Below are 70,511 nucleotides of genomic sequence, written 5' to 3' on the forward strand. Positions count from 1 at the left end.
CTTCCACGCATGGGCATGTATTTCTATAGGATAAATCCTAGAAATGAAATCCCTGGTTCAAAGTGTATGAATTTTTAAATATATTAATAAACAACGAATTTTCAAATTCCCTTCGTAAAAGGCTGTATGCTTCACACTTTGATCATTTTGTGTACTTTGGTGCCTTCCAGTCATGTGCATTTCAACTAGACTCCTCAATAGTTTATTTTGAATGTCCCATAGTAGTTATAGAATCAAGGACTTTGCCCAGCTAGCTCATCGTATTCCTTTACCTTTGGAAGAATCAAAAACAACTCCTGAGAAATTAACAGCAAATTTTCTGCAGCAAATACTCAGATGAGAGCTGAACAAAGAATTTCTATGCCATTCCCAGAAGAGAGAAGTGGAAATTCTGAGCACTGATAGGAAGAACATTTGAAATGAGAACAATCCATTAAGTTTGGGAAACAGAGTGGCTGTATCTGCTTCTATCTTTGTTTTCTGACTCAGGTCCTCAGTAAATAGACAAGAGGCCTCCTCTGTTGAGTCTCACTGGATGTAAAGTCTCCAGTGTAGCGTCCCCAGGGTGTGATTTGGATACTTACTGCTTGTAGCCCTCCAGATGCTTCTAGGCAATTCAAGGACAAGAGGTGGGTATTGTGGCCAGAAGCTGAACAGCGCCACCAAGCTGACAGGCTGTTTCAGCGGTGGCTAAATCCACTTTTATTTTTAATTTCAATTTTAATCTTGGTAATAAATATATATAATGTTTAAGAGTCAGTTACTGCTACAAGTTAGGTACTACAAGGCTTAAAACAAAAATCCCTTTCTCGCCACTGAGATCCATCCTATAAAGCAACATCTCATTCTGTGGTTACTTTCTGGAGGCGAGGAGCTGTGCTAGGTCTTCGTTGTGGTGCTTGGGGTAGCATCTTTTGTTGAGGTGCACAGACTCTCGAGTCAAGGTGCGTGGGCTCAGTAGTTTCGGTGCTCAGCTTAGTTGCTCCGTGGCATGTGGGATCTTAGTTCCCTGACCAGGGATCGAACCCAAGTCTCCTGCATTGCAGGGTATCCACCTGCCACCTGGGAAGTTCCTGCTTACTTCTTTATACCTGATTATGGTGTCACGTTAAGATTTTAAAATTTTAGACTTTTTCTATTTCTTACAGCTGTAAAGAATAAAGATACAGTTTTTCTCTTTCTCTACACACACACACACACGTGTGCACGCGTGCGCGTGCACGCACTCACATGTACACATGCTCCCACTCCAATTTTCTCCAAATAATTATATCATAATTTCTGGTTAAATCAATGTACTGTTTTTACATTATAATGACAATGTAATATTATTTCCAGCTGAGTGTTATAGTTTATGATGATTACAATGTTTTTGTTAAAAATTGTTTATATTTTCTTGGCTTCAATAATCACCTCGTGACTTATTTGCTTACGTTTTCAATGTAATAGCTCCAATCCATCCCCAAATTCTTTGCCAGAACTCCAGTCCTCTACAACTGCATCATTGTTGTGCTCAGTCCAGGGGCAGTATAGTGTGTGCATTAGTTTTCAAAGTGTGGTTCCTGGACCAGCAACATCAACATCTGCATCACCTGGGACCAGTGAGATGTAAATAATCAAGCCCAATCTAGGACTCACTGGTTAGCGGCTCTGGGGGTGGGGCCCAGCAATCTAGGTGATACTGAGGTGCACTCAAGCTGGAGAACCTTGGTTTGTGTAACAGTTAAGAGTTTAGATGGAAACAGTGACAGACTTTATTTTCTTGGGCTCCAAAATCACTGCAGATGGTGACTGCAGCCATGAAATTAAGACTCTTGCTCTTTAGAAGAAAAGCTTTGACCAACCTAGACAGCATATTAAAAAGCAGAGACATTACTCTGCCTACAAAGGTCTGTTTAGTCAAAGCCATGGTTTTTCCAGTAGTCATATATGGATGTGAGAGTTGGACTATGAGGAAAGCTGAGCACCAAAGAATTGATGCTTTTGAAGTGTGGTATTGGAGAAGACTCTTGAGACTGCAAGCAGATCAAACCAGTCAATCCCAAAGGATATCAACCCTGAATATTCATTGGAAGGACTGATGCTAAAGCTGAAGCTCCAATACTTGGGCTACCACGCGAAGAGCCGACTCATTAGAAAAGACCCTGGTGCTGGGAAAGATTGAAGGCAGGAGGAGAAGGGGACGACAGAGGATCAGATGGCTGGATGGCATCACCAACTTGATGGACATGAGTTTGAGTAAGTTTCGGGAGTTGGTGACGGACAGGGAAGCCTGATATGCTGCAGTCCATGGGGTGGCAAAGAGTTGGACAGGACTGAGCAACTGAACTAACTAACTAAGAGTTTGGATACAAAACACAAGGCTGTTGGGGATCAGATTTCAGCCATTCAGCTTGTTTGTGATGTGACAGCTTCTGAGGTTCTGTCTTCCCATTCATAAAATGGAGTCAACCGTCTCTCCCTGTAGTTGCGAGAGACTAGTTAGAAAGCATGACAGGCTCCAGTTTTTCTTGGGGACAGAGCTCCTGGAGCCTCAGAAATACAGTTCTGTCAAGGGAGGGGAATTCAAGCCAACTGCATAGTCTTCCCCCCAGCTCTTCCCAGGGTCCCCGGCTCAGAGTACACCCTCTACCTGAGGCATCCACCTCAAGCTTCTGTCCTTCAGCACCTCCACAGTCCTCTCCCGTACCCTGTATCAGCTTCTCCCCCCTTAGGAACCCCCCTGAGCTGCCCTGTTACAGTTTATTTCAGATAATTCTCCACCATGGCCCCCTGCCATCTTCTGCCCCCAACCCTCAACCCCCAAGCTTTCTCCTCATTCTCACTACCCTCTCACACAGCCCACTGGAGCAGCCTCAGCCTTCTGTCAGCTTCCATCCCTTCTACACTTCTCCACTCACCCAACCTTTCCCTCTCAGGCCAGAGCCTAATGCTTTCCTCACAGAATCACTCCCCACCAACCCAGGGTTGGCTGCCCCTTGGGTATTCTCACCCTTGCTTTTGAACTGTGGTGTTGGAGAAGACTCTTGAGAGTCCCTTGGACTGCAAGGAGATCCAACCAGTCCATTCTGAAGGAGATCAGTCCTGGGATTTCTTTGGAAGGAATGATGCTAAAGCTGAAACTCCAGTACTTTGGCCACCTCATGCGAAGAGTTGACTCATTGGAAAAGACTCTGATGCTGGGAGGGATTGGGGGCAGGAGGAGAAGGGGATGACAGAAGATGAGATGGCTGGATGGAATCACCGACTCAATGGACGTGAGTTTGAGTGAACTCTGGGAGTTGGTGATGGACAGGGAGGCCTGGCGTGCTGCAATTCATGGGGTCGCAAAGAGCCGGACAGGACTGAGCGACTGAACTGAACTGAACTGAACTGAAAGTTCAGGTAGGAAAACTACAGGAAGGGAGACTCCACTGGGCTTGTTCAACACATGAGGCCAGTGAGGACAGGAGTGGAGCCAGAGCTGTGCCTGAGCGCGATGCAGCCGTCTGCCCTTAGAAACTCTAAGTAGGACTTTCCTAGTGGTCCAGTGGTTAAGAATTTGCCAGCCAAGGCAGGGGACTCAGGTTCGGTCCCTGGTCCAGGAAGATTCCACATGCTGCGAGGCAACCTAGCCTGGGCAACGCAAGTACTAAGCCCACATGCTGCAACTGCTGAAGCCAGCGCGCCCTAGAGCCCACGCTCTGCAACAAGAGAAGCCACCGCAGCGAGACACCTGTGTGCCGCAGCTAGAGAAAGCCCGCTGGTAGCAACAAGGAACCAGTGCAGCCGAAAATAAAATAATCTTAAAAATAAAAATAAATTATTTAATAAATAAGAAGCTCTAAGTAAAGATGGGTGTTCATGGTGGCACAGTATGGTTTGTTTTCTCATCTTTTAAATCAACTTTACTGCAAGATAATTTACATACAGTAAAACTTCATCACCCAGAAAATTCCCTTGTGCCCCTAAGCAGTCAGTTCCCACCCAAAGATGACCACTGATATGATTTCTGCTACCATAGATCAGTGCAGCTTGCGTTTACGTTAATGGAATTACACAGTATGTACTCTTCCCCTCCGCCCCCATTTATAAAGTAGCTTTATTTAGGTAAAGCTGTAAACTTGATGTACAAAAACTGCACTTATTTAAAGCAGACAGTTGTTTTTTTTTTAACATATTCCCCTCTTGAAAGTATAGTAAGATAATTTCATGGTCACGAACATATCCACCCCCTCAAAAAGTTTATCAAGTCCCTTTATATTCCATCTCCTCCTCCCTACCCCAACTACTAATCTGCTTTCTTAGTCACCATAAATTAGTTTGCATTTTCAAGAATTATATATAGAATTACCCAGTATATACACTTTTGTACCTGACTTCTTTCACTTGGCATAATTATTTTGGTTCAACCATGTTGTTGTATCAATATTTCATTCCCTTTTTTCACCCAGTGAACAGCGTTTCTTGGTACAAGAATACAACAATCTGGTTATTCATTCAAATATTGTTGAACATTGGAGTGCTTTCCAATTTGGGACTCTTAAAGAAAAAGCCACTATAAACACTCTTATGTAAGGGTATTAATGAATTCTTACTGGGCTATAGGGTAAACATAAGAAACTGCTAAACTTTTTTCTCCAAAGTGGTTGTAACATTTCACATTCTCACCCACTGGCTTACATTTGACATCAATCACGTTCCTGTCTCACAGCTTCTGTACTTATTCCCTCTTTCTGAAATGCCTTTCCACGAGCACAGCTACCTCGAGGTTCCAGTTCCTGTCACTGTCAAAGACGTAATTGTGTCACTCTCCCCTCCACACCCTTGCCAAACTCATGTGTGGAATTTACAGTCTCCCGGTACCTTTCTTGTTCAGTCTTTCAGTCGTGTCCGACTCTCTGCGACCCCATGTTCTGCAGCATGCCAGGTTTCCCTGTACTTCACCATGGAATTCACAATCCCCAGTACCTTAGAATATTTGGAGATAAAGTCTTTAATGGGGTGATTAAGCTAAATGAGCCAGTTAGGGTAGGCCCGAACGCAGTATGACTGTGTCCTTTCTAGAGGAGGAAAAGATAACCAACACAGAGGGATGGTCTTATGCCTTATAGCCAGAAGGCAGCATCTACAAACTAAGGACAGAGGTTTCAGGAGAAGCCAAAATGCCCACACTTTGATCTTGAACTTCCAGTCTCCACAACTGTGAGAAAATAAATTTATTAAGCCACCCAGTCAGTGATATTTTGTTATGGCAGCCCTAGCAAACTAAACTAGAGGCTCTCCAACCACCATTTTGTAACCATTGGAAAAACTGATTCGGGCAAGAATCATCAATGAATGGTTAAAAAAACTGGGTGAGGATCTGAGGCAGAACAGGACAGTCTCAGAATATCTTCCTGTGAGATACTTAATAACTAAAAAGGGGGAAACAGTAACTCTTCAGTGGAGTACCTTGGCAGAGACCAAGTGATCAAAGTGGACATCATCAGTACTGGGATAAAACGACATCACGTGCCTCCTGATGCGGTCCACGGAGGACTTGACTTCTTTTGGTACCATTCCTACCAAAAATGCACAACCTGATTCTAATCATGAGAAAATATCAGACATATCTAAATGGCACCCCACTCTAGTACTCTTGCCTGGAAAATCCCATGGACGGAGGGCCTAGTGGGCTGTAGTCCATGGGGTGGCTAAGAGTCGGACATGACTGAGCGACTTCACTTTCATCTTTCACTTTCATGCATTGGAGAAGGAAATGGCAACCCACTCCAGTGTTCTTGCCTGGAGAATCCCAGGGACGGGGGAGCCTCATGAGCTGCCATCTATGGGGTTGCACAGAGTCAGATATGACTGAAGTGACTTAGCAGCAGCAGCAGCAGAAGATAACTCACCAGTACTCTTTGAAAACGTTAAGGTCACAAAGACAAAGAAAAGCTGCTTTTCTGAAGAAACTGAAGAGGCATGGGGAATCCCTGGTGGCTCAATGGTAACCTGCCAGCAATGTAGGAGACTTGGGTTCAATCCCTGGGTCAGGAAGACCCACAGGAGGAGGAAATGGACACCTACTCCAGTATTCTTGCCTGGGAAATTCCATGGACAGAAGAGCCTGGTAGGCTACAGTCCATGCAGGTTACAAAGAGTCTAATACGACTTAGCAACTAAACCACCACCACCAAAGAGGCATGACAACTAAATGTAAATATGTGATCCTGATTGGATCGTGGGAATAGCTATACTTTTGGGACAAGTGGCAACATTTAAGTATGGAAGATGTATTAAAAATCGTTTTATTGTCAAAATTCTTGATTTTGATAGTTGTACCAAGGTTTTGCAAGACAATATTCATGTTCTTAGGAAATACACACAGAAGTATTTGGGATTAAAGGGGCATGATGTCTGAAACATAAAGTGGTGTGGGGGGAAAAAGTACACCCACGTCTATATATAATACATACACAAATACACAAGAGAATACGACAATGCAAATGTAGTAAAATATAGCAAACTATTATCCTGGTTAAAAAATGTATGAGAATCTTTACCATGCTTGCAATTTATATGTAAATTTGAAATTTTACCCCTAAAATTTATTTTAGTGATCACACCAACAAAAGTGGCCTGTCCCCAGCCCCCCGGCACTCTTTAGCTCATTCTTTTCATCTATCACACTTACATTGTAAAATGATTCTGTGTATTAATTTATTTAATAATATCTAACATTTAATGTGTGCGAAGGCCCTCTCCTAAGTGCTTTAACCTTCTAAACTCAGTGAATTCTCACATACTGCTCTTCGCATTTTACAGATAAGGAGGAGAGACACAAAGTGTGTTAACTAATTTGCAGTCACCCATATGATTTGATACCCACTCCAGTGTTCTTGCCTGGAGAATCCTAGGGACGGGGAAGCCTGGTGGGCTGCCATCTATGGGGTCGCACAGAGTCGGACACGACTGAAGCGACTTAGCAGCAGCAGTAGCAGCGTATGATTTGATGAGGCACAGAACCTCAACTAAGGTAGAGATTGTCTTGTTCAGTGCTCTTTCCCCAGCGAGAATGCGGTGCTAAGTCGCTTCAGTCTTGTCGGACTCTTTGCGGCCCTATGGACCCTAGACCACCACGCTCCTCTGTCCATGGGCTTTTCGAGGCAAGAATACTGGAGTGGGTTGCGTGCCCTCCTCAATGAAGTCTTCGCCACCCAGGGATCAAACCAGCATCTCTTATGTCTCTTGCATTGGCAGGCGGGTTCTTTATCATAGCAACCTGGGAAGCAACTTAAAAAACGGGCGCCTCACGCATTATGGGAGATTCCCTGGTGGCTCAGATGGTAAAGCGTCTGCCTGTAATGCGGGAGACCCGGGTTCAATCCCTGGGTCGGGAAGATCCTCCTCTGGAGAAGGAAACGGCAATCCACTCCAGTACTCATGCCTGGAAAATTCAATGGAGAAGCCTGGTGGGCTACAGTCTATGGGGTCACTAAGAGTCGGACACATCTGAGCGACTTCACTTTCACACATTATAGGCACTGCATAAATATCTGTAGATTCAGTTTACAAATACGGAGCACTAGTGAACAAGATATTTTTAAATTCCTGCCTAAACGGAGCTTACATTCAGCGCTCTCAGCCCTGCCAATTAGCCACTTTCTATTTACATCTAAACATTTACATATTAACATTTTATATAAAATGTATTTATTTAATTTGGGACTATCAATCCTGGGAGGTAAGGGCCAGTCTACCCATTTTGCAGAAGAGGAAACTGAGGCTCCAAGTGGAGGCAATGGTTTGCCCAAGATCAACAGGTTTAATAGGAGATTGGATATGGAGTCCAACCCAGTCCGGGCGGTTCCCAGGCAAGACCCATGAATCAATTAAACGGACCAATCCAATCGACCAATCAGTATTTATTAGGGCCTACTGCGGGCAGCTCTTCTCGCAGCGCGGACGAAGAGAGGAGGTTGCGGTGCACAGGCGGCTGCGGAGACCAGAGGCCACAGCCGAATCGCGGGAATTTGGCGCCTATTTTTTGTTGGTTGGGTGTTCTCGTCTGTGATTGGGCCCCCGCCCCGCGTGGGTGCGCCGGGCTGCGGCTGGTCGGCCGACCCTGGCAAGACGCCGGCGGCGCAGCACTCAGCCGGCCTTCCGGGGGATGGGCCACCAGGAGCCTCCGCTGGCCCGACTGAGGGCCGGACGTGCGGCTTATATAAAAAGGTTACGTAAAGGGCTCAGCTGGCGCGAACACGTGGAGAGCCGCGGGAGCCCGGACGCCCAGCTGTCCCCCGAGAGCACTGCTGCCGTGACTCGTGCAGTAGCAGGCGCCGTCGCACGCCCGACTCGGGCCGCGGCCTCCCGCGCGGCTCCGTACCCGAGGCAGCCCTGTCCAGGGGCGGACCATCCCCAGCCGGGGGCCTTAGGAGGGAAACGCGCTGCCCGGAAGTGGAAGGGCGCCGGCCAGGTAAGCGCGCTGTCCACGGCGTAAAAGCTAGCACCGAAGCTGGAACTACGCCTGCCGCCTCGGGCGTCTGTGAGGGCAGTTGGGCCCCAGGTTGGGCGCGTTCAGGGACGCCGAACTTTTAAGCCAACCTCTTACACCCGCAGTCCGGCGGGACTTGGGTCGGTCCGCGGGGCTCTGCTCAGGCTTAATTCAATGGACTGTTTACACCCGGGAGAACTCTGGGCGGGACGCGGGGAGGGGCATCCCAGAGGGAGCCAAGCAGCGGAAAAAGATTTCCACAGTCTGAATTGCTTCTGAAGGCGATTTTCATTAGTCTTGGAAACTACTGGTTCTTGTTTTTCGTAGTGCTACACGATAAATTAACTGAAAAGGCGGGGACTTTTTGCTCTTTTCTCCGGCTCCCCCCTCTGAGCCAGTGCCCCGTGGTTTCGTCTTTCCCGCTTTCCCCTCCCCTCCCCCGTTCGCTCTGCAGCCGTGGCTTCCGTCTTAAAGGGGCCGCAACGGCCGGAGGAGGAGGAGGTGGGACGCCCTGAGGCTTACGCTCCAGGCCTCCCCGCCTAGGCCTGGTCGTTTAACCGACTTTTTCCCCCGCAGGTCACAATCCAAGGTCCCGCTCTTCCGCGTCCCGGGGCCGGACGGAGGGATGAGGCAGGGGGGTCCCGGGCAGCGCCGTTGCTGCTCCCCCCGCCGCCCGCAGCCATGGAAACGGGGGAGGAGGACGGCGCTCGCAGAGGTACACAAAGCCCCGAGCGGAAAAGGCGAAGCCCAGTGCCGCGGGCGCTCAGCGCGAAGCTGAGGCCGGCGGCGGCGGCCCAGGCCATGGATCCGGTGGCGGCCGAGGCCCCGGGCGAGGCCTACCTGGCGCGGCGGCGGCCGGAGGGCGGCGGCGGGTCGGCGCGGCCGCGCTACAGCCTGTTGGCGGAGATCGGGCGCGGCAGCTACGGCGTGGTGTACGAGGCAGTGGCCGGGCGCAGCGGGGCCCGGGTGGCGGTCAAGAAGATCCGCTGCGACGCCCCCGAGAACGTGGAGCTGGCGCTGGCCGAATTCTGGGCCCTGACCAGCCTCAAGCGGCGCCACCAGAATGTCGTGCAGTTTGAAGAGTGCGTCCTGCAGCGCAACGGGCTCGCCCAGCGCATGAGCCACGGCAACAAGAGCTCGCAGCTTTACCTGCGCCTGGTGGAGACCTCGCTCAAAGGTAGGAGCGCCGAGGGCCGCCCGGGCCACGCCGGGCCTGGGCCCGAGTCTGGTAGCCAGACCCAAACTGACCCCTGGACCCCTAGAACCCGGTCCCAGTCCTGTCACCCTGGACCCGACACACCCTCCTTTCTGCGCCAGGCAAAAAGTCCTCCCTCCCCTCTCCTAATCTGGAATCAGTTCCCAGCCCTAAGGTTAGCTGGTATTTTCATAACAAGGGCTCATTAAGTGCTAACCATTGTGGTAGTAGTGCTCCTTAAGTGTGATCCATTATTATGAAACGTCTAGCACTTTGAAGGTCGGATTTGGAAGTGCAGGGGGTTGGGTTCAGAGTTAGTGGAAGAACTACCGACCGAGCCCCTTCACAGGCTTGGGCCCCTTCTCTTTCCCTCCCAAAGCAAACAAAAAGAAAAAAACTCAGCTGGACCTACCCACACCCACTCCTTGTCTCGTTCCAAAAATCCCCGAACCCTCGGGCTCCACCCTGCAGACTCTGGTTCGTCTTTTTCTTCTGAGACCCCCCAGCTCTTCTTCCCAGGGCACTCAAGCTAACTGGTGGTTTTTAGGCTAGGTCCTCTTGGGACCTGCAGCATAATAACCCCACAGGTGGGCCAGAACTGTCACACAACAACATCGAAAAACATCCTCTTGTTTTACACGTTCTTAACTTTCTAAGGCTGACTTGTAAGTGGTTTTATTTCTAGAAAAGGTAGGGCTCAGTGAGGCAAAGGGGTTTTGCAGTCCTGGGGAGGGCAAGTCTGGTTTGATGGTTTTAACTGCAGTTACGGGGTGTGTGCATCCTGAGTGCTCACGTGTCTTGTTCACACTTCAAGTAGCCGGGGGTCTCTTCCTAGCCAGTGGGCTAGGAAGGCCTGAGCAGTGTTCTCAGGGGAGAGGTTGCTAATCTGAGCCCCAGCTCTGCCCTAGATCTCTTACAGTGACTGGAGGTAATAACTTTAAAAGTAAATCCTCTCCTCTTTCTATAAACAGAGAAACTAAGGATTAGAGATGAACTTGAAGGTAAGTTGATGAAGGTTAATCAGCTTGTAAGGGAGGTAGGGTTGTCCTCCTGCTTTCTTTACAATTTTTCATAGCTTAAGGGATGTGATCCCAGATTTGTCTTGATTCAAGGTCTCAATCCTTTTAAGAGGGGTAACAATTTGCTCTTCTCCCCTGAAGATGAACTAGATCTGACCTTAGGATGGGTAGGATCTGGGGTGGGGTGGGATCAGCCAGTGCGTTTTGTTTGGAGCTTTTGCCTGATCTCAAGATTCTGCAAGGCCCATCTCAAGAGAACTCCTTGACCCACTTCAAATCAGTTTTATAGAGGATTGAGAACATGCTCAATATTACCTGGGGTCCTTTTTCAAAATAGGCTTCCACTTTTTATGCCCATCTCTGCCCCATCTGTCCTGAAAAGCCCACCCTCTCTCCACAGTGAATATATTTGTTTTGAAAAGACTTTCTAGGAGATTCTTCCAGCTCTTCAGTTCACTCTTAGACTGTCTTCTCTGTGGTTAATGAATGGTCTGGACTTATTCTTACACCACTCCTTGGGATGTAGCAATTTGCTTTGCCAAAGGGTCCCCCATGTCAGTCTTGAAACTCCAGCCTGGGTTGGAAGTCTTGGCTTTGGCAACTCCACAGTAAACAGTGGCAGCCTAGCATGGGCTTTGGGGTTTAGATTTGCTTTTAGACATGGTTTGTCTAAGCTGACTGCATGAAACATGGGACAGGTTGTTTCAAATCTGTGGGGAGCAGTCTTTTATTCATAGGGAGAGGGTTCCTCTGTCATAGGGTTGCTGTGCAGCCTGGGAATGTCCACAAGTGCTCCAGATGAGAGAGCCGCTGCTTCAATAAATTCGGGCTACGTTGTGAACCTTCCAGCGTCATCCCCTTCAAGATTCACAAAGTTCCTGTACAAGTTTCCCCAAGTGGACCGTGGAACACTTTGTCTTTCCTGGGTTGTCTGCAGCGCCAAGTTGACAGAAACAGTGATATTTTCTTCCTCCCTTTGTGACTAAAACTGAGACCTAAAAGAAATGAAATATTTTGCTTTAGGCCACACACTTAATACATCCCTTTCCGTTATTTGAAGTCTTAAATATATGAGCCTCTGCTATGGGTCAGTTAATGTTCTGGGCCCAGGGAAAGAACAGTAAAGGCAGTGTATATTGCCTCTGCTTATAGGCTGATGCTCAGATGTTAATTTAATAAGCAGTTAATAAGCCTGTTTTTTACTGTCAGTATTAAAGTGGAGAACAATAAGTATCCAGATTACCCCAAATTAAGTTTCCCTGACTTCAACTTCCAAAATTTAGCAGTCCTGATATACCCCGGGGCAGATTCCTTCAGTTTGCAGATAACCTGGTTCAGCTCTGTCTGTAAACAGAATGTCCTTTGTGGTCGCCTCTTGACCAGTCTCCTGTAATTTAGAATAAATAACAGACTAAAAAGTGTTAATCTCCCTTAAAGTCTCAATGAACCAAACCCACAAACTTACTGAGGTCCGTATAGTGGTATTTGCAGAGGGAAAAAAAAAAAGCACAACTCTTAACCCCAAGGGAACTTAATTTGAAAAGTTTGAGGAGCTGTAGAAAACTCAAATGCTAATCGGGGTCACCGGAGGAGGAAAAGGCTGGTTGGCTCATTAACAACAGCTTTGTACTGTGTTGTGCAGATTAGCAAGAATGAGAACCGGGAGGTAGCAGGGAAGGTGGGCTTTGAAAGAAGGGAGCCTGAGAACACACGGATAGGTAGAGAGAAAGTGCATTTTATTTCATAATTCAGCTGAATAGAGACTGGTTCGTCCCTGTCCCCAAGCCCCACTCCAGTGTCAACTCTACCCGAAGACATTTCTATAGTTTTAAAAAGTTATGTATGAATAAACCAGTGTCAGAAAAGGGGTAGAGGACTTCTTAATGCAGTTCTTCATCTTGTCCAACTTTGGTAGACTTCTGTGTTTTATGTCCTTCCTTTCTCTCTGAATATAGACCAAAAGGTCCTACCCAGAGCATTGTATAGAGAACAGAAGTTTGACAGTCAGCAGTGAGCCATCTTAGATGTCTCATCTGGCCTTCTGTTTCACAGGGGAGGAAATTGAAGCCCAGAAAAGGGACAGGACTTACCCCAAGTGAGTTAGTGGTAGTATTCAAACCAGTCTGTCAGGCTTTTTCTTTTAAAAAAACAAATTAACAGTCTCGTAAATTATTTGGTTGATGGGTTGGTGGCTTTGTTTAGCTTTTAAGAACTTTTCGTTAAAAAGGAGTTTACGGTTTGCTTTTTATCCCCTTGTTTTCATTGCCAAAGCACCCTGTCTTTTGCACCTAAAACTTAATTCAAGGTTACTGCCACTTAAAAGATGGCAGCCAAGCCTGAGCTCACTGTCAAACTCAGAAATTCTGATGCTGTCTCTAAGGTACACACTGATCCTTCTAAGAAATAGCAACAAAAAGGACCAAAAAGAAAATCCAGGACAAACCCTCGAGACTCATAAAACTGAAGAATTAGAAGTTTGGAAAAGCTAGGAACCTGGCTTATCCCAGCTTGGTAAAACTTGCTCCATTTGACCGATTATCTGCCTGGAGAATCCCAGGGACGGCGGAGGCTGGTGGGCTGCTGTCTATGGGGTCGCACAGAGTCGGACACGACTGAAGCGACTTAGCAGCAGTAGCGATATTCAAGATACCTTGAGGGTCTTCAGGTGGGTGGGAATCTTGGCCCCTGGGAGGTAATCTTGTCTGCACCCTGATGCCTAGTGATGACTATGAGCCACATACTGTTCTAGAAGAAGCTATACAAAGTTTCCTCCACAAGGCATGCGGAAGACTTCCCTATAAGGTCTTACTCTTAAGGGTGAAAGGTGAAAGGTCACAAGTGGTGGGTTTCCTGGAAAATAGTAGAGGTTCCCTCTGGGAGCAGAGAGGCCTGAGGAAGCGAGGGAGGTGGACCTCAGTAAGCTGAGGGGGAGTCAGGATCCCAGAGGGAGGGCCCAGGATCTTAGTGGATATGTTGTTGGCCTGCAGACTCCTCTCAGGCGTTGAGAACCCAGGGAAACCTTGGGTTCAGAGCTGGGTTGCCCCCTTCCAGGCCCCTAGAAAGCAGCTCTGAATTCTCTACTGCAGCTTTGGGGCCTCAGAGTATAGAGGATCCCCTAGGTAGAGGCAGAGAGCTGACTGGTAATCTTTGGCTACCCTGACATAGATAAAAAGGCGGCATTAGGGGCCCTGGAAATAAGTGGGATACAGTAGAACATTGGTATTGTCAGAAGTTGTTAGCCTCAGTTTCACCCTGTTCAACAAAACGCTAAACCTCACCGATTGCTGTGTGCGCAGAGCTGTTCTGAAGGCTTACCAATTAACTGATTTAGTCCTCACAAGTACCTTTTGAAGTGTATACTGTGATTATCCCTATTTTACAGGTAGGACAGTTGAGGCACTGAGGTTAGTGAAATTGCCCGATATAAAGCAGCTAAGCCATAGCCAAGTCAGGCTCAAAGCCCTGGCGTTCTGGATCAAGCCTGATTTCCTTCACAAAGCTGTGCTGCACTTTGAGACAGGTGGCTTATGTCTGAGCTCTCTTATTTCTCTTGGTTGTTAAATGGGTGTAATGATATTTTACTGAAAAACCAATGACTACTGTGTATTTCAGATTCTGTATTAACCAGTACTTGTGGCACTACTTATCTCTACCAGTGCCTCCCCTATGTCTCAGCTGCCAGGGACCCTCTACTTCCTTTCTGTTCTCTTGATTGTCTTGGGACAGCCATGCAGACTTTTATATTCTCTTGCTACTGGCAGACTGCCTTCCTTCTATGTGCAGTGGGGGTTTTAGATACCAGCCCCAGGAGATAGAAGCAGCCCTTACTTGAGAGGTTTGATTAATTGGGATCATGTTGGATAGGACCTTTTATGGCATAAACAAACTGTCAAGGAGAGCTTAGGGTCTCAATAGAACATCAATTTATTTTCAACTTGAACTTGGCTTTCAGTGGTATTTAACCAGTGGCCCTCCTCACAGACTCACAAATTCTGGATGCTTGCTTAGTTGTCTTAATCTACATATTCTGCAGGTCCTATACTAGAACGTTCTGTTATTTCTCTGTTTTACGCCTTTTCAGCTAAGAGCTCTCATCTTGATTCATTTCACCTAGTTATTGATCACCTACTCAGTGTGTTGAGGTACATCGTGGGAGCCCAGAGACTTGGCCTTGTTCCACTGTGGTGCCCAGTCTAAGGGAGGAGACAGACGGGCACAGCACAGCTGGTGATACTTGACTGCAGCCCGTGAGAGGCGCTCTGGGGGGACAGCTGGCAGGAATGTGGACTAAGTTGAGCGAAGGGAAGGCTGAGTTATAAAGGGGCAAATCAGAAGGCGGCCTGGCAGGGCCCATTGCACATGGGGAGAGAAACCACCAGGGCTGCCCTGGGTTACTGGCCCGTCTGCCTGGCCAGTGGGATCTGCATTTTTAACAAGATCCTTGGAATGTTCCGAGTCCTAATAACTAACCTTAGATTTTCATGGTTCATCCTCTCATTTAATCCTCTCCACTTTAGGTTAGAGTTTCTGTTACCTAGTTTTACACACAAGAAAATCAAGATCCGTCAAGCTGAGTAACTTACAGTGTTGTAGCATTACTTGAGTAACTTGTCATACTACTAGTAACTTGTAGCGGTATAGGGTCAGGGTCTAGGTTTATATCCAGATGTTCTTTCCAGTTCTTGACGTGCTGCTGTATGACTATCCTGCTTTATGACGCATTAACATGATTAATATTGGATAGTTATCTGCCCTGGTGTCCAGGCACCTTGCAAGATGCTTTGTGTGTCACAATTAAGCCTTATTCCTGCCTATTGGGGTACGTGTCTCTTCCAAGTTTATGAGAAATGAACCATTCGTGGGGTCTTTTTTAGAAGTTCGCCTGGGGTGACATAGCCATGACAGTGTCAGAGTGGGTGATTTTGACCCCAGGAGGACCACTGGGCCAGAGACTTCAGCATTGGCCTCGCAGCCTCTGTTGGACACTGTATCTTGCCCTGGCAGCCACTCGGAGGGGGTCTGTTCCCTAGTGCACAGTGACATTTGATTAATGAAGTACTTTGAATTGAACACAGCCTGTGGTGTTGACACTGGACCCAACCTCTTTATAGTGACACAGCTCAAGGTCATTGAGGCCGGGACCAGGGCTTGGTCTATGAGCTCATCTTGGGAGTACGTGCTGGGTGGTCCTTGTCTCTGGCATCTTCTTGGGACTGATCTTCTGAGCCACTTCTTCAGTTAAAAGTTATATATTAAATTTTTTATTTAATACAAAATAGGGATGGCTATGGTCATAACAAATTTTCAAACCTCAATTCTGGCTTCCTTTATAATGTTTTTTGAACATAACTTAAAAATTTTGTACCTATTTCCTATTTCACATTAACTGTGCTTATGATGTGTTACATGACCTTTCTCTTTTGGCTAAGTAAATTTTGTTGAAGTAAAGCATGACCCTGTAAGCATTCAACTAAGTTGGCAACACCATTACTAATCATTACCTACTCGTGGACGGTCGTTCTGCCTCCTCACTTTTACTGTGCTGTGTGGAGATCAGCTCTGCATGTTTTAGTGCTTGGTGTGCAGCTTTTTTGATGCTGGTAGATTTTTGTTTTGTCATTTTGGTTCTCTTCTCTTAGAATAAATTCCTGGAATGGGATTTTTATGTCACATTGAGCATTTTGAAGACTTGTGATAAATATTGCTGAATTATCTCAGCATACTTACCAAAATCATAATTAATCCTTTATGAAAAATGCATCAGCATGTTGTGTGATTGGCCTTGATGAATATTAAACTCCTTGGGGCATACGTAAGAGTACTTAAGGAATTGCATCCAAGTGGGAAATGGGACATCCAGGTGTTAACTTCTGCTGCTGGCAGCAAGAGGCGGCAGGAAAGCATCATGGTTAGAAACCCAGGCTGTGGAGACGCTGAGGTCTGCCTCTGTGAGACTGTAGTGAGACCGTAGCCTCCGTTTCCTCACTTGTGAAAGGATTGTGTGAGTAGATGCGAGTTTGGAGTGAGGAGAGGCTTGGCTTCTTCCTTCCTGTCACATGTGACAGACACATGATACATTGCTAAGTTCTGTTGATTCTAAATATCCAAGACCTTTTCCCATCCCCTTCTTGCCTCCTCCCTTGCTCTTGCTTCTTCTGATGCGTCTCTTGGCCGCTAGTCTGTCTTCCGTTTCTAACTCCTGCCTCCAGAGGGAACCTGGTTCTCAGATGTGTTCTTCTACATGTTGACATCTCTGAAATCAGCACTTAGTGGCAAGCCAGAGTGTTGTCAGCTTGGATGTCTTACTTAAATGGTATGCCTTACTTAACATTAGTGACTTCTTAATTTCAATAAGTAGCTTATTTTTCTAAAATAGTTCAAGAACTTTTAGTCACTTGCCATTTCTTAGAGTTCACATTCTTTGTCTGCCAGACGCCCTTTCTTTTGACCTGACTCCAGGCCATCTCCAGCCTCATTTCTTCCCGTCTCCTACCACATCTCTTCTGTGATTACCCCAGATTACATGGGTCCCTCGCTGCAAGTATGCAGCCCCCTGAGCTGGGTGCTCTCACTCTCTCCGTCCTGGGAGACACAATACATAAGCCACTTACTCTCAGCCTTCCTTTCTCTTATCCTAACCACCTTTCCCTACTCCTCAGGCAGAACTGCCTCCTATTTATTCACATAGCTGCAGTCATTCTGCTTCTAGGGACTGGAAGCCTTCATAAGGGCAGAGACTGCCGCTTATCACATCTCTAGTGTCTGAGAAGCAGTATGTACTCTAGTATGACCATGTACTTATACTAGAGCATAGCAGATGTAAATAAATTATTATATATAGGATGGATAAACAAGTCCCTACTGTATAGAACAGGGAATTATATTCAGTCTCCTGTGATAAACTATAATAGAAAAGAATATTAAAAGAATGTATGTGTATAACTGAGTCACTTTGCTATATAGCAGAGATTGGCACACATTGTAAATCAACTATATTTCAATTTTTTAAAAAAAGTCTAATTTCTGGAGGATGCTTGGAAACAGGCTCATAAAATTCCGGGTATTTTGTATCCCTTTCCAGGAAGTACCTGCCTTTCCATAGCTCATATTGATTTATCCTTATGCCTAGTCTGCTGGCCTCAAGTTTCTCGATAGAGCCCATTTTGTTGGACGATTTGAACACTACTTATGCCCATGAGTAATGAGATGTGAGACACCTGCTTGATTTTTTTTTTTTTTAATTATATCCCTGTGAACTGTGGCACAGGTTATGTTTTGAAGTACAAAGTTTATCTTGTGGTCTTCTGGCTACTGGACTTGGAGGAGGTAATACAATGCCCGTGAAAGTGGCCTGCTCTAGGTAGCATATGAGTTTTAGCTGTTAGAGCCTGAGAAATGTGATGTAATCACCAGTGTCATTTTCTGGTCTCCGTTTCCTCTTCGCCTGATATGTGAGAGGTGAATTCTCTGGCCTCCAGCACTTGGGAGGGCTGAAATCAGTGACTTGCGGGGCCCTGGCTGAGGTCTGCGGGAATGATGGTGCAGAAGATGACACGGGTGTGATTCCCCCACAGCACCTTAAACTCTGCTGACTGTGGCTTCCCTCAGGAAAACGTGGCATGGCGTTCTCATCTCACGGATGAGAAAATGGAGGCTGAGCGGTTCAGGGACTCACCCCCTGTTCGAGCCAACTGCCCATCATACTCGGTCTCAAAGTCACCCAGTAAACCACGGAGCAGAATTGGGGTCTAAGCTGGACCTGACTTCCGGCCCTCTCTTACTCTGCTGCTGCTGGCTTCTCGACAGAAATGCGCCCAGCACATCCAGTGCCCTCCCTCCAGCTTGCTGTGATGTGAGGTCACTGAAAAGAGGCCCAGGGAGGCAGTCTGCCTGAAGGAAGGGACCAGAATTCTGACATGCCTCTCCTAGTTTTTGTGGGCAGCTGGGATTCCTGCATGAAAACATGCTGCACCCTCTCATAAAATGAGCCCAAGGCCCTTGCCTGCGCAGAGAAGTGCTGTTTGTCCCTGGGACATGTCGCCGTGTCCCCCACCTTCCATTCCGTCACGCTCACTGATGTGTCTGCTTCCTGTCCAGCACTGGCATCTTAACAGACAGGCCCCTCCTCAGATGTCTCCTGACCTTAGCTTATTCTCCAGAGCAAGTCCCGCAGTCTTGGGTGTCCCCACCCACCCACCGACTAAGGGTGCTTTTTCACCTTTTGTTTTCTTTCCCTGGATTCTCATAACCTGAGCTTAACAGTTATGTAGTCATTTTTGCAGAGTTGTTTTCTTTTTACTTCAGTTGCCATAGTTACCAACTTTGTATATAAAATAATCATCCCCACCCTCTGTTACCCCACCAGAAGTCTCACTGTTTTCTGATGTGGCCTTTGCAGAAGGAGTCTGATGGCTTTTTAATAGTTTCCTTTCTGGCTCTACCATCAGCAAACATTTCGTGGTCTCCTTTTTATGGATCTTTACTCTAGAGTCTAGATTGATCAGGGCTCAAATCATTGCTTTATTTTGCAGTCTTTTTAGATAGATCCTCAAGCCGCTAGAGCTGATGACCTAGAAAGAGGATTAGGAGATGGGAAACAACTGGTTTAAAAAAAAAAAAAAATCCATCTGCCCTAAACTGGTTCTACCTGTATTGCTTTTGATTGTGAGCAATATAAACAAATTATATAATTACAGGGGCAATGTAGTCTGTCAGATGATGGTCAAAAACCTAAAGCTTTTGCCTTGTCCATCTAGTCACCTTCTTGCATCAACCTAAAACTCCCAAACCGCTGGCTTTTTGTTGACTGTGTGCCTTGGTGATTTGGGGGCTTAGTGGGGTCTCATCTGAATCACCTGTTCTCCTTGTAATAAAGTAAATGGTAAAAGGAACCTTCTGGCAGAGATTTGTGTGACGGGGTGCAGCCTTCATTTTTGGTAGAATGAAGATACCGTGTTAGGGGTCAGAGGACTTGTCATGAAAGATCCGTGTGACCACCCAGGGCAGGCCCAGCCTCCTCATCAGCAGGATGAGACACCTGCCTACTTAGGCTCAAGCTATTTGGGCTCTTGCAGTCATCAGATAGCTTCCTGCTAAGGTTTCAGTGAACTGTCACTGCTTTATAAAGGATATTGGGATTTGTCTGGGTGCCAGTCACCAGCTTTCCTGGAGTTTCTGTGCTTCAAAAGGAAAGACTTTCTGGAGAAGGCAGAGCTAGAGTTTCAAGCCCACACAACTTGATTATATCTTATACCCACTTCAGACTTCCTCATTACACCTCTCTGGTCCTTTTGTTCCTGGGCTTCATTATCCATCCCATCTCAGTGTAGAGTTCCCATCTGGCTGTTCCCCTGCTGATTTACTGCCTGTCTCTTAGGGTCACTCAAGTCCTGCCCCTTTGGACTTTTTAAGATCTGGTGACTCCTGCCCCCTCTTCATTGTTCATAAAACTTGACCTCGATGCCGATGCACAACTTAGGATGCTTGCTGTTTTAAAGATCTATTCTCTTTTTCAAACTAAACTTCATAGAGATGGGCCTATCACGTATCTAACTGGTGCTTGATGTGTGGGGGGCTACCAGAACACACTGAGTGAAAGATATCTGAAATAACATTGTAGTGCCATTCTAGATACGTTGATGACGAGAATCCTGTGCAAAGCAGGGAGGGATGGAGGGACGGCCTTTGGCCTCGCATGGGGTAACAGACGTTTGACGGTCTTCTCACGTGTTTTCACTCATCGCAGCAGCAGCCCTGGCGTATGCTACCTATTTGGACACAGGATAATGAAATGCAGTGGCTCTGCAGTCATAGATTTGAGTCTGTGCACTCTTAAGTCTCTGTGAGCCTTGGGTTCATTCCATTAGATGGGCCTACTTTTTTCCTTCTACGGTGCTGGTAAATTTTGAATGGAATGTCAGGTGCCTGTATTGGTACTGTGCCTCACACATGGCCATTGACAGGTAAAGAAGCAGAAGCGGAAACTGGGCAGGGTGCACTCCTGGCTGATCAGCGGTAAGCCCGGGTTCCCTTCTCGTGTTATCCCTGACTCCCCTGAGTGAGTAGAGGCGGGCCTTCTTGTGTAGTTAGCCCCGTGCCAGTCCCGCTGGTCCTTGGATCAAAGCAGTCAGCACTGTCGCTCCTCCTCCCGTGTGCCGCATCTCTGTAGTCTGTACGTGGTGTGACTGTCCATCTCACTCAGGCTCTTTCTGGTCTTCCCTTGATTTAGGAGAAAGGATCCTGGGTTATGCTGAGGAACCCTGCTATCTCTGGTTTGTCATGGAGTTCTGTGAAGGTGGAGACCTGAATCAGTATGTCCTGTCCCGGAGGCCGGACCCAGCCACCAACAAGAGCTTCATGCTGCAGCTCACAAGCGCCATTGCCTTCCTGCACAAAAACCACATCGTGCACAGGGACCTAAAGCCAGACAACATCCTCATCACAGAGCGGTCTGGCACCCCCATCCTCAAGGTGGCAGACTTTGGACTAAGCAAGGTCTGTGCTGGTCTGGCCCCCCGAGGTAAAGAGGGCAATCCAGACAACAAAAATGTGAATGTGAATAAGTACTGGCTGTCCTCAGCCTGTGGCTCAGACTTCTACATGGCCCCTGAAGTCTGGGAGGGACACTACACAGCCAAGGCTGACATCTTTGCCCTGGGCATTATCATCTGGGCAATGATAGAAAGAATCACTTTCATTGACTCTGAGACCAAGAAGGAGCTCCTGGGGACCTATATCAAACAGGGGACTGAGATCGTCCCTGTTGGTGAGGCGCTGCTAGAAAACCCAAAGATGGAGTTGCACATCCCCCAGAAACGCAGGACTTCCATGTCTGAGGGGATCAAGCAGCTCTTGAAAGATATGTTAGCTGCTAACCCACAGGACCGGCCTGATGCCTTTGAACTTGAAACCAGAATGGACCAGGTCACATGTGCTGCTTAAAATTCAGGGCAAAGCATCTTGGGTGTTTTTCAACTAGGTGAGTGTACCTCTGTTTGCTCTGCATGTGCACTTCCTGGACTGCTGGATTCCTCAGACTTGGCCCTGAGGGATGGGAGGAGAGATGGGGAATGGAGTTGGGGGGAAATGCAGGGTGGAAGAGAAATAAAGTGCTCGATACCACAGATTCCTCCCAAGTCTCCATGAGGAGTCATGGGATTATTTGAGTACAAATTAGAAAGTCTAGAGAAGTTTTGAGTGGACACTGCATTTGAACTGAGTCTCTTAAGATTTTTAGAAACACTTTTTCTCAATAAATGCTTACTGTAGAAAATGTGCAAAAGTACAGACAATTTTTTTCAGAATAAACACTGTCCCCAGTTTGTATTCTTCTACGTGTACATCCAATTCTGCATAGTTTAGATCATGCTGTTTTAGGTTTAGTTTTCTGTTCTTCCATTCAGTTCTAACCTGAACATTTCCCCATGTCATTCCTTGAAAGCATCCGTTCAGTTCAGTCAGTTGTGTCCGGCTCTCTGCAACCCCATGGGCTGCAGCACATCAAGCTTCCCTACCATCACCAAATCCCAGAGCTTGCTCAAACTCATGTCCATCTAGTCGGTTATGCCATCCAGCCATCTCATCTTCTTCTCCTCCTGCCGTCAATCTTTCCCAGCGTCGGGGTCTTTTCCAATGAGTCAGTTCTTCATATCAGGTGGCCAAAGTATTGGAGCTTTAGCTTTAGTCCTTCCAATGAATATTCAGGACTGATTTCCTTTAGGATTGACTAGTTTGATATCCTTGCAGTCCAAGGGACTCTCAAGAGTCTTCTCCAATACCACAATTTGAAAGCATCAATCCTTCAGCACTCAGCTTTCTTTATAGTCCAACTCTCACATCCATACATGACTACTGGAAAGTAATTGATGCTCCATTATAGGTGCCATAATGTAATTATTCTCCCACTTCAGATAGCAAATGGTTTCTTCATTTTAGATACTATAAACTGTGGGTGAGTGAATTCTTATAGAGAAATCTTTGCTTATTTAACAGATTGGTGGTGGACTTTAATTTGTCAAGTACTGTGCTAGGCTTTGGAAAAATGATGATAAGCAAAATCGGAAACATGCCCCATCCTTGGGACTTCTGCAGCTTAGTCAAGGAGAGAATCATTAAATCATTATTTATCATAGTTGCTTTACGATGTAAGGAAATTGACCTTCCAGAGAATGGTGCCCAGAGACAAGAGTAGGGAACTGGAAGCAGAGGGGAGCATTCGGGTAAAAGGCCTAGTCTCTGCAAGGGAGCTGAAGCCAGCGGCAGCCTAGCAGTTTGGGGTAGTGAAAGATGAAGACAGGGAGTAGTTGAGGGCCTGCAAGAGCAGGAATAGAGCTGAGGTAAAAGCATATGGAAGTGTATACCAGGAACAGCAGTGGGAGTGCAGTTGGACCAGAGTCTGAGATGTGAGCAAAGGCACAAAGGTTAGAAATAAGGTGAAATATGGGACCCTGGAATCTGACCTTAGTAGGCATTTGGGAGCCATCTATAAGCTGGAGCAGAACAGTGCATTAAGAACTTCAGCATGTGCGTGCTGATTTGAACTGGAGTTTAGAGGACCAGTTGGACCAATTGTTTGATTCATACTAGTAAGAAGATGTTGTTGAACCTAAATGGATAGCACTGAGGGTAGATGGATGGATGCCCTGGATCTTTGGGGCAGAATTAGCAAGGCAGCTGGCCAGTGTGGAAATAAGAGATACTGGGAGATTGATATACTTGCTGGCTCATGTATTGGTCAGACTTGATTTATTTTCCTTAAAGGGAAAAGAAAAGGACATTGATCACCTTGAATGCCAGGTATTTTCACATGTACCATTTTGTTTCATCTTTGCAGCCCTGCAAAAGGTTAAGTCCTAGTAATTTAAAAATAGGGGCTTCCTTGGTGACGCAGTGGTACAGAGCCCACCTGCCAATGCAGGAGATGTAGGTTCGAACTCTGGGTCGGGAAGATCCCCTTGGAGAAGGAAGTGGCGACCCACTCCAGTATTCCTGCCTGGGAAAGGCAATGGACAGAAGAGCCTGGTGGGTTACAGTCCATGAGGGGTTGCAAAAAGTGTCAGACACTAACTACTTAGCGACTAAACAGCAACATCTTACTCACGCCCCCTCCTCCCCAGACCCTTTTTTTCTTAATAGCAAGATGGCAGGCTGAAAATAAGCTAGTCTTAGATTTTGCTGAAGCCTTGAGAGGAGGTGATAGGTAGAAGCCGATCCCTGTGGTCATGAGCAAGGAGCCTCAGCACCTGGGGCACAGAGCCCTCCCTTACCCGGGTGGGTTCTTAGTCCCCTCTTGCCCTTTGTCACCCTTAGATTTCTGGTTGGAGTTGGTTAATGCTGAGTCAGTGAACTTCTCAAGTGAGTCACTCCAGGTTTAATTCTTCCATTCCACAAACATTTATTATCTTCCAGGTGCCAGGCCACTTTGTCCTACTGCCTAGCATTCTTAAAGCTAGGTTTGGGGTAGTACCATGTTCGAGCCTAAAAAGAGTTGGCTGGACAGTACTTTAATGCTGGCAATTCCCACCTCATCTTTTCCACTTTTAAAAAACTGCTTAGAATTCAAGTGTGCCCTGGGGTACGAAGAAGGTCATCATTGGAAGAGGGACCTGAATTTGGGTTAGGGTTATGGGGTTGTCCTAACTAGTTGAAACTGTGGTTCCCATTTGGACACCCACCCTTGGATCTGTGCTGCGTTGCAGGGCAAAGTTAAAGCTAAATAGGAGTATTGTTTCAGGTAGGAGAAATAAGTGACCTTGAGAAAAGATCGGGAACATAGTTATGGCCAAGTGTCCCACACTCTGACAGCTAATGAGGACAGGGGTTGGTCAGTGGTGCCTGTCCTGCTCTGTTTAGCTGAACACTTAGAATTTGGGCCGGATTCAGGGCACAAGTCTTTGTGACCGGGAGCTGAACCTTGTGCCACAGGTTCAGATCACTTGTGGTATAAATGAGTATCTGGCTGGTTAGAGAATCAGAGGCTTGGGCTGGGAAGATCTGTAGAGTCTAAACTCCCCTTTCTGCCAATCAAACTTTATATATAGATGGAGAAACTAGTTCTGTATATTCATTCAACATATTTATTGAGAAACTGTTTGCCAGGGACTATTTCGGACCCAAAAGATAACATTTGTGAACAAAGCCAACAAATTCTTGCAACTGTAGAACTTATATTTCCTGGAGAGATGAACAGACATAACTGTTAGCTATGGGTTAGCAGGGCAGGGTCGGGGTGGAGGTGGTGTAGACCAGGATAAGTGAAATTAGAATGCAGAGAGGTGAGGGATGGGGGTGTACTTCCAAGTGGAAGAGATCGGGGTAGGTCTCCTTAAGGACGGTGACTTTTGATCAAAGGTTAGAAGGAGTTGAGGGAGTAAGGCACTAGGATTTCTGGAGGAAGAAAATCTCAAAAGCAATAACCATTATAACAGCATGAAGGCTAGACAGAGTGATCAGGGAGGTGAGTATAGGAAAAGAAGCTGGAGAGAGAATTCGGAGTCAACTGAGAGTCCTTGGACTGCAAGGAGATCAAAGCAGTCAATCCATCAACCCTGAATATTCACTGGAAGTATTGAAGCTGAAGCTCCAATTCTTTGGCCACCTGAAGCGAAGAGCCAACTCATTAGAAAAGACCCTGATGCTGGAAAAGATTGAAGGCAAGAAGAGAAGGGGACAACAGAGGATGAGATGGTTAGATGGCATCACTGACTCAATGGACATGAGTTTGAGCAAGTTCCAGGACAGGGAAGCCTGGTTTGTTGCAGTCTGTGGGGTCACAGCATTCTTGCCTGGAGAATCCCAGGGACGGGGGAGCCTGGTGGGAGGCCGTCTGTGGGGTCGCACAGAGTCGGACACAACTGAAGCGACTTAGCAGCAGCAGTGGGGTCACAAAGACTCAGACTGAGCAACTGAACAACAGAAGAGACATTGTAGGCCACTGTAAGGATTTTGGCTTTTAATCTTCAGTAAGATGAAAGGTCATTGATGTGTTTTCAGCTGTGTGATATCTGATCTTTTGAAAGGATCACTGTAACTACTGTGCTAAAAGTAAACTGGAGGGGGCAAGCGAGGGGATAGGATGGGAGGTTACTCTGATAACCCAGGTGAGAGATAAAGATGGCTTTGAACAGTGGAGCAGGGAAGATAATGATCGGATTTGGGGTGAATTTTGAAGTCAACCGATGGATTTCGTGCTAGGTTGAACATAAGATGTGAGAGAAAGGAATTAAGGATGACTCCAAGTTCTTGGTTTCGTAAACCATTGGAAGGATAGAGAGGATCAAATGAGATGGGGAAGAACAGGTTTGGGTGGAGGAGTTTAGGTCTTGATCATCTGAAAGTTTGGAATGCCTGTTCAGAATCCAAGTACAGAAGTTAAGTAGGCAGGTGGAGGAGTCTGAAGTTCAGGGGAGAGAGTGGTCTAGAAGTACAAGTGTGGAGATGGCCAAGGATGTTTTAAATGTTTCTTTCAAATGAATAATTTAGTTACATGCTATCGCACATAATTTATGAAAAACAACTTTCCAAAAACATTTAGTGAGTTGTTCAGTTGCTAAATTCTATCCAACTTTGGTGACCCCATGGACTGTAGCCCACCAGGCTCCTCTGTTCATGGGATTTCCCAGGTGAGAATACTGGAGTGGGTTGGCTTTTCTTTCTTCAGAGGATCTTCCCAACCCAGGGATCGAACCTGCATCTCCTGTATTGCAGGCAGATTCTTTATTGCTGAGCCACTGGGGAAAGCCCATGTTTAGTCAGTAGGGTGGCATTGTTTTCTATTTTTGCAAATCAGCATCTGCTTTGATAGTCAGCTGAATTCTCATTTGCTTCCGCTGTGTACCCTGGTGCTACATCACTCATCATGTAACTTCTGGAAAACTTCACCATATACTTATAAGAGAATGAAAGTGAAAAAGACAGATAACTGAAAAGTTTTGTCTTCATGTATTGCCAAGCAGCAGAAGAGATTTTGATGCCTCTTCCTGTTACCATGATGGGGAGCTGAGAAGTAGGAGAGACTTAGAAGAAATTATTCAAAGTTCCAGATGAATGGTCAGAACTTGTGTGACTTGATTCCTGGCCAGCTTTCGTACCAAACCTGTGGTCATGGATCACATTCTAGCTGCATAACGGAAACCCGGTTGTCCCAAGTATCAGCATGATGAAAGAATGCCTCAGCAATCTAGGACTGTAGATTTCAGAGTAATGTTTAAATTGGGGCTAAATGGTTTCAGTGTTTTGCAAACCTTGAATGGAAATACACTTTGGATTGGAAACATGGGATTCCTCTTAAAGGAGTGTTGCCTCGTGGACTGTCTAGAATTGAGTCCCATCTGTGCTTTTTAGGCTGTGTGACCTCAGGCAAGTTATTTACCTCTCTGGGTTTTATCGTCTGTGAAATGGAGTAGATCATATTTATCTGAGTGAGGCTGTTGGGGGGATTGCAAGAGGCTGTGAAAGTGCCTTGTATAAACTGTCTAAATGAAACACTAAACGGTAGAGTTTTAGATACCCACTTGGGCTTGAGGTGGAAGCATTGTCTTATCTCTGAAGACAGTGGTCTTTAGTTGCCTTGCTTCTGAGGATTACCAAATAAATAGTTTCTTTTTTGAAGCAAAGCTATAGTCAAGGCAACTGTCCAATAGCTTGTTCCAGAAAAATATATCTATTTTGTAAAAGGTTATTCAGTGATGGGTCCTACTACTCCCTTATTTGTCACCTTTGTTTAATAATTCGTAATGGTCCCTACCAGCCAGCCAAAAGCCTTACCCAAAGCAGGAAGCCAGCCAAACTAATGTTCCAGGTGCCACCGCCCGCATGTTACCAGGGAGGGTGTTGAGGGATAAGGGACTCTGCATTCACGGCCAAGTTTGCTGTCTGATACACAGACCTCAGTTACTAGGGCCTTTTGAAGCCAGGGCCTTGAATGACGTTATGTGGAGTGGGCAGTTCAGACCTGAAGAAGGAACTCAGATGTTGGTAGATCTGAGGGTCATAGAAAATGTTCTTTGTACCATATGCTATCTTGGTGGCTGCTCCACATCAGAAAGAAATTGAGCCTAATTTCTTGAAGTAATGTGTGCGTGTGCTGAGTCTCTTCAGTCATGTCCTGCTCTTTGTAACCCCATGGACTGTAGTGCGCCAGGCTCCTCTGTCCATGGGATTCTCCAGGCAAGAATACTGGGATGGATTGCCCATTTCCTCCTCCAGGGGATCTTCCGCACCGGGGGATCGAACCTGGCTCTCTGACATCTCGGGCATTGGCAGGTGGGTTCTTTACCACTAGCGCCACCTGGGAAGAGTAATGTTGAAATAATAAATGATGTATTTTTCACTGGCCTGAAGTCCTAAGATGTGGCTCTGGGCTGCCATGCTGGGTATCCGGTTGGCCGCTTGACCTGGCCTTCAGGTTTCGTTTCTCTTTTATGAATTTGAGGTTTTTTAACACGGCGCTCTAGTTGAGCCCCTTCGCTGGAGGTTCAAAAGTTTTATCTGCTCATCTCACAGGCAGCAGCATGTGCTTACACTAAAGCTGTAGAAACCCATTCAGATTATTTTCTTCCTTTTGGCTGTAATTAAACCCAAATTATGTCACCTTATAGGTATCAAGTTCATCAAAAATAAGACTAAAAACTTTAAAATGGGGGGGGGTGCAGTATTTAATGTGGTTTGTTTTAAATGACAAAGTCTTCAAAACTTTGTCTTAGGGTAGGAGTGGGGCTATAAATTTTTGAAAGATTTTAAGTGAGTGGTTGAGAACCCAAGACTAGATTAGTGTCCAGCCTGCACCCGAGAGCAGCTTCCTGACCCAAGCATCAGAACTAACCCAGGAACTGACAGGCCTTTCTCTCCCAGGACTGCCCTCGCTGTGGGAAGAGGCAGGAGGAGACCATGGACAACACTTAGCTTCTGAGACCTCCACTCAGAGCATTACTTCCTGAGTCTAGAAGTCTCAGGCTCTGATGGAGCGTAGCAGTGCCAGAGATGATGATGATAATGACCATCCCTGGGCCGGGTGCTTTATGACCATTATTTCATTTACTTCTTTTCAAGTAACTTCCTGCAGCCCACAGAGCTTGTAAGGGTCAAAGCCTAGGTTTGAACCTAGGTCTAAATCCATAGCTTTAGCCAATGTGTATGGAATTGTGTATACATCTCAAATGTTTTCAAAATTGAACAAACAACTGAGCATCGTGTAGATTGCACTGCTGCCTCCCTAGCACCACACATTCTGAGATGAGTAACCTGGTCCTGAGTGCCTGGCACTTAGTCAGTTTCCAGTTGGGAGGTGGTTTCTTCTACTCTGAGAAAGTTCAGAGTGTGCTGGTAAGCAACTAGGCAGCCCAGAGGACAGTGAGCAAGGAAGGCTTCTCAGAGTCAGTGCAACCACTGAAGAGACCAAGGTCTGAAGTTTGGTTCTCATACCCCAGAGGCGCATCCCTTTTAGTATCTGGGAGAATCTTGAACAGCCCTGAGAGAAGATGGGAGGAACAGAAGAGGAAAGTGCCAACCTCACCCTGAAGTAGATGATTGAAAGTGAAAGTGAAGTCGCTCAGTCGTGTCTGACTCTTTGCGACCCCATGGACTGTGGCCTACCACGCTCCTCCGTCCATGGGATTTTCCAGGCAAGAGTACTGGAGTGGGTTGCCATTGCCTTCTCCAGGGGATCTTCCCAACCCAGTCTCTCCCACATTGTAGGCAGACGCTTTACCATCTGAGTCACCAGGGAAGTTGAAGTAGATGATTAGGTCCTTGGAAAGAATGGAAGCTTTAGTTAAAGTAGAGAGATGGAGGCAAGGGTATTTAGACAGTGACTGTTAATCTTAGGTTCAAGCAGAACTAGAACTGCTGAGCCTCTTTTGAGTCCCTGTCTATCAGTGGGGGCCCCAGCCTTGTCCTACCCTGTCTCACTAGCTTTTACAGAGATGTGGGAGCAGAGGGGTGTGGGTTTGCTTCTCTTTTCCCCGGGAACGTCAAGCTCGGGGTTCACTGAAGACCTGGTAGCTCCAGGTGCCGCCAGTATGCAGTGTGCAGGCTGCCCCTTGCTCTGCATCCGTCTGCTGGTGCTTCTTGGGAGCTTCAGTCGGGGAACGCTGGTGGTAGTAAGGCCAGGCCGCTCCCTGGGTGCCAGCTTTTGCCCCTGCTGTTGCCCTCTCTGTCTGTTGAGCTCCTGCTGTATCAACATGAGGAAGCTGAGCTGTCTGTTATGTAACGGGATTGGTTGCCCCCAAGGATAATCTGTCCCTTGAAGCTCTGCAGGACATCAAAGCATCCATGAGGGGACAGGCCTGCCCCAGGGCTATTGTTGTTCACTTTCTCCTCCTCCTTGGCATCCTTGGCTCCTCCTAGGCTAGGCAGCATCCCTTTGGGCAAATCAAAATAGCTCTTATAATCCTCCAGCTGTGAGCCAAGCTCCTGATGGTTGAGGTCCTTTCAACTCCCATTTCCTCTTACCCCAGGGACACAGATACTCCCCCAGCAATAGCAGCTCCTGGTTATAAAAACTTGTTTTTCAGGGGCCCTCTGACTTGTGCAGTATCTTATTTATCACATCATCTGGGCAACTATTCTGTTCTCTGCCATCATTCTGTAGATGAGGAAGTTGAGAATTCACTACAGTTCTGAGAGTCAGAATTTGAGACTAGGTACCTGACTGGAAATTCCACTGTTCAATCCTGCCTCCTAGAACCTCTTTAAAAGCAGCTTTGGTGTGTTTATATTTTGAGGCAGATGCTGGGTCCCCGTCCTGTTAGCTCCACACGAGAGGCCCCCAGGTATTAGCATCAGTGCTGCCTGTGGGCATCCTTCATAGCCTGACGGCCTTGGCACAGCACACCGCAGCAGGGCCACCTTCTCCTTCAGGTGAGATCACCTGCGTGTTGATTCCTCTTATGTCACATTGACACAGCCTCAAACATGGGCAGGCGAGGCAAGACTGGCATGGTGAGGCGCCCATAGGACCAGGGGCCAGGCAACGGTAGGCAGAAGCCACACAAGCAGACAGAGGTTAACATTGGAAAGCGGGGGACCCAAAGCACGCCCCAGGTGGGGCAGCAGGAAAGCACAGGCACCGCGGGGACAGGGCAGTCTACACACCAGCACAGGGAAGGGCTCTGATGGGACTCACAGGCATCCTGTGAGTTGTCTCTGATCCCTGGGGCCTGGAAGAAGCCCATTCTCAGTGAGCTTAGGTAAAGGTTGATGAGGATCTAAAGCAAAATGCAAGGGTTACTGAGTTTCTCCCTGACCCATCTTCCAGCTCATTTACTGACCAGAGTGGAGGGCTTTCATGATTTTGTCCTTGTTGTTGATACAGCTGTCTGCAGCCCTGTGTTGAGTAATTTCTGAGGCCAAGTCAGATTGGTGAGCAAGAGCCTTCTTATGGCAGACACTTGCCTAGCAGTGGTCTTGATAGCATAGACCCCACTGTTGTCCTCTAAGACTCCCAAGTTAGCCACGGACTTGAGAACACTTAATTGTAGTAGGCGTGGCTGGGGAGAAACATAGGAAGCCTGCAGAGAGTGGATGGAAAGCTTGCTGGAGAAGGTGGTGCCTTGGGCTGGTTCTTGAAGGTAGATTTAGGGGCACTTTGTAAGCCAGGTGGTAAGTGAGGTGATCACATCTCAGGGTTTGTCTGAAACTCGCCCTGGCACACTGTGGCCTTGTTGAGTATAGGAACTTGGCTGGTGAGGGGAGAGAGGACTGTTGTAGTGAAATCCCCAACTGGAGGGGCATTCGAGACCAGGGCCTGGAGAGAATGCCCAAGGTCTGTCTTGATAAACTAGGGCAGTGGCATATAAGCTCTCAGCCCCTCTTTTCATTTCCGCTAGTGAGTCTTCTGTGATTTTACAGAATCAAAGGAAATGGAGACCTCCTTCAGCATTTCTAGGATTCAGAGGCATGGCAGGCCTTAAAACTGCCTGCTGAGTTTAAAATAAATCAATACCATAAAATACTGCAATGAATTTCCTAACTTTAAAGGAATTTCACTTTCAGTTAGAGGTGCCAGGGGAAAGCTGTAACTCAGCCTGCATCGTACACGGGTCAGAATTCTGTATTTTGTCTCTTTGTAAAAGAAAGTGATGTCTGGGGACTCAGGAGGAATGGATTAGAGCCACCCAGGCACACCTTAGGGCATAATGAGGAAGATGAAAATGCTTCTATTTTCCCAGACTGCACAAAGGAGCCAAATGTGGGGCCTGGACAGGTAATCTTATGAATGGTAGACAACCTTGGCTTTTTGTCATTCTGAGACCCGGCCCTGGAGAAGTAGTGGAAAGCAGGCGGGGTATATGGTGTGTCGCGTTGGGTTTTGGTGTTGACCTTCGGTTCCAGTGGAAGAGTCACAGATGATGTGAGCCAGTTGACCCTTCTGTGTTTACTTCCACCCTTTGGCAAAAAGGAAGCTCTTAAATACCGTGTACAGCACCCTTTTGTGTTTTTCCTTTCTGCTTTTTTCAGACATGTCTAAGACATGTCCTCCCGGAGAGTTGCAGTCTAGGGCAGAGCTAAGGCATGGACAGAAAGAGGGGAGGGCTGTCAGATCTTGGCAGAATGCGTGGCCTTTCCAGCCCAGCCCAGCCTTGTACCAGACGTAAGGAGAGCTGGAAGTCACAACCAAAGACTGATTTGTTGTTAGTAACCAGATTGCAGGCTTGGATGTGATGAATGTTTGGATGGAATCATTTGTTTGTATGGGACAGCAGAAATGAGTGTGAATATACCACACCCAAAACCAAACAACAGGGTGACTTCTACCTTCCCTCCACACACACAAAAAAAGAAGAGTTGCTTGGGAGTTTAGGCCAGTTGCCTAACCTGAAATCCAGATGTCACCACTGACGTGATCCAGAGATCATCCTCCGTCCCCCCACCCTGAGCATCTCGGGGCACCGGCACCTTCCAGGCGTATCACAGAGAGCCTTCGGAAGCACATCACTCCAGCCCGGTGTTTTGGAAGCCCTGTAGCAGGAGGACAGCAGTCCCCAGAACTCCAGTTTCCACTTGCTCTTTAGAATTTCACTGAGATGAGATGAAATGCCGTTACGGTAGTAACAGCACAGGCAGACCCAGGTGCATCTTCAGAATCCGCAGCCTCTTTCTGCACGGCCGGTGGAGTTCAGTGGCGGGAACTGGGAGTGTTGGCTAAGACACTAAGGCTAAGAAGTTTTCTGCTTAACAGATCCAGAATCTGTCCTGTGACACCTGCCTGCTCCTCCTCCCCGGCCCCCGCCATGGCCCCGCAGGAAGCTTGGATCGAGGCCTGAGAACTAGGAGGGGCTGCCGGGTTCCAATCCGGGCTGTCTAATACACTTACCCTAGCGTGGGGCTTTGGACAGGTCACACACAGTGGGTCCTGGATGCCTCGTCCAGAAAACTAGTAGTATGAAAGGACCACTCGGCCCAGCTCCGGCATGTTCAGAGGTCCACGGTGGGTGCGGTCCTAGGAGGGGGACTCCAGATTCTGGCATAGTTTCTTCCTTGTGTGTGTGTCTTGAGACTGAGGTGAAGCCCTGTGGCCTCCTGTCAGAGAGGGGGAGGGAAAGCAATTGAACTTCTCCTCAGGCTTCCCAGACCCTGGGAAAATGGGCTTCCACGCCATAGTAACAGTGAGCGAGAGTCCTTCGGGGGAGTAACAGATCGTGTGAGGCCACTGTGGGACAGGAGGTGGCTCTTAGAAGAGGAAGGGGAAGTTGAGGGCCAGCAGGCACAGAAAAGGGAGAAGTGATGGCACTGGAGACGGGCTTCTGTCTCTTGAGTGGAATCGTAGACATAGCTTTGAACCAGACTAGGAAGTTGCACTTACTTGTTCCACAGGCATGTATTAAGCACCTGCTGTGTGCCTGGCATGGGCCGTGGAGATGAAAATTTCTCCTGGCCTCAGTCCATCTAAACCTTAGACAGCTGAGTCTGGGAGTCCTCACTTATAAAGTGAGGTTGCCAGCACTTGCCCGTAGGTTTTTCAGGAGGAGTAAATTGAAAAATTCATGTAAAACTAGCCTAGGGGTGCTGGGCACGCAGTAGGTACTGCACAGCTGTTGAGTCTTGCTGTTCTTTCGTACCAGCTCTTGCTGTGCATAATACAGTAACAGAGAAGTATCTCAGAATGTGTGCAGGTTCTTGTCCCCCCTCTCCGCCCCTGCCCAAAAAAACACTGAAAATGAAACACCTTCTTGGGCTCAAGGTGACCTCCATAGACCCAGGGCCGCCTTCACAGCCTTCATTTGGTGACTGCGTCTTGCTGTATTGTGTTCTTCCTTCTCTTTGTAATCAGCGTCTGATTAGTTGCCTGATGGGTCTAGCTCTTCTGGGTCTTTATTTGCATTTTCACTCTGCTGTAATTATGTCTCAAGAACATAGCATTTTGTTTTTGCATTTACTTTTGCTTTTCAGAGCTGAAAACTTGTGCAGTGTCCTGTCACATGGGTAGGCTGGTTGTTCTGACAAAGAGCATCTTTGTCAGCTCTGGCATCACTTTTTTTCTTTTTTTAATAGTTATACATCGGAATCATGATTGTTGGCTATGAAATTGATTTTGAGAGCCACCCAATTTGTAAATTGGGAAATACTCTGTATTGGGGGTTAAGGAAAGGAATACTGAGGAAGGAGGTGAAGAGAGAAGGTCTGTAGTCTGTTGTCTTCGGGTTTCTAAGTGCAAATACCAGAAGCAGAGGGGTGGCCCTTCCCTTAAGTTCAGCCCTTCAGCTGTCCTGTCACACCTTGGTTTGAACTTTGTATAGGCCTTGGAGTGGAGAATGGCCCCACCTGCCTTCCACAGATCTCCTTTCTGGAACCCAAGAGAGCCTGAGTCCTTTTTTGCACTTGTTTAACAAATGCTTAAGAAGAGCTTTTGCAGCTTGCTGCTGGTCTTATATGCACTGTGTTTGCTTCTGAATAGCATCAGGCCTGCTGCAGCCTGGAGCCTTTATCATCTGTCAGGCGTGGTGGGGGAGGTGCCAGGGAGCGCCTTCTCTCACCTAAACTTACTGAGCACAGGCTGTTTGCCAGATTCATCCCCTCCCCATTTACTGTCTTGTTAAATCCTCACATGGGCGGCTTCCTAAGTGCTGTGTCCACCCTGCTCCCACAGGGCACATGGCTAGTGCCCGCCAGCTCCAGGCTACAGCTCGGGCATCCATGCCCTTTTCCATCGAGCTTCCAAAGATGTGGCAACACAGTGGTGTCTCGGTGCTCCCAGGAACTCAGGACCATGTGCTGGCTTTTTGTTGAAGAAGTAGTGGCAACAGTAGGATGTGTGACTTCAGGTGGCCCTTGGAGAGAGGAGAGCAGGCAAGGTCTTCTGAGCAGGAGTGTGAGCAAAGACAGACCACTGGGGATCTGTGGAAGGAGCAGATCTTTGGGTTGGTCCATGCAGAGGCTCAAGTTGGAGAGGAAAGTAACGCCAGTCTGCCAAGAGCCTTGAATGTTGGTCTAAGGAGAGTGAACCTCATCCTGCAGAAAAGGTGGCAGTGGTGTGCACTGCTCGGGTTTTGACAGATGAGTCTGTCGCAGAGATAGAGAGGGAGATGAGATGCTGCACCCAAAAGTCCCTGTCTTCAGAAGGTACAAGGCCTGCCCTGCGAGTAGAGACCCTGTGCTCCCGTTTTTGCTTTTGAATCTGATATGCTGATACACCTAGGTTTGAATCACAGCTCTGCCTCTTATCAGTGAAGTGCTTTGGGCAAGTCACCTAACTTCTCTAGGCCCCTATTTCCTTATCCATTAAATGATGCCCGTTTAACACTGATGCTTACTGTATACTGTTGGGAGGACTAAATGCACAAGAAACATGAAGAGCCCAGTGCAGTTTCTCGCTCACAAGCAGGAGTTCAGTAAGTGGTGGCTGCCTCTGTATAGTTCCTCATTGTGTTTGTTTTTGCCAAATCTCTCAGGCTAATCATTCGTTTTTGCTTCATTTCTCACTAACAATTTGCATTGCCCTTCTTTTCCCTAAGAGAGTGCCAAGCCTTTAGCAAGTGCCCCTCGTGAGTTCCCCTCAACACACTGGGCTTCAGACTTCTTGCTGTAACTAGAGTCCATATGGTCTCCTTTGGCCCAGACCACTATGGGTACGACCTGTGCCGTTCACAACCACAAATTGTTCCATCCCCATATGGTGAGCCTCCTCTCCCCTTTAGCTCTGACAGCTCCTTAGACATCTTCCTCCTGGCTAAGGGCCCAAGAGGTGAGGAGAACTCTCCCGGGAGCCCACCCTCTCCCCTGAGCCCTTTCTCTGCTAATCACAGCAGCCACATCTGAACCCCAGTCTCTTTAGGGGCCAATTGAGGCTGTCGGCAGCTTTCATTTCATCCTCGCACTTATTTAATAAGTCGAGGGGGGCGGAATTAGGGTATCTCCCTAGCTGACTGCCAATTACCAGGGCTGTTTCTGGAGACAAAAAAGTTCCCCCTTAGTTTGTCTTGAATGAGTTCCACCTGGACCTGTTCACCACCTGAGCTGGTTTAGGGAGATCCCCAACCCCCAGACCCTGACAGCCCAGTGAATTCTCCAGGCCAAAAAGACTGGGTTTAATTGGATCTGGGTCCTCAGACCCAGGTGGGTGACTGCACACAGATCCATAGAGACCTCTAAATCGCAGAATCTTAGGTCTTGCCCCATGGTTCTTCTTTTCGTACATTTGGCAAACATATAAATACTAGCAGCATGCTTCAGGGAATGAGAAGGTTTAAGACAGTATTGATCAGGTCAGCAGTGGTCACACCACAAACACTGCTGTAATATGAACGAGTCTCCATGCTACAGTTGCATGGTACTCTTGGCTGCCCTGACTGAATTTGGGACGTTCCTGAGATAAAGATGCCTTGTGTTTGCATCCACACACCATCCTGGCTTTAAGCTCTGCTCACTCCCTGTCTCCCTGTAGCTGTGCCTTTCTGTATATTGGGCCTGCCACTTGCTGCCATGAGAGCATGGGCCCTTGTTCTGCTGCATGGGGCACAGCTTGAGCTCAGCTGACTGACGTGCATAGAGCCCACCTCCTCTTAGTGACATTTGTCCACTGTAAGGGCATCTTGGGTTCCACTTGAAAGCCTGTAGGAGACGGGCCTCACCATCCCACTGCTTTGTGTGGAGGGGCCCCAGTGCAGGAGCTGGAGTCGCCCTCCCACCCTGACCCCCAGCGCACAGTGCCCAGTCCTCCTTTGCCTGAGACGCCCCCATGCTGCCTTCTAGCTAGAGGGTTTCCTCAATGGAGACGGAGCCTACAAAGCTCATCTTGGTTCTCAGCACTCCTTGGGTCCTGGACTCCTCAGACTCTGCGTGTTGAGGATATTTCCCCAGAAGAATTCACATGACTCACATACTCTGAGATGTGTCCTGTGCCTTCAGAAGGGTTTCTGCCCATTCTTGAGGTTAGAAGGACCCCTGGTCCCAAGCCTCTCAGCACGTGGAGAAACTGGGTCCCGAGAAAAGAGTTTGGGGGCGGGCTTGATGAGACTGGGAGCCAGGTTCCCCGCCTGTGCTCTCGCCACCAGGCGGGTCAGTGTCTCAATAGACTGCCACGTGGGGGTACGCTCCTCCGGTTGTGTTCGTGCTGTCACAGCCTGGGTGACAGTCTGCCTTTCGGAGAACTTACGGGGCACTTGCACTGGATGCGCATCAGTAGGCGAGGAGGATGTGAAAATGGGAGGGATGGTTTCTTAGGCAAAGTGAAGGCCTCTGGCTGCACAGGGGCTGCTGCTTAGTTCCGCACGGGTCTGCCCTGTCCCGCCGCCTGTTTCCACAGTCCATGTCCTCCCAGTGTGGAGAATGGGAGGCGCTAGGTATGAACCCACAGCCTCTTGAGCCATGTCAGCTAAGGGGACTTGCTGGACGTTTTTTGGCAGATGGCTGGGCCTAGAAGAAGGCTACAGCGGGACTTTAAGATCTGGGAAATATGCAGAGTTGAGGCCAAATCCAAGTCTTCCAGTCCTTCTCGTTAACCTTTTACTGTGACTGACTTAGACTGGGGACATTTTATGAAGCCAGGCTGCTCCAGCTAGCCACAGCCAGGTTTCAGGCTCCGTCTCAGTTGACGCAGACTTGTTTGCAGTCTGTGGGCTGTCTTCTTTCTCGTGAGAGCCGGCGTTCTGTGGTGAAGTCAGTAAGAGGGGTAGTCGTGGAGGAGCCTCCTGATTCCGTCGCTGATAGGCTGTTGTTGTGTCAGGAAAACCCTTCATCCCTGTGTGCCCACTTCTTTCTGAGGGTATGGGGATACCAGACTGGGGGAGCACAGTGTAGCATGGGAGAAAAACAGCACCAGCCAAACCCCAGCTTGTCCCTTTGCAGCCACTGGAGTCTGGAGAGGTGGCCAGCCTCCTGGGGTGGGGTGAGCATCCATCTTTGCACCTGGCTTGCTGGATGTTCAGTCAGAACTCAACCAGAGGCAGGGGTTTCAAAGCCATATTTTTATGTTAAGCTCCTGTCGTGTTGAATGAATGAGTCCATGAAGTTCGTAAATTAATTTTTTATTGCCATGTGCTAACTCCCAGTTCCTGTCAATCACGCAATATTCCAGATCCTTCTGCACTTGGCAACCTGAGAGGCTCCAGGGAAGCACGGAACTGCCCCTTTCCCACAGGAAGCTTGTTTTTAGGGGGTGATGAGAAGATGTGGAGCGTGGTTAGTGGGAGGGTCTCTGGTCATCCTATGCCTGCTCACCAGAGAACAGAGAAGAGTCCCTGAGGTGGCAGGGCCCCTGGGAATGCTTCCCGGAGGAGGCATGCGCCATCTGAGCTGATAGCAAGGGGCAGGGAAGGAAGCGGTACAACCAGACCTGCGGTTCTTGAGGCCCAAAGGAAGATGGATCCTCAGAGCAGGACAGACGCTGTCGCCTCCAGAGAAGACTGACACGAGGCCAGTTTGTCTTGTCTGGAGTTTTTGCCTGAGTGGATAAGAGATGTTGGTTTGGGGGATGTCTTTGAGGCTTGTTTAGGTTTCTGCTGTGTGTCTCACTGAGCCCATCATTGGGCTTCACACCTGCAAAATAGACGTTTCCACACTGTAAGTTGAGAAAACTGAGACTTGACTGAGCTGGGGTGTAAACTTTAGATCTTTCTACTCTAAAACCCAGGCCCTTGACAGAGCACTGACTGTGCCAGTCTGTAACCTGTGCTCTTTGAATGGCACTCCTGCCACACTGGGGACCTGCTCCTGGGCTTCTGCCTTGTTTTGGTCCCCTGGTCAGGACTCAGAGGCCACAGAGTCCAGCGCCAAGGCCTTCCAGGTTGTCTAAACCTGCTGTGAAGCTCCTGCTGGGTAGGCTTTGGTGCTCTCTGAACTTTCCCTTTCCTTGACACCGTGCCCTTTCTGGGTACCTGGAGACATCGTTATCCCATTTGTAGTGTCTGCTCCATTTTCTTTTACCCTGACGATAGGACCTCGACCTCATATGCTGTGCTATGACTTGTCCACAGTACAGTCGTCCCCGGTTTTGCCCTATGCTGAGCACCAGTATTGGCTTAGCCGAGCCTCAGAGAAGTGATATGCCAGAAAGCTTGGCTCCCTGGCCTCAGTCCCTCTGACAGATTAGACACTAGTCCAGGAGCCGCTGACAGCCCCCCATTCTCCCCCTCGCCCCCCCGCCGCCCCCGCTGGCCAGGGCTGGCATGTTGATATCTTTAATGAAAAGCCAGCTGTCCAGTATGTAAAACAAATGAAAATGACTCCTTTTGAAGCTAATCCTGCTTAGAACGAGAGGCTAGCCTTCTGTGACCCGGAGATTACCTTGCCTCTGAGCTTCCCCAGAATGATATGCTGGAAATGAATAACCTGAGCCTCGATGCGCTTATCCATAAAATGGAGATAATTCCCACAGGGTCCTTTGCCTGAACAAAAGGAAGCTTTGTATAGCAGGCCTTGCACGGTCTAGTTTTTTCACAAACATCATTAACTGCAGTGCTAAGACCACCAGCTAGGACGTTGGGAGAGCTTAGGTAAGGGTGAATTCTTGGCTTCCCACCCAATGACACCACGATTTGTGTATGCCAGTCAGGTGACTATTTTCTGATAAATACATGAGAGGCAGAGAAGAATAGAGAGAACCAGAGTTTCAATTTGAATCCCAGTCAACCCTTTACATCTTTTTGGTTTTTATTTCAAATCCTAAAAGGTGATTCTGTTAAAGTGCTGCACTCAATATGCCAGCAAGTTTTGGAAAACTCAGCATTGGCTACAGGACTGGAAAAAGTCAGTTTTCTTTCCAATCCCAAAGAAGGGCAAGGCCAAAGAATGCTCAAACTACTGCACAGTTGCACTCACTTCACACGCTAGCAAAGTGCTCACAGTCCTTCAAGCTAGGCTCCAATAGTACGTGAACCGAGAACTTGCAGATGGATTTAGAAAAGGCAGAGGAACCAGAGATCAAATGCCAACATCTATTGGATCATAGAAAAAGCTAGAGAATTCCAGAAAAACATCTACTTCTGCTTCATTGACTACATTAAAGCCTTTGACTATGTAGATCACAACCAACTGTGAAAAATTCTTAAAAAGATGGAAATACCAGACCACCTTACCTGCCTCCTGCGAAGCCTGTATGCAGGTCAAGAAAAAACAATTAGGACTGGACATGGAACAGCACACTGGTTCAAAAATTGGAAAGGAGTATGTCAAGGCTGTATACTGTCACCCTGCTTATTAACATATGCAGAGTACATCATGCAAAATGCTGGGCTGGATGAAGCACAAGCTGGAATCAAGATTGCCGGGAGAAATATCAATAACCTCAGATATGCAGATGACACCACCCTTCTGGCAGAAAGCGAAGAGAAACTAAAGAGCCTCTTGATGAAAGTGAAAGAGGAGAGTGAAAAAGCTGGCTTAAAACTCAACATTCATTTGCAGCCAGTTAAGCCGACTGTGCTCTTTTCCCCATAGGGGCCCAGTGTGCAGTGGCTGCAAATAGCAGCCTCCTTGGTAGTGTATGCAACCTGCTGCCTGTACAGGTTGCCCTAAGGGACCTTGGAGACAACTCTTCCTAGTGGGCATTCATGACTGGCCTGCTGTTTCCCAATCTAGACTCCAGACAGGTATGCGCGGTGCCTTTGGAAAGCCCCAGGGCACAATGGCCAGGGTCCACATTGGCCAGGTCATAATGTCCATCCACACCAAGCTGCAGAACAAGGAACATGTGATTGAAGCCCTCCGCTGGGCCAAGTTCAAGTTCCCTGGCTGCCAGAAGATCCACATCTCTAAGAAGTGGGGATTTACCAAGTTCAACACGGATGAATTTGAGAACATGGTGGCAGAAAAGCGACTCATCCCAGACGGCTGTGGGGTCAAATACATCCCTAATCGTAAAGAATCCCAAAGAATTGATGCCTTTGAACTGAGGTGCTGGAGAACACTCTTGAGAGTCCCTTAGACAGCAAGAAGATCAAACCAGTCAACCCTAAAGGAAATCAGCTCTGAATATTCACTGCAAGGACTGATGCTGAAGCTGAAGCTCCAACACTTTGGCTACCTGATGGAAGAGCTAACTCATTGGAAAAGACCCTGATGCTGGGGAAGATTAAAGGCAGGAGGAGAAGGGGATGACAGAGGATGAGATGGTTGGGTGGCCTCACCGACTCGATGGACATGAGTTTGATCAAATTCTGGGAATGGTAGAGGACAGGGAAGCCTGGCGTGCTGCTGTCCATGGGGTCACAAAGAGTTGGACACAACTGAGCAACTGAACAACAACCACCCTTTACCAACCATTTAACCTTTTACAACTTGATATGTAACCTCTTGAGACTAAAATCCCTCATCTGTAGGAGAGCCTTTTTCGTGGATAGATGTGTCTGTAGAGTAGAGTATTGTGAGGACTGTGGCTCAGTTGTTCCCCACTCAGCTTAGCAGCACAGAGCAAGGACTCTTGTGTTTCAGATTTCTAGGTCCCTGGACTTCAAAAATCCACCTTTAGGCCTGAGCAGGTTGAAAGGTGCTGAGGATACCTTTGCCACCATCTGCCTGTCCTTGGGGCAAAGGCGTGGCCATGAAAAGCTACCCTCCCCGCTCCACCACCACCCTGCCTGGCCTTATTCTTAAATTTCCGTTATGAAAATACAGTGAGTGAGTGACGTTGCTCAGTCGTGTCCGACTCTTTGCGACCCCATGGACTGTAGCCTACCATGCTCCTCCGTCCATGGGATTTTCCAGGCACGAGTACTGGAGTGGGTTGCCATTTCCTTCAGAGGATCTTCCCGACCCAGGGATTGAACCCGGGTCTTCCGCATTGTAGGCAGACGCTTTACTGTCTGAGCTACCAGGGAAGTCCATTAAACAACTTGAAAACATAGAAAGTTCCCAAATTAAGCTTTGACTCCAGATGAGTTAGAGAGAGGAAGATAACTAATAAGGTAGAGAGCTCCCTCCATGCCCCACTGCTGGGAATCCTCACCCCTCACAGCTGACCCCAGAGGGCAAATAGATTCCCTGTTTGTTAGGAGGGAAAAAGAGGTTTGGGTAATGTAAGTGGCTGAGGTGAAAGTGCCAAGTTAAAGTGTAGCTGTGGCTCCCAGATAGTTTTCAATCCTGTGATTGCCAGACTTACATGTTTTGAAGGACAGTAGAGTTTAAAAGCTGAGAACTGGAGATAGGAGATGGAAGACAACTTTTTAAACCACTCCCATTTACTTTTCATTATCATTTCATCAAAGAAGTGACATTTTGACCAACATAGGAAGGCCATACCTTTAGGATAAAGGGTAATCGTCTATTCACCCGGCTGTTCCCAGTCTGTGAGCCGAGGACTAGGGGAGGGAGTTGGCTGTGTGAGCCTGTTCTGTCCCCAGCCCCATGGCTGCCTGCTCCTACCTCTGCTTTCCCCAGCTTTTGTTCTCCAGCCCGCTGATGGCCTTAACGGGAGCAGTTTGGTTCCTCAGCTTCCTCGGACAGACCAGACAACTGCTTGGCTGGCAGAGAAAGCTGCCAGAAGGCTGCTCACTGCCTGGTTGGCACCACAGCCCCTTTGTGCTCTGGACCCCAGACCCATGCAGAAGAGGTACTTCAGCCAAGCCTTCCACAATTCTTTTCTGAGTGAGTCTGTTTATAGGCGAAGGGATTAAATGGCTTTTAAACTCTACTTAAGCTCTTCTTGTCTCTCTAGGGAGGGATGTTACATGTAATAAAAAGCAGGAGCTTTGGAGTGAGTCAGAGCTAGGCTCAGCCCTTTTCTCCGCCACTTATTAGCCATGCAGATCTTTTCTCTGGACTTTCATTTCCTTGTCTCTGAAACTGGGGCCACGACAGCTCCTACGTAGTATGGTGGTTGAGTGAGAGGAGGCAATAGATGTAAAACATGTGTGTCCAGTGAGTAGGAAGCAGCGTGTAAGAGGATTGACAGCCTTACTAAGTTGTTACCTATGAACGTGGCCTACATTTATATGTCGTAGAACATGCCTGGTACATAATCAGTGCTGACCAAGTGATTGCTGTTACAATCATAGAGAAATAAGGAAGTCGGATGTGCTGAGGGAACTTAGTTCTAGAGCTAACGTAAAAAGGGGAAGAATTTGCCATCACCTTCCTGGGCACCTTCCCCCCAGAAGACATCTCAAATACGGACTGTTAGAGCCACTGACGGAGCTGGCTTGGGAAGCACTAAATGGAGGCTCGTAGTAGAAAGGCTCTGGGCTGTGAGGCTGGAGAAGAGGGGCTGAGGGCTGGTCCTGCTGCTCTGTTGTGGGGCAAGTGGCTCCATCTCTGGGTCTGTTGCCTTGTTAACTCCTCACGGGTGAGCTCATCGGGCAGGTGGGAGACGGGAGTGCAGTGCCGATGGCACCTGACCTGCAGGCCAACCACGTCACCAGTTTTCACTGTGCTCAGAGGGATGGCTTCGCCTACTTGGAGGGCTCTACTATGGTCAGTCAGTGTTCCAATCGAAACGGACAAGGCAAGCCGTGACTGATGCCAAGAATCAGGCAGTCAGGCTGCAGTCCAGGCAGTCAGGGAACGGAGGGGTGGCACCTGCTAGGAGGAATCCCGAGGGCCCACTGGGCTGGGCCCAGACCATTCATTGTTCCGGGAGGGCCTGCTGCTGCTTTACCTCAAACCATGTGGTCTGAGCCCTTCCTACTCCAGGCTGTAGGGAACCCCACCCCCACCCCCACCCCTGCTGTCTTCCAGGGAGGTTGCAGCCATGGGCTCCCTGGGGAAGGCGCACCTTCTCTTATGGGAGATGGAGAAGAGTGCAAAGCCAGCATCCTCTCTATGGAAGAAAGGGTCGTATTTTTCTTGTCCCTGCCCACTGGGCAGAAGCAGGCAGACCTGTGGATTGTCCTGAGATGTCCTACCAGGAGAGCCAGTGCCAAAGCTGGAGGGAGTATGGAGGAGCCTGTGGAAATGTCAGCCGTGTCCTGGCAAGGGACCCAGTGGCTACAGCAGTCATTAGGCTGGTGTCTCCGGCACTCTCACGAAGTGCTGGGCACATGGTTTGACCTTCTTCAGGCACACTCTGTTCTACTAGTTTCTTATGTAAAAGACTTTTGGCTTCTGAATTTCCCTGCCGGCACTGCTTTTCAGCTGCCATGGGCCACCTTCCTGTTGTGACTGACGGTCATCCGTTTGAGGTTGTCCTCAGCTTGGGTCCAGCCAGGGGAGGGAGGAAAGCAGTGTTGAAAAGGACATCACTGATTCCAAAATTATGTCAGCGTGACCGTACCACTTCCCAGGCCTTGTGTCTCACAAGGACTTAATGTCTTATATGGTGAAGTTCCCCCCAAGCCTTCCCTCCCCCATCTTCTGGTTGCTCTGCTTCATCTACGGGTAGCAGCAGGGAGAAGGCACTCTGCCTACTGAATGAAGCTGGAATTGGGGATGGCTGCAGGACCATCCCAGGATGTGCTTGTGATGATTGTATTTTTCCAAGTCAAAAACTGGCATACAAGACCCACCAGTGGAGGTTTGTTGAGGGGGATTAATAGGCAGGGCAACAGAAGCAGCACAAAAGAAGGCTGGGGTGAAGAGGTCCCAGCTTCTCCTTCCGAGATCAGATAACTTCTCCAGTGCCTTTATCATCCAATCTCACACGACTCCACGCAGGGACCCCAGGTCATGCCTCCCCTGTGCCGTGGAGGAAGGGTCCCACAGTCTAGTCTCTCATCTGAAGGTGTGGAGATTCTCCACCATCCACTGTGTGTGGAGGAGCCCAGAGAAGAGCCTGGGTCTGGGCTCTGGGATCCCTCACTACTCTAGGGACCTCTCCCAGGGACCTTTCTTATTCATCAAAGGACATGGTTTTTCCCATTAAAAAGTACAGTGTGACAACGTGATGTGTACTCAGTATTAAAAATACAGAGGGAGAGAAGAGGAAGAGGAAAATCCACCCGTGACAAGTACACTTTGATGTATTCTGATGTGTTTTCTTGCCAGATTTCTTATACTTGGAGGTTTTTGGTTTTTACATAGCTATGATCATACTGTATGTCACAGAACTTCATAGCCTTTTTTCCCCAGTTAACCCATGGAAATGCTTCTGCCACACTTTGTTCAGAATGCCACACAGCTTTCTCATCTCCTCTGTAATGTATCGTTGAGTAGATGGGTCATTTGCTTCCATCTCTCATCTTTGGATTTGCGGTTACTGCTTCAATTTAAATACTGCTTCTGTGGACATCTTTATTCATAAAGTCTTTTCCGTATTTAGTATATTCAGTTAAACTAGATTTCCAGAAGTGGAATCATAGGGTCTAAATACATTTGAAGCTCTGAAAACGTTGCCAAATTGCTTTCTAGAAGGCTTTGTCATACTCTTCCGGGGGTGTGCATGTCCTTGCCGTCATTCGCGGGGCTGGAGGCAGTTAGGATGGTTCAGTGGCCGAGGGCCATGGCCTCGTAAGCCTGACACATTCGTAATTTCTGGTTGGGGACAAATGGCTGGGAGAGGATGGGCTCGGCAAGGAGTCGGGTCCTGCCGTAGGCCAGGTACTTCACACAGTCGTATTCCATTCAAACCTCAAAAAAGAGCCCCCATTTCACAGAAGAGGAAAGCAAGGCTGCCCTGGAGAAGTAAATTGTCCAATGTCACCATATCCTGCCGCCTCCAGTGAGGATAGCCAGGCACCTCCCCGGGACCTGAGGATTACAGTGTGCTCTGAGTGTACACGTGTCAGGTAATGGGGGTCGGAGGTGGGGCTGGGACCCACGCCGTGTTGTCGGACTGCAGCAGCTCACGGAGCCTTGAAGCCAGTGGGGGAGTCAAGCACTCTGGGTAAGGCTGGTCTGATTCGGTCATTCAGATGGGCATTTAGAAACTGATGAGACCATGGGTTGCCACGGAACACTACCACCCCGGGTGGCCCGCCTGCCAGGCTTAGACTATGCTTAGCTCTGTTCAGGCTCAGACTGGGAAAGTAGGGCTGGGCAGGGTGGGGACCGCCCAGAGATAATCTCTGCAGGTTGTTGTATTCTAGGCCTCCACTAGAACAGGTTCCTGAAGCATAGGCCACTGGTCTTGCCATTCCCAGATAGCTAGTAACAGTACAGCTAAGCACTGTTGTAAGCTTTCCACATATTAGTTTATTTGGGTTTCATAATACCTGTGATGTGGTACAGTGACCAGACCAAAGAGCCAGAGGACTCAGATTTGCTCACAGTCAAGTGGCAGAGCCTGTGGACTGGCCGCAGTTCTGGCTCCAGCCTCCTTCCTAAGCACGGCAGTGTCCTGAGCACAGGGCCCAGCGGGTGGCTGTGAGATGAATAGTGCCACTGCCTGTGGGACTCTGGCCTTCCTTATGACCTGGGCGGGTAGCCTAGTGCAGGTTCTCAGAGCCCTGAGCCTCACTTTTCTTGTCTCTGAAATGGGATGAGAGGGTTGCTGTGAATGCTCAGGGCAGCCTGATTAGTCACTAGGGAAGGGGGGGTAGGGGGGATGAGGGCATCCTGGCTGCCACGGCTCGGGGACAGATGACTAGGATCCTGTTCATCTTCTCTGAACAGGGTGGGGAAGCCAGGAGAGAGGGACTCAAATTTGTAGCCAGGGCCTCACATGTGGATTTCCAGCCGGAGCCTGCCCCTCAGGCAGTGAGGTGATCTGACGTGTGGTGCTTAGCCTGCATCACAGTTGATCTGGAAAGGTGGGGATAGCGTGTCCGGCACCTGGTGGCTGTAGTGAGGCTGGATTCACCCCTGAGAGTGAAACCAACTCCCCCACCCTGCCCCTGCACAGCTCCTGAATTCATCTGGGTTGGGTGCTGGCACCTAGGGAGGCATCTGGAGCTTGGAGGCACCCACACCCACTGACCCACGTCCACTCCCTGCCTTCTGTCTTTCAGGTTGACCCTCGGGACCCACAGTCTCATCGTGTCTCGCACAGAATTCAGCAGAGGGCACAGGTGGCGGCTTGGCCGGTTGGTGATCTCCTGACAGCCGGGTCTCCAGCAATGTGAAGCTTTCGTTTGGGTTTTCCCCCTCCTCTTACTTTTGCTTTATTTTTTATTTTTTGTCCCCCTGCCTTTGTTTTTTTTTTTTTTTTTAATTTAAATGATTAAGACTTCAGAAGAGCAGGAAGTTATGCTGTGGACAGGCACCACTTTCTTTAAAGAAACTCAATATGGACAAAGCATATGTATAAATTTCATTTTTAATTTTTATAAGGGGTTAGGGAACTATATTGTTTTTGTCCTTTATTTTCCCTGTCTTTTTTCTTTTACCCATCTCTTAGTTCTGCTTATAACACCTCACTTCCCCAGAGAAGGCCTACCCCTCCGTGGAGAATCTGGGGACCTCTCCTGGATCAGGGAGCCTGAGGACAGAAGCAGGCCTCTGTGCCGCCTCCCCACCAGGTGCAGGAACTCCTGGACTCCCTGGTGGGCTGCTCCTGGCTGGCCCTTGGGCCTTGGAGATGATCAGAGGCCAAGAACCACCGAGAAGGGGAAGACCAGAGCTTGGCCAGGAGAACTCAAGAAAGAAGATCCCTGTTTGGAGTTTGTCTTCTTTAAGCGGTTGGAAACCCAGAGTCACACCAGGACTTACAGAGGGAATCGTTTCCCTCTACTGCCCTTCATAACCAGGGGTTCTGACGGGGGAGGGCCAGAAGGTGACCATCTCTTACTCCCCGGTAATTGAGCGGCCAGCCCACCCCAGCTCTACAAGCCTACCTTTCTGTCAGTGATCTTCCTCCCAGACGATGATTCCCTGGGAAAAAATGTCGTGCCAAACCTCTGCCTAGGATACAGCAGGGTCTTCAGCTGGCATCTGTCACTCCTGTGAAGTCAGCACCCACCACCTCCTGCCTCCAGGATCATCTTCCCAGATGTGCCCGCCAGATGTCCAGGGTGTCAGAGCCCCCTGAGACCCAGTTGTGACCACTGCCATAAGAACAGGGTGTCCTAAACTGGCTGTTATCTCCTCACAGTGCAGCGTGTGCCCTGTGAGCCAGGCCCCGTGCTGTCATATATGGTGACAATGCCAAGCGTCGTCTCCCTCCCTGCAGAGACTTCCTTTTAGGTGCCCACCCTCAGTGTGAACATGTCTGATGGGAAAGGATGGACCTGGCTGAGCGGGTGGACCACAGCCATCAGGTGACCATGGGCTTGGTGGCCATGACTCCCGACCCCGCCTCCAGTGTCTGTCTGTGTAGCCTTTCTTCCGCTCTCCATCAGTGCTCACGCAGCCTCCCTCTTGGGCTTTCGAAGAGGCGTGTCCTCTCCCCTTGCCCGGAGGAGAGCTGTTCCTCTTGCCCCATACCCAGAAGCCCCTTCAGCTGCTCCACAGGCTTCTCACCCCAGAACAGCAAGGCAAGGAAGGGAAAAGGAGTTCTTCTTTTGTGTTTATCTTTGTTGTTTTCTCTAAACCCGCGTAGAATGGATAGGGGGAGATGTTGGAGGGCATTTAAGTTGGTATGTGACCAAGGGGGGCTTCCCCCCAGAGCCACTGTCCTTCCACCCTGGGAGTCTGGAAGAGACCAGCACAGCATCAGCCCAGATTTGCAAACTCAGCAATGTGTTTGCTCACATTCTTTCCGCCTTTTCTCAAGGCTTCTTCCTCCTCCTGGGCAGATGGCTGGCTGTGGTTAGCAGGGTCCGGCAAGGCGGCAGGTGGTGACCAGGCCCCTCTCTCCCCTGGGGCTGCGCTGAGCTGCAGCTGGAAGAGCGCAGCCCCTGATTGCAGTTGGTCCCCTTCTCTGCCCCACCTCCCTGCCCTCCCCTGGGGGCAGCTGTCTGTCCACGAGCACATGGGGAAGCAGTCCCTGGACTTGGCGCCCCCAACTCTCCCTGGCCACAGCCCGCACTCTGAAATCCTAGCGAGGGTTCAAGTCTAACAGGATATTTACCTTTTGCTTATCTTTCCCCTCTCCCCTCCCCAGGTGTCTTAGCTCTGAGTAAGGTCCCAGGTGGCCATACCTTTTGGGCGAGGTGGGTGGCCTCGGTCAGGTAGCAGCGTCCACGTACCTTGGTCTTGCAGGACTCCCAGCCCATCCTCGCTTGGTGGCAGGACCTCCTTCCCTAGCTCCTGAGGCCCAGCTTGTCAGCCCCAAGTGCCTGTCTCTTCCCCTCCCCTGCTCTCCACTTCATCTGCCTCAGGCACCCAGCAGCCAGTGGAAGGCAGCCTGAAGTCAAGGCTGGCTCTGCCTGGGTAGCTAGCTGCCTGTGGCTCAGCCACTCTGCATCTCTTCTCGCTGGGGTCAGCCACCTGTCCCTTCCTGCCTTTTCACCTGGGTCTCGGGCCTGGCAGCTGCCCTGGGGCACATCATCTCAGCACCACCAATTTATTAGTTCTGTGCAAGTTGTAGAAATCTCTAGTCCTTAAAATAACTGTCGGTTATTCTCCTGGGATCTGTGGAAAGGAGAGTCTTTGGAGGGAGGATCTGAGCTTCATTCTCCCTCAGTGAGAGGAATCAACAAGACAGATCATAGTGCCTTATTCCATTGCCCTCTCCGCCAGACCGTCTGGCTTAGTACATGGCTTCTGTCTCCCTGTCTGTGTCCATCTGTCCTTTAAACTCACTCCCCCACACACATAGCCACGTGGGAGGATGGCTTCCCCGCGACCTCCCCATCCCTTCCTCAGCTGTAGCCAGCCAAGTGTCCCCACCCACCACAGGGCACCACTAGCAGCTTCGCTGAGGACAGAGCTGTGCTGCAGACGGGTGTGCGCTCTGCTCTACTCCCCAGCAGATCCCCACCTCTTCCCTCCAGCCAGAAGGATGCACGTCTCTTTCTTCTAGGCCTTCAAGGCCAGCTCCATCTGACCCCCTCCTGGGCACAGGGACTAAGGCCGTGGACCTTAGCCTCCTCTCATCCAGAGGCAATGGGTCAAAAGTGGAATTCTTCCCCCTAACCCGTTGTGATCCATGCCCCCCATGGCTGCCTTTCTGAGGGAGTGTATTCAATGTTTACTTAAGAAATACCCTGTTTACAGCTGGAGGAGAAGCTTGCCCATTGCTGGGTAGAGATCTGACTCTCTACGGCTCCTGGCCTCCTTTGTGGCACTGCCCATGGTGACCCCAGAGCGAGTGAAGGCAGGGGGCCAGGGCTGGGGCACAGGCCCCACAAGCCCTCTGCCCCTGACCCTGCGGTGCTAAGACCACTTGCCACCTTCCTCACAGCCTTCATTCCCCGCCTCTCATTCCCTTCCTCCAAGATCTCTCTCCTTAACATATCAGTTATTTCCTAGAAAACCAGTGTTTGGAGCAATAAGATTTGTTTTTTTTTTTTGCTTGAGTCCTTTTCTAAAAAAAGGAAAAGAGCAGACATTGTGGGAATCTTCTTTCTTTTTCTGCTGTTGCTGTTTACCTTTTTAGAAAACAGCTCTAACTTGGATGGATATCTGGGTTTCAGCCTCAGGTTATCCTTAGGAAGCTTGGAGAGGTAGGATCAAGCCTCCACCCCCTAACTCTCTGCTCCTGCCGCCCAGGCTCCCAGCCCTGCCCACCAAATGCGCGCCCACCTTACTCCTCTGTGCCGACCTCTCCCTGCCTGTCTTGGCTCTGCCTCTAAGTGGGACTTTTAGGTTCTTGCCCCTTCCCCATCCTGAGCCTGGGCAGGGGGCCCAGCCGCTGGAGTCTCCAAGACCTGGTAACCTGAGAAGAGCTGAGTTGTGCGGCTCCAGGCTCCAGACCCCCGGCTTGGGGCTGAGGCGCAGCCTTAGGGACAGTGTGGGCCATTTCCGATCCTGCCCTGCCAGGCTTCAATGGCCAGGCCATCTGGAGAGAAGGCACTGGGAGTGGAGCACCAGGATGTGTCGTGAGGTTGGCTAATGTCAGCACACACAGTCAAGGGCTGAGTCCGCTGCCAGTGGCTCCCGGAGTCCCTAAGATTGGGGGGTAAACAGGAAGGAGACCCCTGCATCTTTTTCCCTGAGAGGCTTCAGGAGGAAGGGAGTCCATTTAGGGACATTTTAAAGAAGTCTTTGTTCTCCAGGTGCCTCTTTCCATCAGAGCAGGGAGGATGTTGGAGTGATTTACATTCGTGTGGGGCCAGCTTGGGTGCAAGGGAGGTTTTAACCCAGGCACAAGGTTAGTTTCAAAGACTAGTTAATCTATTTTCTTTGTTTTCTTTTTTTTGCACAGAAGCTGGTAATCTAGGACCTACGTGTGAACAACTTTATATATGAATATTTTTTGTACTTGGTTTACTTGGGTTGGTATGATACATTATATTTAAGTTCCTTGAACACTGTGGATCCCCCTAATGTGTATGAATGACTGAGGCTTTGTAAATTAAGGGACGTTTGTGTGAATAAAGTTATTTGATGGGGTCAAAGAAGCCATATGTGATTTGAAACGGAGTGCCTTGTGGTTTTGTCGTCTCCTGTGCAGAGGAACTTGTGTGGGTCCTGGTGGGTGAGCAGCAAGAGAAAAGGATTCTCTGCTGCTTGATGAGAAAATGCCTCGTGGCCTTGAGTGGTCTTCTCCCCCTCCACACCTGGGGCCAGAAGCCACCCCAGGCTTGCTGTTCTCTCCCCAGGGGTCCAAGGCCTAGCCATCTTTGCCAGCTGCCCAGACATCCAGAGACCCTTCCTTCCAGCCCCAGCTCTGTGCTTCCGCAAGTTCTGCCCCTAGGGACTTTTAGCGTAGAAATGAGAGGAGTCTCCCAACCCTGGCTACAAGGGGAAGAGGACTTTCTTGGGAAGCTCAGCCGGGAGGTGGCCGTTTAGAGGAGCAGGGTGGAACAGCCATGTGGGGGTAGCAGCCCTGTGCGGAGAGCATCGGTTGGCCTTGGAGGTTCTGGGGAAGGGAAGAATGAGCATACAGCCCATCGCCTTCTGCCTGGCCAGCACAGAGCACGTTCCATGAAGAGTGAGGACTGGCATTAAAACTCAGATGCTTGGTTACCTGCATGGTGTTTGTGCCCCTCTGCTGAGGAGAACACTAAAGCCCAGAGAAATCCAGGCTGTGGGGTGAACACTTGGTGAACAGGAAAAGCCACGTGCCACGAGTCGCTGGGACAGGTGTCAGCGGGGCTGCATGTCCCTTCCTCTTCAGTGATGGTGGTGATCGCTACCTTCAGAGCAGCTGAGGGCTCCATAAGAACGTAGTCCTGGGCCTGGCATTTAGAAGGCTCTCAAAAAATGGGTCTCTAGTTTCCTTTTCCCAAAGGGACAGAGTTGGGATTCTCTGGGAGTCTGCTGAACTCCGGACCCTCACTCCTGGTACTGCACAGCGTCTGTAAAGCTTAAAAATCAGGAAAGAACTGGTGTTTGACATGGGACCTACCACTCAGACTTTTCCTGAGGAGATCTGGTAAGCCCAGGAGTCCTAGAGCTGCAGGAGGACAGAGTCAGGACTCTGGAATGTGGGTTTAGAGGAAAAGATAAGACAGGCTCCCCGCCTAATCTGAAAGTGAGCGGGCTGCATTCCAGGCTCAAGCCTTGGTGTCCAGCAGCTGCTGGGGATGAAGCTTCTAGCAAAGGACACTTCTGTGCTTAACCTGGAGCTTGAAGAACAACCCGCAAGCATTCTGGTTTTTTTGTTTTTAAATAACTACTGAGATATTTCACCCTTTTGAAGGGTACACGGCTGTGGTTTTTAGTATATTGAGTTATGCAGCCATCACCTCTTAATTCCAGAACATTTTTATCACCTCAAAAAAGAAACCCATGCCCACCTGCTGTCATCCCTTCCCAAACATGCTTCTCACACCGGCCCCCCCCCACACACACCCCCGCCCTCTGGACCTAGGCAACCACTGATCTGCCTTTGTGTCTGTATTTGCCTCTTTGGATATTCCATATAAATGGGATCACATAGTAGGTGGCCTTTTGTGTCTGGCTTCTTTCACTTCATAATGTTTTCAAGGCTCATCCCTGTTATTTACATATACCAGGGTGTCCTTCCTCTTTATTGCTCAATAGTATTCCATTGTATGGAAATACCACATCTTAGATTTTATCTATCCACTCACCGATTGGTTGACGTTTGGATTGTTTCCAGTATCTTGGCTATTACACATAAGGCCACAATGAAGATTCGTGTACAGGTGTTTACGCGGACCTGTGTTCTAATGCTCTTGGGCACATACATACCCGGCAGTAGACTGCATCCAGTGGTAACAGCAGCTTTTGAGGATCTGCCAAGCTGGTCTCCACAAGGATATACCAACACAACACTGTAAACCAATTTTTTAAAAAAGAGGGGGCACCATTTTACATTCCCACCAGCGATATCAGAGGGTTTCACTTTCTCCGCTTCCTTTCCCACACTTGTTACTGTCTTTTTTTGCGGTCGTCCTCTTGCGGTCATCCTCGTGGGTGTTAAGAGATGTCTACACCCCTATACCGCTAATGGCGGACAAGGGAGAACAGTGAATAGCTACTTTAGATTCTCTGCTGCTGCTAAGTCGCTTCAGTCGTGTCCGACTCTGTGCGACCCCAGAGACGGCAGCCCACCAGGCTCCACCATCCCTGGGATTCTCCAGGCAAGAACACTGGAGTGGATTGCCATTTCCTTCTCCAATGCATGAAAGTGAAAAAATAAAGTGAAGTCGCTCAGTCGTGTCCGACTCCTAGCAACCCATGGGCTGCAGCCCACCAGGCCCCTTCGTCCATGGGATTTTCCAGGCAAGAGTACTGGAGTGGGTTGCCATTGCCTTCTCCGTTTCAGATTCCCATCCAGTCACTACTCCAGCAGGCATGGGGGGCAGAGTTCAGAGAACACAAACTGGCTCTGCTGTTTGTTGGCTCCTTGACCCTGAGGCAGATCACCTTTCTGACTTGATTTTCTCATCTGCAAAGTAGTAAACATCCCCTTTGTGTGAGAGTTGGCAAGTCTGAAAGTTTTCATGGTGGGCGCTCCAGAGCATTTCTTTCTCTCCCCGTCTCCCAGGCACTGTGGGTTCATTAGAACTGGGATCAAAGTGGAGGGGCTTTGAGAGGATCACTGTGTGTCGGGTGTGGGTGTGGGTGTGAGTGCTGAACCTGGGCACACCACTGGGACATAGGGTCTCTGGAGAGGGGGATCTGGGCGCCCTTCCCCCAGGTAAGGAGAGGTCACACATCCAGGCCTGCACTCCCCATCCCCTCCTGCCCTGCTTCCACATGTCCCTCCAATTCCAGCCTCTGGCTCAGTCATTCGGTAAATAGCTGCTCCAGCCACCAGCACGTTGCTTGTGAACCAAGTGGGGCCTGTGGGCTCCACATCCAGGGGAGGAAGGACTCAGAGAAGACAGGTGCGTCGTGGCATGCCTGGCCTGAGGCAGATGGACATTCGGCTACGGAGTGGTTGTGGTGGAGACGTGCTGGACGAGGTAAGGCCTCATGCCACACTTGGTCCAACCTGTGGTCTGACCTAAGCCCCCAGCTCTCTCCAGGCCACACTGCAGTCCCCAGCCCACAGTGCCCTGACAGGCTGCAGTGGGCACAGCACCCAGCCTTTGTTAGCCTTTCAACTTGGAGAGTTGCAGCATCTTCCTGCTACCCAGGAGGTCTTTGCATCATATCCCACCCTGAGGACCCAAAGGAGAGCTTGTGGCATTGAGACCCACTGCTCAATCCAGCCTTTGCATGGCAGATTCCCCTTTAAATCATCAAAATAGCTCATGGCACAAACCCTCTGAGCTCCCACTGTATTCATGGGATCACCCAGACCCTCTCCTTGGCCTGTCAGGCCCTTCTCCATCATCCTCCCTAGACCCTTTTGCTACCAGCACCCCTCAGGCTCTACCGTCCAGCCATCTCAGCCTCACTGCTCTCCTAGAAGCACACACAGGACATTTTCATTTCAGGGCCTTTAACTTGCTATTCCTGCTGCCTGGAAGGCATCGCTTCATTGCTCTAGTTAGGTCTCTGCTCATGCCCTTGAGAGAGCTCTCCTGGTCCCCTTATCCAAAGAAACACCCCATCACTATCTCAAGCCCTTTAACCTGCTTTCTTTTTCCTTATAGAACTTAACCACTAGCAGAAAGTTTTATGTGTCACACATGTGTATAATATACAAGCGTGTGTGTGCTGCTGCTGCTGCTAAGTCATTTGAGTCGTGTCCAACTCTGTGCGACCCCATAGACGGCAGCCCACCACGCTTCCCCATCCCTGGGAGTCTCCAGGCAAGAACACTGGAGTGGGTAGCGTGTGTGTGAATGTATATAAATACATTAAACAGGACCCAACATGGCCTATAGTTGGTGTTCACTACATGTTTATCCCAGAAGAAGGACAGCAAGAAGCGCAAGCGCAGTCGCAAGGAGAGCTACTCCGTGTACGTGTACCAGGTGCTGAAGCAAGTCCATCCGGACACCGGCATCTTATCCAAGGCCATGGGAATCATGAACTCCTTCATCAACGACATTTTCGAGTGCATCGCTGGCGAGGCATCACGCCTGGCACATTATAACAAGCACTCGACTATCACATCCAGGGAGATCCAGACCGCCCTGCGCTTGCTGCTACCTGGGGAGCTGGCCAAGCACGCCGTGTCCGAGGGCACTAAGGCTGTCACCAAGTATACCAGCTCCAAGTAAATATAATATGCCTAGCCGCTGTTAACGGAGAAGGCAATGGCACCCCACTCCAGTACTCTTGCCTGGAAAACCCCATGGACAGAGGGCCTGGTGGGCTGTAGTCCATGGGGTCACTAAGAGTCGGACACGACTGAGCGACTTCACTTTCACTTTCACATGTTTATAGGCTTCCCAGGTGGCACTAGTCGTAAAGAACCCAGTCCGCCAATGCAAGAGACATAAGAGACGTAAGTTCGATCCCTGGGTCAGGAAGATCCCCTGGAGGATGGCATGGCAATCCACTCCAGTATTCTTGCCTGGAGAATCCATAGACAGAGGAGCCTGGTGGGCTGCAGTCCATGGGGTCACAAAGAGTGGGACATGACTGAAGCGACTTAGCATGCACACGTTTATGAAGTAGATGGATGAGGGCACATCGAACCTGCAGGAACATGGCCCCATGGGAGGAACCTGCTCAGGGCCCTGCAGGGTAGGGCAGGCCCCAGCACTTGAACCAGGTCTCCTGAGCCTGGCCACCCCTGTGGCTTGGCCTGCAACTCCTGTCTGCTCCTGAGGTTTAGTCACAGTCCACCCATTCCCACCAGTGCCTGAGAAGCAGGAAAAAAACAAGCTATGTGAGGAGGAATCACCAGTTGTGGATGATGATACTAATTTAATCTTTAAGCTTTTTCTGTCAAAGGCCAAGAGGCTTTGCAGGCCCTGGGCCCTGTTGCTGCCACTCAGCTTCACCGTGTTCCCACACAAGCAGCCACACACAGTATGTAATCAGGTGAGTGTGGCTCTGAATCAATCAGACTTTGGTCATGGACACTGAAATTTGGATTTCACATGATTTCCACTACAGTGTCACAAAATATTATTTTTCTTCAACTATTTAAAAATGTAAAACCGCATATCCAGAGCAGTCTACAGCTGGACCTGTGGTAGACTGCATGGCCTGGAACTGATGGGTCCAGCTCAGACTTGTGTCCCTGGGTCACGTGTTATGTCCACAGGGGTGAGTGAGAGGTCATGTAGGGTGATGGGGGAGAACCAGGCCCAGAGGCTTTGCTTCATCTCTAGCTGGTCTGTTGGCTGCAGCTCTGGGTGTGGGGGAGGAAAGTAGAGTGCAGGGAGATGGACATATGTTCTCGAATTTAGAAAAGCATGAAATACAATCGGAACAGGAGTCCAGAAACCTGCACCCACATCCAGCGTGGCCTCTTGCCAGCTGCAGGATGTGGCAAATTCTCTCCTCTCTGGGTTGAATAGTATGGTGGATTCTGGGGCCAGACAGAAACGTTAGGATAATCCCTTTACCACTGACAGCCTTGTGACCATGATGTATCATTCTCTGAGCCTCTGTTTCCTCATCTGTAAAATGGCAGTAGTGTCATTACCCACTTCATGGATTTTTCTGAGGATTAATGACTGCGTGTATATTCCAGGGTATAGCACCTGGCATGCAGTAAATTAGCCATAAATAATATATATTGATGGTATTTTTTAAAGAGGAGAAACATCCTGCAAGGTGCTTCTTAAAAAAAGGAAGGGGGCTCAAAGTTCAGATACCAGTAAGCAATGCTCCGCTCCATGTCCTAATGCACCGTAAAGGCTCTGAGAAGTCCTGTTTCTCAAGCTTCGCGGATCATCAGCGCTTCCACATCGAATGCCAATAACATCTCTTGACACCAGTGTTCTGGGAAAATGCTTTGAAGCCCACTTTGAGAGATGCTAAACAAGAGAATCTTTGCAGCTCTTAGATCCTAATTCCCTGTCCAGGGACTTTAGCCATGCTATCCTGTTTCACATGGGGCCAGAATCACTTCCCTCTTGCAAAAGACTCCAGTAATTGCTTCTGCTTGGTCTACTGGCTCCTTGAGGGCAGATCAGAATATGAGGAATTTAATAACCACGGTCTGGGTACCCTGCCAAAATGCTGCAGGGCCCCAGCTCAGCCAACTCAAATGTGGTGAGAACACAGAGAGCAGATCCCCCCGCTGCCAGCAGACCAAAGCCATTGCCAAAGCCCTCAAATTCCTGCTCCCCATGTTGGCAAAGCCCCGCCACCCTCCAGCTAGTGTTTACCCAGTGTGATGAGCATTTAGCGTTCTGCTGGGAGGCACCTGTAGTTAATGGAGCCGCACACAGGCCCTGCCATGAGACCCACTAGTTCAAACCAGCTGGCTCTGCCTCCTTCAGGACTCAATTTCCCCATATGTAAAATGGAAGTGACAGCTGCATCTGTGTCTCTGAGGTTTCAGTATGGCTGCCTAAACCGGAGACCCCAAAGAACAGCAGCTGAAACAAACATAACGGGGCGTGTGCAGTCCAGGGCTATGGTGCTGGTGATATGGAGTCATCAGGGTTCCCATCTCCTGTTGACTTCCTGCTGCAACACCTTCCACAAGTAGCTTCCCAGTCAGGTTCATCTTTAAGGTCACTTTCCAGTCCAGGAAGCCGGCTGGAGCTTCAGGCATTGTCTCCTCATCCCAAGTGGTAGCAAAGAGGGAAGGAGGAAAAGAGCTCGCCCTTCCTTCTCTGGAGGCTTCCCTGAAGTCCCATGTCACCGCTTATATCTCACTGACTTGGCAAATTAGCACAGGGCCACATCTGCTGCCGAGGAGGCTGGGACAAGAGAGGGCAGTGGACCTGTCACTAAGGTTGAGGGAAGACTGGATACTGGGAAGGCAAGTACTGAGGATGCCTCTGGCTCATCTAATAAAGGTAAGGTATCATCATTATTGGGCTTCCCTGGTGGCTCAGATGGTAAAGAATTCATCTGCAGTGCAGGAGACACAAGAGACATGGGTTCAGTCCCAGGGTGGGGAAGATCTTCTGGAGAAGGAAATGGCAACCCACTCCAGTATTCTTACCTGGATAATTCCACAGACAGGGGAGCCTGGTGGGTTACAGTCCATGGGGTTGCAAAGAGTCAGACCGACTGAGCAACTAACACACACACACATATTATCATTATTAATAACAGTGCTGCAGATCTGGGCTCAAAAAGGAGAGAAAAAAATTAGCCAGAAGAGATACAAGGGCACCTTATTCAGAGCTGGCAGAGTGGCCACCTGTGTAGTACTGGGGAACTACCCAGTGCTGGGTATTTAGTCAATAGTTATGTATCCACTGCTATTCTGGGACTGAGGATAGAGAATAGATGGCTGAAGAGGCAGTATTTTATGATAATTAAGACTGGGGTCTGAAATACGCTTTCTGGGTAGAGTCCCAGGTCTGCCACTTCCTGTGTGATCCTGGGCAACTTACTTAACCTCTCTGAGCTTCATTGTCTTCACCTCTAAGTTAGAGAATATAATAAATACCATCGCAAGATTATTCAGAGAGTTCAATGAATTAATACAAATAAAGTGCTTTGAACACTGAATAAGAAGCACTGGGATCTCTTGAGTGGGTCGTGAAGCTCCTCAACACCTACTTGGCTTTCTTCCTGCTGCCTGGATCAGATCATTCATTGAACCACCATTCTGCTGGGCGCTGCAGATTCAAAGATGAAATCCATCTCAACCTGATTCCCTCATCACAGGGATGTTCCTGTGCCTCCAGCTGTGCACCACATTGACCGTCCTGAAGATGGCTAGGCAGAGGTGTGGGGTTGGGGGGGGGGGCACACAGAGGACGTATTCTGAGAACTTTGGTCCAGGCAAGATGGATCCAAGGGGCTAAGAGACTTGGGGTTGACCCCAGGCCCAGGTGGGATGTGGCCTGCCCACGTCTGTGTCTCATAGTTCTGGGCAGGCAGTCAGGCCTGTGGACAGGACCCAGGGGACAAGGTCACCCAATTCCAACACAGAAAAGTAATCCTCTGTTTTCCTAGGTTATCAGATGAGCAGTAATCTGAGGACAAAAGGTGATCAGCCATGGATGCTGTGGAGCTGAGCTAGTTGCCTTCACCTCAGAGCCCTGCCAGTTTTCTTTTCTCAGGACCCCAGACTCAATTCCCAGGGCAGTTTCTATGACCATTTCCCTCCACCCAACCCTGTTCATGAGACTATCACACACCCTCCCCAGCCAGCTTTGGGGAGTGGTTAAAACAGTGAGCTCTGACCACCTTTGTCAGGTATTAATTAATTGCCTCTCAGTTCTAAATTTTCCTTCAATATGTGCCCTATGGTAAACAACAGAATTCCTTTAAGCACTTCCCTTTTAAGGTGACCATGAATTTAAGCTCTCAGTAGAAGACTCTGGAGGGACATGGCAGGAGGAAAAGTCTTCCTGTAATTCCCAGCTCAGGACAGAAGGTGAATTCCAACTCCAGCCGAGGACACAGAACGCGGTCCACATGTGACTGCAGCCTCGGCCCATGGATAACCTGTCCAGAGCCCCCTTGAAACCACGGCCCCTCATAGTCTGTGCACACTTGCCTCTGGCCTGGAGTTTACAGACCCAGTAGTGGCCCCTCCACAAGCCTATGTGCAGCCCAGGTGGTCTGAAGGCCACCTGCAGTCTCCCACAGCCCATGATACTGTTGGCTAAAGGCCTGATGACCACCCCAGTTCAATTCCTGGGTCAGGAAGCTCTGCTGGAGAAGGGATAGGCTACCCACTCCAGTCTTCTTGGGCTTCCCTGGTGGCTCAGCTGATAAAGAATCTGCCTGCAATGCAGAGACCTGGGTTCGATTCCTGAGTTGGGAAGATCCCCTGGAGGAGGGAAAGGCTACCCACTCCAGTATTCTGGCCTGGAGAATTCCATGGACTGTATAGGCCATGGGGTCACAAAGAGACACGACCGAGCAACTTGACTTTTCTCTTCCCCCACATGTATCCACTCTGAAGCGATGCCTATGTCTTGCTCAGAAGTTTCAGACCAGCTCCAGCTGGCTAAATCATCAAACTTCTCTGCTCTCTGGTGACTGAACTATACCTTTTCCAACACAGTCTAGACATCATACAAGTTTGTCCTTCCTTGGGAATTTATGAAAAAACTACCACCAGTACTCTTGCCTTGCAAATCCCATGGATGGAGGAGCCTGGTGGGCTGCAGTCCATGGGGTCGCTAAGAGTCAGACATGACTGAGTGAATTCAGTTTCATTTTTCACTTTCATGCATTGGAGAAGGAAATGGCAACCCACTCCAGTGTTCTTGCCTGGAGAATCCCAGGGATGGCAGAGCCTGGTGGGCTGCCGTCTATGGGGTCGCACAGAGTCGGACACGACTGAAGCGACTTAGCAGCAGCAGCAACATCATTCTTAATGGTAAAAGACAGAATGCTTTCCCCCTAAGATCAGAACAAGAAAAGATATCCACTCTTACCATTCAACACTGTACTGGAGTTTTTAGCCAGTGCAAAGAGGTTCTTTAAAACTTAAAAAAAAAAAAAAAAAAAAAGGGCATAAGATTAGAAAGAAGTAAAACTCTTAATTAGCATGTGACATTTATATAGAAAATCCAATGGAATCTAAAATTGACTTTAGCAAAGTTCCAGGATACAAGATCAATATACAACAATCAATTGTATTTCTGTATACTAGCAATGAATAATTGAAAATTGAAATAGAAAAGTATGCCATCTACAGTATCATCAAAAAATATGAATGACTTAGGGATAAAACACGTGAAAGACTTGTACGGTGAACACTAGAAAACATTGCCGAAAGAAATTAAAGAAAATCTACACATGGAGAGATATAGGTCGCTTTTCTGTATTTGTAGATTCTACATTTGCGGATTCACACGCTCTTTAAGTTCATTTGTGACCCCAAGTCAGTGATGCCAGTGCTGCTGCAGATTTGCAGGCTGCCCAGGACCACATGACGCACATGTTCCCAGCTGAGGTCAACAAGGTGACGCTCTGCCTCTTGTTTCAGACCCTCAGCAAGTGTCCTTTTCACAACCTATTTGATGCTATGTTTTCACATTTGTACTATTTGTTGGTAATTTTAAAATGATCCCCCAAAAATAGTGGGGAAAGGCTGTCTGGTGCTTTTCTGTACAAGAAGTCTGGGAGGTGCCTTTTTGCAAAAACTTGTTATGTCAGATAAACTTCATTCAGGCCTGAGTTATAATGTTGTTGACTGTGAATTCATTGTTAATAAATCACCAGAAGATATGACAAAAGACATCTTTTAACAGAAACACACATACAGCAAGTTTACTTATTGATCAGTTGACAAAAATGTGATTAGACGCTCATAGGACCTAACCCTGTATTTCCCGTGGGAGCAGTGGCTCAGATTCACCAATTTAGTGTTCATGGAGATTGTATAGACAATAACTACTGGGAATAAAGAGACTCAACTGTATTGGTTGGTACATGGGTCAGAGCACTCAATATTAAGATGGCAATTTGCCCTAAATTCATTTATAGATTCAAGGCAATTCCAATAAAAATCCCAGCAGAATTTTCTATAGAAACTGACAAGCTGATTTTAAAATTCATATGGAAATTCATATGGAAAGACATAAAATGGTCAAAAAAGATTGGACAAAGAACGAAGTTAGAAGACTAACACTATCTGATTTCAAGAATTATTATGAAGCTACAGTAATCAGAACAGTATGGTACTGGCAAAAATATAGACATGTAGATAAGTATAACAGAATAGAGTCCAAACACAGGCCCGCACATATTTGAACAACTGATTTCTGACAAAGTTATGAAGCCAGTGCCATGGAGAAAGGATAGCCTTTTAAACAAAGGGTGCTGGAAGAACTGGATACACATCAAAAACAAACAAAAAAAACTTCAATGTATGCCTCACACTATGTACAAAATTTAACTCAAAATGAATCATAACCTTAAAGGTGAAATGTGAAATGATAAAACTTCTGGAAGAAAACAGGAATGTCTTTGTGATCTACAGTAGGCTAGGGAAGTACCTCTTAAAAGACATGCCACCAACTATATACGGAATCTAGAAAAATGGTACTGATGAACGGATTTGCAGGACAGGGATAGAGGCTGGGGGTGGCTGCTGTGGCTGACTGCTACAAGTCCATGGACGTATGGACCCAGAGGGGAGAGTAGAGAGTGAGATGAATTGAGAAAGTAGCATTGAAACCTATACACTACCATGTGTAAAATAGAAAGCTAGTGGAAAGTTGCTGTATAACACAGGGAGCTCAGCCTGTGTTCTGTGATGAACTAGAGGGGCGGAATGGAGGGGTCGGAGGAAGGCTCAAGACGGAGGGGGTGTAAGTATATTTATGGCTGATTTGGGTTATTGTACGGCAGAAGCCAACACAATATTGTAAAGCAATTATCCTCCAATTAAAAAAAATGCCTCCAAAAGCACAATTCATAAAAGAACAAATGGATGAATTGAACTACATCAAAAGATAAAACTTCTGCATTTTAAGACACAAGAGAAAGAAGACAAAACAGACTGGGGAGAAAATTTTTACAAAGCATATATTTAATAAAGGACTGGTATCTGGACTATTTCAAGAACTCTCAAAACTGAACAATAAGAAAGCAAACAGTCTAATAAAAAATTGGCCAGAGATTTGAAAAGACATTTAACAAGAGAAAATAAATGACAAATAGCACATGAAAAGATACACAACATCACTTGTCATTAATACAATTCCGATGAGATAATCACTACACATCTAACACAGTGGCTAAAATTAAAGGCTGACCATAGCAATCTCGGTGGGTATGTGGGGGAACTGGAAGTCGTATACACTGCTGAAAGGAATGGAAAATGGTATCACCTCCTTGGAAACACTTTTGATAGTTTCTTAAGAATTAAACATAAACCTCCTATATGATCAAGCTATTCCACTCCTGGATATTCACCCAAGAGAAGAAGAAATACACGTCTATACGAAGACTTACATGAATGTTCATAAACATTTTATTTGTAATAGCCACATATTGGAAACAACCCAAATCCCCATCAACATTATCAACTTACACATAAGAAAATTTTGATATATCCATGCAATGGGGTACTGCTGCTGCTGCTAAGTCGCTTCAGTCGTGTCCGACTCTGTGTGACCCCATAGACGGCAGCCCACCAGACTCCCCCGTCCCTGGGATTCTCCAGGCAAGAACACTGGAGTGGGTTGCCATTTCCTTCTCCAATGTATGAAAGTGAAAAGTAAAAGTCAAGTAACTCAGTTGTGCCCGACCCTCAGCGACCCCATGGACTGCAGCCTTCCAGGATCCTCCATCCATGGGATTTTCCAGGCAAGAGTATTGGAGTGGGGTGCCATTGCCTTCTCTGGCAATGGGGCACTACTCAGCAACAAAAACGAATGAATGCAATACACACAATAACATGGATGAATCTCATAGTACCATGCTGAGTAAAAGGAACTAGACATAAAAACAACCAGACATTTTTTAAAAAGTCATACAAACGAGTGATTTTGTATATATTGTGGGTTGAAAAAATACACAACCTAAATGATGGTGATTGCAGCCATGAAATTAAAAGACACTTACTCCTTGGAAGGAAAGTTATGACCAATCTAGATAGCATATTCAAAAGCAGAGACATTACTTTGCCAACAAAGGTTCGTCTAGTCAAGGCTATGGTTTTTCCAGTGGTCATGTATGGATGTGAGAGTTGGACTGTGAAGAAAGCTGAACGCTGAAGAATTGATGTTTTTGAACTGTGGTGTTGGAGAAGACTCTTGAGAGTCCCTTGGACTGCAAGGAGGTCCAACTAGTCCATTCTGAAGGAGATCAGCCCTGGGATTTCTTTGGAGGGAATGATGCTAAAGCTGAAACTCCAGTACTTTGGCCACCTCATGCGAAGAGTTGACTCATTGGAAAAAACTGATGCTGGGAGGGATTGGGGGCAGGAGGAGAAGGGGACGACAGAGGATGAGATGGCTGGATGTCATCACTGAAGCGATGGATGTGAGTTTGAGTGAACTCTGGGAGTTGGTGATGGACAGGGAGGCCTGGCATGCTGCAGTTCATGGGGTCGCAAAGAGTCGGACATGACTGAGTGACTGAACTGAACTGAAAAGTTGAGAGTTGTTTTACTCCGCAGACTTTCTGAAGGCTTAAGCCCAGGACCCAGCATCTCAGATAATGCTGAGAAAACTGTTCCAGAAAGGCTAGGTGGGGAGTCGGGAGATACAGAAGTTTTTTCAGCAAAAGACCAGGTAGTAGGAACATCAAAGAATTACTGTTTAATAAGAGAAAAACAGACATCTCAAGTTAAGGGATGTAGTGCTTTTTTATGTATGAGTAGATGTAAGAGCCTGAGCTCGCTGAAATCACTCCTTTGATGTACACCTCAGCTGTTTCCTGATAGCTCAATTGGTAAAGAATCCGCCTGCAATGCAGGAGACCCTGGTTCAATTCCTGGGTCAGAAAGATCCCCTGGAGAAGGGTTAGGCTACCCACTCCAGTATCCCTTGTGGCTTAGCTGGTAAAGAATCTGCCTGCAAAGAGGGAGACCTGGGTCTGATCCCTGGGTTGGGAAGATCCCCTGGAGGAGGGAAAGGCTACTCACTCCAGTATTCTGGCCTGGAGAATTCCATGGACTGTATAGTCCATGGGGTCACAGAGAGTCAGACACGACTGAGCGACTTTCACTTTCACTTCAGCTGTCTGGGGCTGTCATCCTGAGTTTCCTCTGGGTGCACCGCTAGGGGTGGCTTCTGTGGCTGACTGCCAGATGGGCTTGGCAGTGGGCAGCCCCTGTGTGTCTCCATTCTGAGTTCCCTCAGGGCTCACCGCTTGGGCAGCTGTAATGTGATGGCTCAATGGCTGCAACATCCTTTGTTTTCTGATATGGCAGGCAGTATTTTATTTCTCATATATAAAGCTCTCAGTTCAGTTCAGTCCCTCAATCATGTATGACTCTTTGCAACGCCACGGACTGCAGCCTGCCAGTCTTCCCTGTCCTTCACCTTCTTCTGGAGCTTGCTCAAACTCATGTCCATCGAGTCAGTGATACCATCCAACCATCTCACCCTCTGTTGTCCCCTTCTCCTCCTGCCTTCAATCTTTCCCAGAATCAGGGTCTTTTCCAATGACTCGGTTCTTCGCATCAGGTGGACAAAGTATTGGAGTTTCAGCTTCAGCATCAGTCCTTCCAATGAATATTCAATCCATCCCTTTAGGGGATGGGTTTGATCTCCTTGCAGTCCAAGGAACTCTCAAGAGTCTTCTCAACACCACAGTTCAAAAGCATCAGTTCTTTAGCCCTCAGCTTTCTTTATGGTCCAAGTCTCACATTCACACATGACTACTGGAGAAACCAAAGCTTTGACTAGATGGACCTTTGTTGGCAAAGTAATGTCTCTGCTTTTTAATATGCTGTCTAGGTTTGTCAAAGCTTTTCTCCAAGGAGCAAGAGTCTTTTAATTTCCTGGCTGCAGTCATCATCTACAGTGATTTTGGAGCCCCCTAAAATAAAGTCTGTCACTGTTTCCACTGTTTCCCCATCTATTTGCCATGAAGTAATGGGATTGGATGCCATGATCTTCATTTTCTGAATGTTTAGTTTTAAACCAGATTTTTCATCTCCCCTTTCACTTTCATCAAGAGGCTCTTTAGTTCTTCTTCGCTTTCTGCCATAAGGGTGGTGTCATCTGCTTATCTGAGGTTATTGATATTTCTCCCAGCAATCTTGACTCCAGGTTGTGCTTCATCCAACCCTTCATTTCACATGATGTACTCTGCATATAAGTTAAATATACATGGTGACCATATACAGCCTTGACTTACTCCTTTCCCAATTTGGAACCAGTCTGTTGTTCCTTGTCCAGTTCTAACTGTTGTTTCTTGACCTACATACAGATTTCCCAGGAGGCAAGTAAGGTGGTCTGGTACTCCCATCTCTTTCAGAATTTTCCACAGTTTGTTGTGATCCACACAGTCAAAGGCTTTGGCGTAATCAATAAGGCAGAAGTAGATGTTTTTCTGGGACTCTCTTGCTTTTTCTATGATCCACAGGATCTATAAAGCTCTAGATAATGCAAACTCAGCAATAGTAATTGAAAGCAGGATCAGTGGTTGCCTGGGGATGGTGGAGGGCTGGAGGGACGGCTATGAAATGAAAATGGGGCTGCAGCAGGTGGCTTTGGGAGTGGTATATGTGCTCTCTATCTTGACTATAAACATGGCTTCATGGCTATGTACATACATCAGTAATTATTAAATTGCACATTTTGAATATGTGCAATTTACTCTGTGTCAACTATGCCTCAATAAAATTGCTATTTAAAGAAGTTGGGGGATATAAGAGTCAGCTTGAAAGGACTCCCACAGGTCAGACTTGGAACAATTTGAACATCAAAAAGAACAATGATGGTAATGGATTTTTAATACATTGAACAGTAGTAATAATAAAAGAATCCATAAATGCGTGGTAATACTACAAAATGTTGTTTGAAAAGAGGGAGAGGAGAAGAAGGAGAGGAAAACTTTTCTTTACAGAAAAACGTACAAAGAGTAATAGCTCAGCTCGGAGCTTTGTGCTGACTTACATGGATAGGATGATCAGGGTGGAAGGGAAGTCCTAGAGAGGGGATATGTGTATATATAGCTGATTCACTTAGTTGTACAGCAGAAACTAACACTGTAAAGCAATTATACTCCAATATAGGAAAATTCCCATGTTGCAGCCACCAATGCAATAATTGATTCAGGCAAGAGATCGATAGCTGCTGAAATCACTGGGGGAAAATTTGGGGAAAATTTGCACAGGATGTTCGCAGTATCAAATATCATCATCCATTACCCAGATTAATTGTTTACAAAGTGGAAAATTAACTTGAGAGTGCAGAGATCTACATTTAACATCACTGATGACAGGACAACTGGCGTGGCTCCATCCTTACATAACATGCTGGAGAGGACACGACCTCACCTCTGTAGTGTTACTGCCCAAAATGTTCCGCCCGAATCTAATCACGAGGAAACAATCAGATGCGCTCAAATGAAGAGACATTCAACGTGACAACTGGGCTGTCTCTTTAAAACTATCAACGTCATGAAAGAAAAAATAGGCAGTGTGGGAGTTGAAGTGGACAGGATCCATTCTAGGTCAGGCGCTAAAGGAGCTAAACAAGCAAGTGATGTTCCCAATCTTGATGGAATCTAGGGTTGAAAAAAAGTCCAAATAAAACAGCTATAAAGGATATTATCAAGACATTTGGGGAATTCAGAATTGGGCTCTATGAAGTTATTATACATGCTGATTTTATTGTAACAATGGATGATGACAATGTATTGTAAGAACATGAAACATTTTGGTTATTTTGGTGTTTGGTGTTTTGGTTGTACAGAAGAATGCCCTCGTTTCTGGGCCATACCTGGGTACACGCTGCAGTATTTAGAGGTGAAATGGTATGATAGCTCCATCTATATACCTCCATCCTAGCTGTCCTCAGCCCCCTTCAAGGAGAGAAGGAAGAAGGAAGGGAAGCAAAGAGGGGAGGAGGGGAGAGAGTGTGTGCATTGCAGCAAATTCTAACAACTGGTGAGTTTAGCTGAAGGGTATATGGGTGTTTGTAGCATGTTTCTTAACTTTTCTGTCAGTGTAAAGTTGAAGCTAGAGTTAAAAGTTGAAGGAGAACAGGTAGTGTACGGGTAGCTGGCCCAGAGGGGTCCTTCCAGCTGGGCGAGTCAGCTTAGGGCTCAGATCTCTGAGCACCAGGGGTCTCTGGCACTTCTTTCTCTTCTCAGCCACAGTCCCACCTGGCCTGTCCAGCCTGGGCTCCTGGTGGCAGGGTACTTGTCACTTCCTGCTCGGCTCCTCTTGCTGCCCCTGTTCTCCTGGAGCCCCCCACCCCCGGTGGAGCTCAGAATAAAGCATGGGTGAGTCTCAGGAAGGGGGCAGGTGTGGAGAAGCAGCCCAGTGGCTGAGGACATCGTCTCCTGCCCCGGCCACGGCCTCGAGAGGTGCCAGGCCACCAGTTCTTCTTGTAGTTGGGAAATCGTGTGCCTACAGCCTGGCTCGCCCTCAGAAATCCTGCATGCTAGCTGAGATCCTACCGTGGCACACAGGCCCTGAGTCTACCACCGTCCCCACCCTGCCAGTCTCTTCTCCTCCTGGCCTCACTCACTCTGCTCCAGCCCCACCAGCCTCTGGGCGGTTTTGAGAACACACAGCAGGGCCATGCTCCCTCAGGGCTTTGCACTGTTTCTCTCTGGAAATGTCTCCCCACTCCACTCTGGGCCAGCTCCCAGGGTCCTCCCTCCACTCCCCTCCCATCTGGCTTTGTCTTGTCTTTCTCCTGCGCACTTCTCACCACCTCACCTGCCATCTATCTGTCCTGTTTTTTGCCCATCTCTCCCACCAGAATGCCACGTCCCCAGGGCAGTCAGTTTGTCTGTCCCATCACTGCTGTATTCTCAGCACTTAGAAGGGTGCCTGCAACAGAGCAGGTGCTCAATAAAGACTTCTGGAGTCATTGATGCCAAAGCCAGTCCCTGCTTCCCTTTGGACAGTGGTGTGTGTGTGCAAATGTATGCATGCCTGTTGGGCCAGCTGGGTACTCTCCTGAGACCCATCTCCTGGGCATAGGCAGAGTTCTCAGAGGGTTGGGTGGGTGCCACCTGTGGCATCAACACATTACATAATCTGGCATCAGGCAGGGCGAGAGGGGCAGGCAGGGCCTTTGTTATGCATTTGCCCGGAGAAGCTTCCCCAGCCACATCCAGAGCTGCCAACCCTTCAGCTTTGTGCTCCCTAATCGCCTCGACAGGCCCCACCGCCCATTCACCGTGCCCACTGGCCCTGAAGGGAGGCTGCACAGACACCCAGGGCCTGGGAGGATCTGGGGCACTGGTATGTCCAGGGCCTCGCCCAACCTGGGCAGTGGGGACACCAAGAGGTCACCACCTATAACCCCTGCCCACATACTCCTGGGCTGAAGGCCTCATTTGAGACTCTGCCTGTCTGCCCACTGACTTTTCCTGCACTAGGGCTCACAGCCTGAGCTGCTGGGTGAGGCACAGCCCAGGCCCAAGCCTCTATTGCCCACAGTGTGACCCAGGCCAGGCGGGGGCTCTGCCAGCCTTGTCATCCTCTTCTGCTACTAGGCAATGGTAATGGTGACTGGCCTCATAGCACCATGCACACATGTCAAGGGCCGGGCTCCCTCTCAGAGTCAGTGAGTGAGGGTCATGATCATGGAGGGGCTACTCCAAACCAGGCTCAGGCCAGCTGCTGGGGACCAGAGTCATCTGTGCATCCCACCGTCATCTGCCTTCTTGGCTCTTAGAGCCCAGCTCAGGGAGACAGATATAAAGGAACATGAGTGCTGGGAAGAAAAGCAATCAGAACAACGAGGTGGAGGGGTCAGGGCAGCAGGACAGGTTCCGTGCAGAGGTGATCGTTGAGCAGAGGCCTGGCTGGAGTGAGGGGCGAGCCAGGTGGGTGGCTGGGGAGGGGAGCAGCAAGCGCCAAGGCCCTGAATGGGCTGTCTGGGTAGGTGGGAGGCTGGTGCTGCAGTGGAGCCAACGCCCTCTCTCACCCATCCTCTTCCCACCCCCAGGGCGAGGAGCCAGTCTCTGCCTCAGCACTTGCCAGGTATTAGTTGACTTGCTCCCCCACACGTCTGCTCTTTAAAGCAGGCACCGCTACTGTACAGATAAGAAAATCGAAGCAAAGATCGAAATGACTTGCCTAAAATCTGCCAGCTGGTGAGGGATTTGAACCCAAGCAGTTCTGCTCCAGAGCCTAAACCTAGCCTCAACAACAGTCAGGGAGGCTGAGGCCACAGAGAGTGCTTAACTGATGTTGCTCCCTCCTCTGTGCCTCCGTACAGGGCATTGCCACCTGGAAGACCCCTTAAGACGCTGTAGTCCCTGACTCTGATATTTGCTCTTATTGTGCCCATTTCAGAGAAGGCAATGGCACCCCACTCCAGTACTCTTGCCTGGAGAATCCCATGGACAGAGGAGCCTGGTAGACTGCACTCCATGGGGTTGCTAAGAGTCAGACACGACTGAGTGACTTCACTTTCACTTTTCACTTCCATGCATTGGAGAAGGAAATGGCAACCCACTCCAGTGTTCTTGCCTGGAGAATCCCAGGGACGGGGGA

At 48.4% G+C, this 70,511-nt stretch overlaps 2 protein-coding genes and 1 non-coding gene across 8 annotated transcripts; all 3 read left to right on the forward strand.

The window, feature by feature from the left end:
• The first annotated feature begins 7,775 nt into the window (after positions 1–7,775).
• On the forward strand, positions 7,776–51,375 carry STK35 (serine/threonine kinase 35). Of its 6 annotated transcripts, XR_015139309.1 has the most exons (5): positions 7,776–8,440; positions 9,035–9,635; positions 20,635–20,686; positions 20,901–21,650; positions 46,924–47,277. XR_015139309.1 is itself a non-coding variant. In XM_086333099.1 (4 exons), the coding sequence occupies exons 1-3, from the start codon at positions 8,135–8,137 to the stop codon at positions 21,611–21,613; spliced, it is 1,620 nt and encodes a 539-aa protein (XP_086189225.1). In that variant the 5' UTR covers positions 7,776–8,134; the 3' UTR covers positions 21,614–21,650; positions 46,924–51,375. The 6 variants fall into 6 exon arrangements, 5 of the variants coding, with proteins under 5 accessions (XP_086189225.1, XP_086189227.1, XP_086189228.1 ...); XM_086333099.1 differs by lacking the exon at positions 20,635–20,686 and having other exon boundaries at positions 46,924–51,375; XM_086333101.1 differs by lacking the exon at positions 46,924–47,277 and having other exon boundaries at positions 20,901–21,953.
• On the forward strand, positions 40,505–40,639 carry LOC147360648 (small nucleolar RNA SNORA70). Its single transcript, XR_015140121.1, has one exon. It is a non-coding gene; the product is annotated as a small nucleolar RNA SNORA70 (small nucleolar RNA).
• Positions 51,376–54,270: 2,895 nt separating the features above from the next.
• On the forward strand, positions 54,271–55,977 carry LOC147360649 (histone H2B type 1-C/E/F/G/I-like). Its single transcript, XM_086335188.1, has 2 exons — positions 54,271–54,336; positions 55,234–55,977. Exons 1-2 carry the CDS (start codon positions 54,271–54,273, stop codon positions 55,543–55,545), a joined length of 378 nt encoding a protein of 125 aa, XP_086191314.1. The 3' UTR covers positions 55,546–55,977.
• Positions 55,978–70,511: the final 14,534 nt, after the last annotated feature.

The sequence above is a fragment of the Bos grunniens genome, chromosome 13, assembly GCF_055505025.1.
Source record: "Bos grunniens cultivar Pamir isolate PY7600 chromosome 13, Bosgru_T2T1.0, whole genome shotgun sequence".
In the NCBI taxonomy this organism is placed as follows: Eukaryota; Metazoa; Chordata; class Mammalia; order Artiodactyla; family Bovidae; genus Bos; species Bos grunniens.

Coding starts and splice junctions, on each gene's coding strand:
- STK35 (XM_086333099.1), top strand. CDS start 8,135: ATGGGCCACCAGGAGCCTCCGCTGGCCCGACTGAGGGCCGGACGTGCG. Junction 8,441..9,034: donor AGTGGAAGGGCGCCGGCCAG/GTAAGCGCGCTG, acceptor TTTCCCCCGCAG/GTCACAATCCAAGGTCCCGC. Junction 9,636..20,900: donor GGTGGAGACCTCGCTCAAAG/GTAGGAGCGCCG, acceptor CCCTTGATTTAG/GAGAAAGGATCCTGGGTTAT.
- LOC147360649 (XM_086335188.1), top strand. CDS start 54,271: ATGCCTGGCCTGAGGCAGATGGACATTCGGCTACGGAGTGGTTGTGGT. Junction 54,337..55,233: donor GTGGAGACGTGCTGGACGAG/GTAAGGCCTCAT, acceptor TGTTTATCCCAG/AAGAAGGACAGCAAGAAGCG.